Source organism: Halichoeres trimaculatus, unplaced genomic scaffold (assembly GCF_033239565.1).
Source record: "Halichoeres trimaculatus isolate MK-OKI-2021-1 unplaced genomic scaffold, fHalTri1.1 fHalTri1_scaffold_9, whole genome shotgun sequence".
NCBI lineage: Eukaryota > Metazoa > Chordata > Actinopteri > Labriformes > Labridae > Halichoeres > Halichoeres trimaculatus.
This window is the reverse complement of record NW_027437188.1, coordinates 573,468-645,143: the sequence shown is the minus strand read 5'-3', so window position 1 is coordinate 645,143 and position 71,676 is coordinate 573,468. Positions and strand designations below refer to the sequence as shown.

At 43.4% G+C, this 71,676-nt stretch overlaps 3 protein-coding genes across 5 annotated transcripts in view; 1 reads left to right on the top strand and 2 right to left on the bottom strand.

Annotated features, from left to right (window-relative positions):
- Nucleotides 1-16,969: 16,969 nt before the first annotated feature.
- Nucleotides 16,970-44,819, bottom strand: chrd (chordin). The gene is made up of 21 exons (XM_074680438.1): nucleotides 44,455-44,819; nucleotides 41,043-41,146; nucleotides 39,853-39,979; nucleotides 37,565-37,714; nucleotides 37,271-37,388; nucleotides 33,986-34,073; nucleotides 32,589-32,730; nucleotides 32,097-32,234; nucleotides 30,410-30,492; nucleotides 27,620-27,767; nucleotides 26,646-26,752; nucleotides 23,164-23,443; nucleotides 22,813-23,054; nucleotides 22,613-22,726; nucleotides 20,352-20,540; nucleotides 20,153-20,246; nucleotides 19,792-19,848; nucleotides 19,563-19,666; nucleotides 19,080-19,343; nucleotides 18,131-18,224; nucleotides 16,970-17,703 (listed from the first exon to the last, which is right to left on the bottom strand). The coding sequence occupies exons 1-21, from the start codon at nucleotides 44,594-44,596 to the stop codon at nucleotides 17,639-17,641; spliced, it is 2,850 nt and encodes a 949-aa protein (XP_074536539.1). The 5' UTR covers nucleotides 44,597-44,819; the 3' UTR covers nucleotides 16,970-17,638.
- Nucleotides 44,820-52,098: 7,279 nt separating this feature from the next.
- LOC141798476 (putative E3 ubiquitin-protein ligase MID2) lies at nucleotides 52,099-60,164 on the bottom strand. 2 transcript variants are annotated; one of them, XR_012599164.1, is made up of 5 exons: nucleotides 60,132-60,164; nucleotides 59,953-60,009; nucleotides 59,624-59,854; nucleotides 54,889-56,315; nucleotides 52,099-54,677 (listed from the first exon to the last, which is right to left on the bottom strand). XR_012599164.1 is itself a non-coding variant. In XM_074680439.1 (4 exons), the coding sequence occupies exons 1-4, from the start codon at nucleotides 60,136-60,138 to the stop codon at nucleotides 55,774-55,776; spliced, it is 837 nt and encodes a 278-aa protein (XP_074536540.1). In that variant the 5' UTR covers nucleotides 60,139-60,164; the 3' UTR covers nucleotides 52,099-55,773. The 2 variants fall into 2 exon arrangements, 1 of the variants encoding a protein (XP_074536540.1); XM_074680439.1 differs by having other exon boundaries at nucleotides 52,099-56,315.
- Nucleotides 60,165-66,456: 6,292 nt separating this feature from the next.
- The window catches only part of LOC141798248 (uncharacterized), a 7,879-nt gene continuing 2,659 nt past the window's right edge, over nucleotides 66,457-71,676 (top strand). The window contains exons 1-5 of one of the 2 annotated variants that reach the window (XM_074680093.1): nucleotides 66,457-66,976; nucleotides 67,215-67,351; nucleotides 68,800-68,933; nucleotides 69,208-69,294; nucleotides 71,009-71,173. In XM_074680093.1, coding sequence (XP_074536194.1) covers nucleotides 67,339-67,351; nucleotides 68,800-68,933; nucleotides 69,208-69,294; nucleotides 71,009-71,173 — 399 coding nt within the window. In that variant the 5' untranslated portion in view covers nucleotides 66,457-66,976; nucleotides 67,215-67,338. Of the gene's footprint in view, nucleotides 67,352-68,799; nucleotides 68,934-69,207; nucleotides 69,295-71,008; nucleotides 71,174-71,676 lie in introns of both variants that reach the window. The other variant, XM_074680094.1, reaches the window with a different exon arrangement.

Here is a 71,676-nt window from a genome sequence, read left to right as displayed (position 1 = left end):
CAATACATGAAACAACTAGGAGAAGTAAAAAGAACAGGGTATAAGAGAACAGGACATGCCAATCAAGTCTTCAATGAAGAAATTGAGACAGAGTTTGCAGAACATATAAAAAATCAAGCTGCAATGTTTCATGGTCTAACTGCCGTGACATGTCGTAAACTGGCATTTCAGTTGGCACGACGCAATGACATTGATGTCCCTGCAAGCTGGATCGGAGACGAAAAAGCAGGTTAGTCTAATTTTACATTAATAAGCGTAGGGATATTAACAGTTATTTTCCCAGGAAGTGTGCACCATCTCCTTGTGGCTAGCAAATAGAGAAGTGCCCCCAAAATGTCTGCGTTTAATGACTGTTGTTAAACTTGTTATGTAAATCTCAATGTAAATAGAATAGAATAGAAAATACTTTATTTATCCCCGAGGGGAAATTCAGGAGTCACCGCAGCATTTAAGAAAACAAAAGTAAGAAAGAGTATAGAAAGTGCAAAAAGGTCCACAAGAAATTAGATGACGACATCCCATCCACCACTCGTCCACCACTCTCCAGCCCAGCCAGTCTCCACCTCCACAGGGTCCAGGACTGAGCCTCCCCAGCAGTCTGTTCAGTCTCTGTCTCCTGGATCCTGTCTGCTCACAGCAGGCGAAGCTCCTCCAATGTGGTGCCAGCGTCCGATGTCAGCTCCATCAGCCACGTCCGTGAACAGCACGATGCCGCTGGGTTAGCATGGCTAGCACGGCATCCCACTGGAGATAGATCCCACGTTCCCAACAACGATGGATGGAAGGACAGGTCAACGTCGTCACCTCCCAGCTCACATCCGAGAACCAGCACGTCATCCTCACCTCCTCCTCCTCAGCTCGAGGGAAATCATCAAGCCCTACACTAGTTAGCATTGACATGCTACAGGCTGCTAACAGCTGAGTTCACATGTAAACAATGCAGCCATGGATACATGTAGGATCTCCAGAGAAACACAGGAGAAAAGTAGTAAAAATATATATATATATATATATAGGTGTCCGTGACCACCAATGAACCATACAACGTGATGATCCACTCCAAATACAAAGATGACGAAAAAGAGACGAAAAAAATTACAAGAAACGGACAAAGACAAGAGAGCTGCTGCAACAGGCAGCTACTTGGGCAGCGCCTAGCAACGAAAAAAAAATTGCAATGGTTCAATAAAGGATAAATTAAAAAATGATCAAAAACCACAACTTTTAATCTTTTTTAGGACGTGAATGGTTCACAGGTTGTAAGGTGCGCCACCACCTGTCATGCCGCACTCCTGAAGCAACCTCTCTCAGAAGAGCCACAGCCTTTAATAGGCACAATGTGGGGGAGTTCTTTGATAACCTCACTGCAGTGATGGACAGGTAACATTATAACTGATAGACTATGCCTACTACATTAACTAAATCTGTAATCTCAGACTGCTTTAATATTATCTGATTTCATATTGAATCTCCATTCATGTACAGCTTCCCTCCACACATGATCTATAACATGGATGAAACTGGTGTAGACACAGTGCAGACACCCAAGCAGGTTGTTACAGAGATGGGGAAGAAGCGAGAGAGCTCCATAACATCTTCTGAAAGAGGGGAGCTTGTCACTGTGGCCTGTGCAATAAATGCTACTGGAAATGCAGCCCCACCCATGTCCATCTGTCCTCATGTCTGTTTGAAATAGTTTGAAATTTGAAATAGGCCTCAGTTTAAGAAAATTAGCCTTTCAAGTTGTTCATTTCATCTTTGAATAAAACCTTTAAAAAATGACATTTGGATTTGAATTTGTCTTGCTTTAATATAGGATTGTATGATGCAAAAATGTTCATTTACTTCACCATAATTAATGGCGCAATTCACCCCCATGTGGCTCAATTTATACTCTCCCTTGGCTCAATTTACCCCTTATTGGGGAAAGTTGAGCAAAGAGAGCACTTTTTTTTGGAAAGTCATATTTTCAAAATGGTTTATTTTAGATATGAAGTAATTATTCACAAGGATGCACAAAATCCTGAAATATGAATCTTTACAGCTTCTAATTAATTCTTGAAAGAAAATGGTTCTGATACCCATCCCCAAATAGCACTATCACAGTGCTACAAACATATTAAGACAAGAAACATTTCAGACATAGTAAATCAAACTTACCTTGGACCTCTGGCGATCTCTGGGAAAGAATGAGTCTCTTCCACTCGGGTGAGCAGTGCATGTGTAATGAGAGATGAACCACCTCAACAGTTTTCTTCTCAACTCCTATAGCTGTGTTGGAGGTTGACGTTCGGGTTAAGTGTAATACTGCCACCATATGTTCAGGTGGAGAACTGCTCATTGGAGGTGTGTTGATGAGTTGCGTCTCTGTGGAAACACCAACACACAGAAATAGTTCCACCAACAAAGTCTGGCAAAGTGTTGGTAGGTGGGGTGGCCTGGGGGGTTGCCGAACATTCATCTATGGTGGCCATGGCCACCACTGGAAACACTCTGGCTCAGCCCATGCTCTCTCTGTCATACAGGCCACACCCCCTGCTCCTCATCACCTGCTGCCTGTGTCTCATGATCTTTCATTGCCTTTTGGATGCTGTTAGTGAGTCTTCTACCCTGGCTCACTGTTTCACCACTTCTCTCTTGGCAGACCTCTCCCCAGCTGCTGGTCCCCTTCATATCACAGTTTCGCCAGGCCATTCATTACAGGACCCAAAAATGATTCCACATGCTTCACTACTAGAGGCCTCTGCCCTCTTCATGGGCGTCACATGGTGCTCAGCCAACAGTGAGGCACCGGGACCAGAACCAGCCAGCTGTTTATATGGACAACAGGGCTGCTGGGCTGCAGGGCTGCAGGGCTGCTGGGCTGCAGGGCTGCAGGGCTGCTGGGCTGCAGGGCTGCAGGGCTGCAGGGCTGCAGGGCTGCAGGGCTGCAGGGCTGCAGGGGATTATCTTCTTGTATCTGATGACGTGAACTTAAAATGACGCCCTGACACCTGTCTCCTGACACACATGCCAGCAGGTTAATGGGTGGAGAAGCTGCTCTTGTTTTTTACCACTTAAAATGTTTCAGAAGGATTTTCCATTAGTGTGGTCTGACAGGTTCATTGCTATCTACTATTGTTTCCATGAGCAGCCCACTCTTTAGTCTGAAAATTAAATTTTACCCTGTTTAAAATCAGATCTGACACAGTATCAAATCTCTGGCAGCAGCTCCTCTTTTATGGCCATTAAGCCCTTTATCCCATCAGAGAGCATCGGGGAGACCAGATGACTGATCAGGAGACAAAAAGCAAAATGCTCCTTTAATCTCCTCATGTTCATCACTCATGCCAGGAAATCTGCCTCCTTCTGTCTGAGCAGATGTCTGCCGCGCTTTGCTGAGATGATGAGGAGAGACGGTGGTAGCCATCCAGACTCCTCAACCTGTGGGCTCCGGCAGCAGATAATGAGAGCGTCAGTGAGGGAGGCAGTGGGAGTAATGAGACCCTGACATCACAGTATCAGCCCCTGCAGTCAGTGATGGGGGCATAGCCGAAGTTACAAGCTGCAGTAAACCCTGCAGGAAATGATGAATTGTGCCGTCTCCAGCTGGCAGAGGAAACATGATGAGAGGCTGCACCATCTTGTCCAATAACTGCTCCTCTCGCTCATAAACAGCTTCCTTTATCACGAGGAGACGGGCTTCAGATGATTTGTTGTGGCAGTAAAGAGGAGATTTCTCCGTTGTTAGTTTTACTGTCAGGCTCCTGCTCCACAGGTTAGACTGAAAAACAATCAGGTGTTATTCTTACACCTGTCAGGATAAAAGGTGTGTTCACGTGTTTACCTGTTTTGAGGCCAGCTGTAGATTTATACATCACCCTCTGAAGGATGTGAACATTGTTAAAGTCTCTGTCACACCTCTGTGACTCTGAGTTCATGGAGCAGCTCACTGCAGAGACGTCTAAAAACACAGTTAGGAGCTAAAAACTGCTGAAGGAGGAGGAATAAACAAACAGGACGGGTGAAGAGTTTGGATTAAAGCTGATGACCTGAGAAAGAGTGACAGAGCTGAGTTAGAGGTGAGGAAAGGCTCCCGAGGCTGCTTGTACCTGCAAGAGCTCGTATACACCTTTAACACAGGCTGCTGAAGCACGACACGGAGGAAGGCGGGAGGGCAATGTGAAATTTAGCCACAGAATACACCAGTGTGTCAGAACGTGAGCTACATATGAAGGAAATAACGAGAGAAACAATGAAGAAACAGTTCAGGAAGACATACTGTGATGGAGCATGAAGGAAGAGAAAGTCAGTATGCAGCATAACACTGTGACATGACTCTGAGCCCAGCTGGAACAACCTGAGCCCACGCCGCATACAGGCTGAAACCTCAGCTCCTAAAATATGAAGAATTACTCAAATCTGCAGTTCACTTAGTGTCCACTAGAGGCTGTCAGCAGAAACAACTGAGACCACACGCACACCAAGCAGTGATGCCTGTAACATGCTACTTACTAACAGGTTACTCTGATTTGACCACTGTTTTCAGCAACGACTAATCTAACACGTTACTATTTCCAAAACAGTACTCAGATTAAAGTTACTTATCCAAGTCCCTGTGGGTTGCTTTCCTTTTCATTTTTCCTGTAAAAACTATAAACCTGCTGTTTTCTTGTGTCTGGCTGGAAACACAGTCACTGTTTGGAGTTTGTGTCAGCTAAAGATGACAGTTTTACAGTTCGTTGTTCACTCTGTGCTGCAGTTTACTTAAGATCTTTGACTGAAACATTTAGGAATCAATCAGAGAGAGATCGCACACTGCAGACACAAACGCTTGAGAGGTTTTCTGACTTTTACCTGGGGAAAGCTGAGTCCCATCTTTCACTGTAACTCCCTCTATTCTGTGAGCTGAGCCCTCTGTTTAGCATAAATCCATCATTAAGGAGCAGAGCAACATAACGTAGGCTACCACGAGGCACCCGGTGGCAAGCAGGGGCGTGTCCAGACTTTTTAGACTGGGGTTCCCCGAGCAGGGTACTGAGGATTGTGTGAGCCCACCCTCCAGCAACATTTATTTTTGCTTATTGTATTACAAATACAGCATCAACAGAATACAGCTTGAACAAAAATGATACTGAAAAAAATAAAGTACACTAAAACAAAGCTTTTAAAAAGAAAATCATTTGAATCTTAAATTGAACTGAACAGTGCTGTAGTGCACCAAAAATAGTACTGTAGCTTTCTTTGGTTGTATTTTAAAATTCCAAATGTATTAAAGGAATATTTGTGTTTTTAATTGTAAAGTACACATTAAACAACTACCAATAATCTCTGCAATGTTCCTTTAAAACAAAACATGCTGACTTGTATCATTATCATTACTCGTATTGTTAATCACACAATTTTGCTAAATCAAGCTGCTGAATGTAACTAATAAAGTAACTTGTAATCAAACTAAGTTACTTTGAAAATCGAGTAATCAGTGAAGTAACTCAGTTACTTTTTAAAGGAGTAATCAATTATCGGATTACTTTTTCAAGGTATCTGTGGGAACACTGGCGCTAAGCTATCACTACAGCAAAACACAGACATGTTTACAGCCTGGTTCAAAGGCAGCCGTCTGGAGCAGTTTGGATGTTGCGTTGCTTGTTTTAAGCAGAGGTGTGCACAAGGGGGGGCAGAGGGGTCGTCGATCAGAACATACTGAATGTTCCTTTTATTTGTTTCTTTTCCGCCCCTGCTCTTCAAAGAGTCTGTGCACGCCTCTGTAAACAGCAAACACTGTTGGGGAAAAAAGGGTCAGTTTCTGCTTCATTTCTTGGTCACCAGGTATGAAGTGATACGACAGATTATTAGTGTCATGAACATAAGGATCCTAGCTGGATGAGCAGAACTGACGTGAAGCCGTCCATCCAACAGACATTTCATATTCACAGAAAACCACATTTGAAGTCTTCCTCAGAGCAACCTAAGCTCCAAAGTGTTCACAGATTCCACATGAAAACGCCTGACAGCTTTTCTTAGAGTCACACTCAAAGACAGTCGACCTTCATGTCAGTTCAAAAAACTTCATCCCAAAACGAAAAACAGGTTTTGAAACGTCATGAATGTGAAGCATTCTAATCTTTGACGGTCAAGATGAAGAGAACGCAGCCTGTCATGGTGCCGCTGACAGGTGGGCTGATGTAATGGCAGGAACATCACAGGACGTGGGACGCATAAATCTCCCTGAAAGGGGAACCCAGCAGCACATTACCTGAGCAGGAAGTCTGAGGTTTGATCCTCCAAATGTCTGCTGTGCGGCTTAAGTGTCCTTAAGTTAGGTCCTCAGCCTTTAGGTTGCCCTCAGACTGAAGAGTGCATCACAAAGACGAGCTGGAGCTGGATCCGGAGGTTTAGACTGAACAGAGAGGCTGTAGGGGAAACAGCTGCTCTGACCAAAGTCATGTTTGTGGAGTCAGATCACATTACTCTGTTAACCTTTATTTAAACATCAAAATGTGAGCTCCATGCATGAACATAAAACACTCTGACCTGACGTGAAACCTCAGCTAACATGAGTAATTAATAAATCTGTAGATGCAGGAGGATTTTTTCAGCTCCACTGACTCAACAGCAAGCTAAAAACACAGCAAGCTAAAAACACAGATACCAGCTTTAACTGAGGGCTCCAGGAAATGAACTGTACCAGAAAGAAAGTTAACTGGAGCAGGCACACAGTTTAATCAAAAGGATCTAACAAGAGGCTAACCAAACAAAAACATGAAGTCTAATCTCTGATCTCTACCGCAGACACAGAGAGTGAGCAGGAAGCCAAGCCTAGGGAGGCTGCAGCTTACAGAGGACTGGCCTTGGCAGCCTGCATAGACCACAAAGGCTGAAATGAATTGGGACGGTCTGGTCTACAGAGCATTTCCTGTTTGTCACTCTCATCATCACGCAGCGCTGCCCTGACCTGTTAGGCTTATCTTAGTAATGTCACAGAATTTCAGTATATCAAGCTTTCAAACACAACTAAACCAACCGCTTACATTTGAAACAGGTTGTTTTTTTGTACTATTACTATTTTAACTATTTTACATTATAATTCATTTATCCATTTTAATTTTTTATTGATAGAGTCATGAAACAGAGTTCAGTTAACTGTAGTTTCAATATTTGAACGAGTGCCAGGGAGTTGTTAAATCAAATACAAACATTTATATTAAGTGTGAGCTGTTTTAGTGTAACTGCTTCTCTTCTTTCAGAGTACTGCACTGACTGAATACATTGTTTACACGACGTTTAGCTTTTAGAAATCCTGTGGAATATCCACAGACTTATGTCCTTGTTTTTCCTAGTAGCTAGCCATGTGACTTAGACACAGGAAGTGATGTATACAGGGTAAGAAGATTTTGTGATTGTTTCTATAAATGAGTGCAGCAGGGCATCACATGGTTCACCGAGCTGGCTCAAAACACTGACACGTCATGACTCAAGAGTGGTTATGACATAATTTACCAGTTACAATAAGCACCATAAACATCAAACAGATGATCCAGTATTTTTTTCAATTTGATGATAATAATTTAGAGGAACAAACACACCACATGAGCTTCTTGTCCACCACGTCAACACAGAATCCACAGTCTGGTGTGAGAAAGTCTTTATCATTAGGTCCCCCATTCATCACCTCATCAGGGACCTGTGAGCTCCAGCCCTCACTCCTACTCTGAGACTCAAAGGAAGCTGCTGGCAGCCTGAACACTCAGCTTTACTTGTCAATGAAGCCTGAAGAGACCAACCGCTTATCTAAACTTGAAGCATGCCTCAAAGACGTAAGGTCCTGGATGAGCAGAAACTTCTTACTGCTGAACTCAGAGAAGACTGAGGTCATTGTTCTTGGACCCAAACATCTCAGAGAAGCTTTCTTGAACATCGCCGCCTCTGACGACATCAGCTTGGCTTTGGATCAGGACCTGTCCTTTAACTCTCACATCCAACAGGTCTCAAGGACGGCATTTTTTCATCTTCATAATATCAAGAGAATTAGACACATCTTGTCTCGGAGCGATGCTGAGAAACTGGTCCATGCTTTCATTTCTTCTAGGCTGGACTACTGTAACTCTCTTTTATCCGGCTGTCCTAATAAGTCTACTAGGACTCTTCAGCTGGTTCAGAATGCTGCCGCTCGGGTACTGACTTGGACTGGGAGGAGAGAGCACATCTCTCCAGTGTTAGCGTCTCTACACTGGTTACCTATAAAATCTAGGATAGAGTTTAAAATTCTTCTTTTGACTTACAAAGCGCTTAATGGCATCGGGCCATCATATCTTAAAGACTTAATCGTTCCGTATAATCCGTCTAGGTCTCTGCGTTCTCAACATGCAGGTCTGCTCGTTGTACCTAGGGTCTCTAAAAGTAGTATGGGAGGTCGAGCCTTTAGTTATCAGGCTCCTCTTCTTTGGAATAGCTTACCGGTTGAGGTCCGGGGAGCAGACACAGTCTCAACCTTTAAGAGTAGACTTAAAACTTTCCTTTTTGATAAAGCTTACAGTTAGAGCTGGATCAGATCTGAACCAGCTCTTAGTCATGCTGCTATAGGTTTAGACTGCTGGGGGGAACTGACACACAGGGCTCCTGTTTCCCTCTTTTTCTGTCAGTCTAACTTCTAGTCTTAATGTCCTGTTATAGTTACTGACCATACACCTCTCTGGGAGGATCTGAGTTTGTCTTGTAGGTTCCTGGGGATCAGTGAAGTAGACGGCCTGCTGCTGTGCTCCTGTCCGACACCAGCTGCTACGGCTTTGGATTGTTGCCGGGAATGGCCTGCTGGTTTCACCTTAACTGTCGCCACAGCGGCAAACTTCAGACTGCGTCTGTTTCTCTCTCTCTCCCTTTCTGTGTGTGTGTGTGTGTGTGTGTATGTGTATGTGTGTGTGTCTGTGTGCATGTCTGTGTATTCCCCCCCCCCATTATTCTCTCTCCCACTCTCTCTCCTCTATCTGTCTCTCTCTAACCCCAACACAGTCTCCTCAGATGTCTGTCTAACATGAGTCTGGTTCTGTCCGAGGTTTCTGCCTGTTAAAGGGAAGTTTTTCCTCTCCATTGTAACTTGCTAAATGCTGCAAAGTCCTGTACTCATGGTGGATTAAGATAAGACTCCTTATCTTGTCTTGATGTTGGGTTTCTGCTAATACAATTTTATTAACATTTACGGGTCTTGACCTGTAAATGTTTTTGTAAAGTGTCTTGAAATAACATTTGTTATGATTTGGCGCTATATAAAAGGAAAAAAAAAAAAAAAAAAAAGGTCTGACCTCTGACCAAATGCCCGCCATGGTTTGGGATTATGGAATAGCGGTCAAAATGACTCCACCCCTGAGTTCATGACAGTTATGCAGAAGGAAGAGATATCTTTCTAATCCCTCATGCCAGAAAAGATGAGCTGGTGCTGACTACAAAGGATGATGGGGAAGTTTTAAAGTTTGAACGTCAGTGGACTGAAGCTAACGTTTCTGGAAAAGGGAGGAGGTCACAAAGTAAACTTCTGCTCTCTGTTTTCACCTCCTCTCTTTATTTTTTGAAATAAAACACTTGGTCATGTATAAAGCATCAAGTGCTTCACTTTCATCCCTCACCCCGAGGTGATTCGTAGCTCCAGGCACAGTGGAGCATGATGGAGGATTTCCTCCAAAAGGACTTCCATAATCTGTTTGATGTGATAAAAAGTGTTTCTCCATCTCCTCCCTGACGCACATAAACCTGTGAGTGAGCCTAGATAGTTGGGTCATTTTGGAGCGAAACGTGACCGCGGTGAGCCAAGGTCCGTTTCTCAATGGATTTGTCATCTAGGAGGGCTAAAAAAATAATTTAGCCGGGGTGTATTTTTTAAAATGGTGGGGAAAATTTTTTAGAGGCCAAAATCCAAAATGGCTGTCATGGAAATTATCTTTTTAAAGGCTCGACCTACAATGATGAACAATACATGTTTTCAGACCTTGTTTTTGTTGAGAAATACATATTTCAGGGTTACAGAATGATTTGACCTTATTTGAACCTTCAAATTCAAGATGGCTGCCACTTTTGGTGTTTTTTTAGGGTATTTTGGGGGAGTTTTTGCCATTTTTGGGTCATATTTATTTCAATATTGTTACAGAGTCTCTGTGAGGTTATAATGGAAGCTCTGCTCATGATGAGTTGAGTAATATACAGTTAAAGTTCACAGAAATAACATCTGAAGTCAATAAAATAGATGTTTATGTGTAAACAACCCTTGTTGATTGCCTATTTCCCATTAAAAGGGACTATACAGAAATGCCTTTTAGGACTATATCACAATATTTTTGGCTTTATTAAATTCTTTTGCAGTTTCAGACCAATGGAAATAAATCGATTTTTCTATTTCGCTCCCATTTAAATGAATGGAGATTTATCATCACCATGGAAACCACTGGAGCAAAGACATATGTGTGATGTCACAAGGAAAACGTAGGCTGTTTTCGAATTCGCCCACTACATACTGTGTATGAAAGTAGTATGTAGTAGGCACTGCGTACTGCCTACTACACTTGAATGTAGTTTGTACTTTGACTGTTCTGTTAGGTTTATTTTGTAGTGAAGCGGAAAAATGATTTTTTTTTATTTATTTTTTTTTATACGATTTATTTTTTAAACTTAATTTTGATTGTACTAAACAAACTATGAGTAGCTGACATGTTGACATTTTAGTTATTCATCTGCAAAAATACTGCCAGAAGCAGCATTTTATATGAAACAGCCGATTGTGGAGAATACTTATTATTTCTGAGAGGAATTACTTATCATTTCATGACGGTGTACAGCGGCCTACTAGGGCCACTTAAAAGAAAGAAACACATCAAGGATAAACATCACACACACAATTCAGTGTTAAGGATGAGGTGAAGCAGGAAAATTTAAGGTGGTGGAAATATAGAGATAAAATACAGAATGTAACAGTAAAATGTCATACTATACTTGGCAGTGGTTTACACTATTAATGCTGCAGTCTGGCCGTTACAAACTGTTAATGGAAAAACAACAACAGACCTTTTTACAGGTTATTACATATTATTATTACATATTAACTTGTTTGGAGTTTCCTCCAGCTGGCATAGCTCTTGAGGTTCACTGAGGTACTCAAGCTCCGTTACCACGACAAGGTGCAAATGACTGAATGTTGAAATGCTGAGACCTATATAACTTTTGCTCGAAGGAATAAAGATATCACAAGGGAAAAGGAATGTCCCTTTATCCAATCATCATAGTTTTTTATGTAAACAAGCAGGAGAACACTGCAGCCGTTTTTGAATTTGCCTTCTATACTAGCAGTGCATACTGATTTCCCCAAAATGTAGCATATAGTATACAGTATGCAAACAAAAGCAAAGTTGCAGTATGCAAAAAAATACCCAGATGACGAACTGATTCAGGAAACAAATCACAGTATGCATTGGACCAGTCTTCTTCGCCTACTGTTGCAGGCAAAGCACCTGAATTGAAAATGACTGAGAGCGAAGCTTTAACAATCAGAGAAGCTAAATATACAAATATAAGAGTCTCTACTTGTTATCTTTACGTTTTCAACACGCAAAAGTGTGTAATAACTTTTTTAACTTAAATTGTGTATATATTTTTATTCTACTCTGTACAAAGTTCTTTATCTAATATTTCAATTATTATTGTTTTTCTCTACTACTTAAGCTCTATTTTTTGTTTTTTGACTTTTTGTAATATTTAGTGTTTCTTTTGGGTCTTTCTATTCACAACAATTGTACTGAGAGAGTGCAGTTTAAACCAGAGTCAAATACCTTGTATCCTTGAAAATACTTGGCAAATAAAGGCGATTCTGATTCTGATTCTGATTCTGATTCTGATTCTGATTCTGAAAAGGTCTGTTGTTGTTTTTCCATTAACAGTTTGTAACGGCCGGACCGCTGCATTATTAGTGTAAACCACTGCCAAGTATAGTTTGACATTTTACTGTTACATTCTGTATTTCAGCTCTATATTTCCACCACCCTAAATTTTCCCGCTTCACCGTATTCCTAATGCTGAATTGTGTGTGTGATTTTATCCTTGATGTGTTTTTTTCTTTTAAGTGACCCTAATAGGCCATCATACGCTATCACGAAATAAGTAATTCCTCTCCCAAATAATAAGTATTCTCCACAACTGACTGTTTCATATAAAATGCTGCTTCTGGCAATATTTTTGCAGATGAATAACTAAAATGTCAACATGTCGGCTACTCATGGTTTATTTTCTACAATCAAAATTAAGTATGGAAAATAAATCCTTTTTTTGCTTCACTACAAAATAAACCTAACAGAACAGTCATAGTACACACTACATTCAAGTGTAGTAGGCAGTACGCAGTGCCTACTACATACTACTTTCATACACAGTATGTAGTGGGCGAATTCGAAAACAGCCTGCGTTTTCCTTGTGACATCACACATGTGTCTTTGCTCCAGTGGTTTCCATGGTGATGATAAATCTCCATTCATTTAAATGGGAGTGAAATAAAGAAATCTATTCATTTCCATCGGTCTGAAACTGCAAAAGAATTTAATAAAGCCAAAAATATTGTGATAAAGACCTGGAAATTCATTTCTGCATAGTCCCTTTTAATGGGAAATGGACAATCAACAAGTGTTGTTTACACATAAACATCTACTTTATTGACTTCAGATGTTATTTCTGTGAACTTTAACTGTATATTACTCAGCTCATCATGAGCAGAGCTTCCATTTTAACCTTATAGAGACTCTGTAACAATACTGAAATAAATATGACCCAAAAATGGCAAAAACTCCCCCAAAATACCCTAAAAAAAACACCAAAAGTGGCAGCCATCTTGAATTTGAGGGTTCAAATAAGGTCAAATCATTCTGTAACCCTGAAATATGTATTTCTCAACGAAATTAAGGTCTGAAAACATGTATTGTTTATCATTGTAGGTCGAGCCTTTAAAAAGATCATTTCCACGACAGCCATTTTGGATTTTGGCCTCTAAAAAATTTTCCCCACCATTTTAAAAAATACACCCCGGCTAAATTATTTTTTTAGCCCTCCTAGATGACAAATCCATTGAGAAACGGACCTTCGCTCACCGCGGTCACGTTTCGCTCCAAAATGACCCAACTAAGAGGTCAGTTGCCCAGTCTAGAGGAGGAGAAGGGGAGGAGTAGGAGGGGGAGAAGGGGGAGGAGGGGGGGGGGGGAGGAGGAGGAGGGGGAGAAGGAGGAGGAGGATGAACTGTGAGAGGAGTCAGTGTCAGAGAGGCTGATTGAAACATCTCGGCAGCACAGTGAAGATGATCTTTACAGAGTGATGAATAAGCATTTCACACTGCTTAATGAGGCTCCTGTGTGTGTGTGTGTGTGTGTGTGTGTGTGTGTGTGTGTGTGTGTGTGTGTGTGTGTGTGTGTGTGTGTGTGTGTGTGTGTGTGTGCCAGGTTTAACACTGTAGACTGCATACACTGATTTTAATGCAAAGATTTAAGGTGTAAGTTCATGTGCTCACAACAGAGGGCAGCAGTGAGACAGAAAACATGAAGCTCTATCTATCTATCTATCTATCTATCTATCTATCTATCTATCTATCTATCTATCTATCTATCTATCTATCTATCTATCTATCTATCTATCATCATCTTTCTTTCTTTCTTTCTTTCTTTCTTTCTTTCTTTCTTTCTTTCTTTCTTTCTTTCTTTCTTTCTTTCTTTCTTTCTCTCAAATTCAAAATAAGCTTAATTGGCATAAAGTTTTTGACTTTTTTTTAAAAAACATGTTGCCAAAGCCAATGTACACTTAAAATTAATGAGAAAACATATCAACAAGCAAACACATATTATGGAAAAAAAAATCAATAGAAAATACAATAATTTGTATAATCAATAACAATTTGTATAAGTTTAATAAAATAACAATAAAAAATACAATAAAATGAAAAACAAAAAATGTGTTTACATGGATACAGATGTGTTTTAATACTTAACACCCCCATTAACACTTCCATCTCTAAGGCAGTTCTTGTTCTGCTTCCCCACTGTTCATGTGTTGATTGAATGTGGAAAAGTGTTAGTGAAGCAGGTTAAAAGTTGAAGCAGTTGTAGAACGACTTCAAGCTCAAGGAGCTGGTGTCCTTAAATGTTTTTAAATAGTAACAGTTTTCACAGCAGCCTGTGAAAGACAGCTCTGAGCAGCGCTGAGCAGAACATGAAGTAAAGTTTAATGTCGGGTTTTAATGAGCAGCAAAGAGGTCCACAAGGGACTGTTCTGGCTCCATTCTTGTTCACACTGAGCACAGCAGACCTTAAATACAGCTCTGAGTCCTGCCACAGTCAGAAATACTCAGATGATACTTCTATAGTGGCATGTATCAGTGGACAGCTCATCTCTCTGCACCACAGGACCGAAAGAAACCAGCAATCATTCCTCCCAGCAGCCATAAGGGTTCATAACTCTCTGACCAATAGGAGATGAGCCATCAGACAACTTTTGTTTTGAGTTATTTCTTATAATTGTATAGGGATTGTAGGGATTAATAGTGCATATTCTATTCTATTCTATTCTATTCTATTCTATTCTATTCTATTCTATTCTATTCTATTCTATTCTATTCTAGTCTATTCTATTCTATTCTATTCTAGTCTAGTCTATTCTATTCTATTTTACACCAGGCATCATTACAGTTTTTCTCAGTCACTTTGGTACATTTCTTTAACCATCCTCACCATTTTCAAAACAGTCAGTGCATTTTTCAAAACAGTTCATACAAATAGCAAAACACCATGGATTACCTGCAAAGGCCAGTCTCTTTCTCAAAGCTCTTAGTTCATCTCTCAAAGTAAATCTCTGTGTCAGTGAACGTGTCAGTGCCTCAGAATGTCAAGTCCTGGTGTCAGTGTGTATGGATAGGACAGTCAAAGTCATGTTGTCAGTATAACAGTTTGCTATGGAAGGACGTTCTGATGTAAACTATGCCCAAAGTTTTGGTGACACTTATTGTAAGTTGTAAGTTACATGTTAGCGTATGGGGGAGATTGATTACAAGAGACTGGACAAAATTTACATTTATCGTTACTGTTTGACTGACCCTGTCATTGATACAAAAAGGAGAAGAAGGTGCTGCATCACTCCAAGAAAAAAATCAAAAGTAGAAATGTGAACTTAAAACAGTCTCTTTAGGGAAAACTGTTCATGCAGTGCTGTGGGAATTACAGAGCAGTGCAGTCTTCCTACACCTCCTTCTGTTCCTGTATGTTGGGCCACAGATTCTCATCCACACCACAACAAAAATCTTCTCTGTCAACAAAAAGTCTGAATGATTGAGGACACAGTTGTTCTCCCAACTTTTGGTGGCATCCTTCAACCAACCTGGACCATTGTAAGCTTATGATGGAGAACATGGTCCACAGGTGGGAGAGATCTTTGTTGCCCTTTACAGGAAATTTGTTTCCACTGTCTGTACAGAAGAAAGTACACAGACATACTGACCAGTTGATGGTTCATGAGATGAACCTTTGAGCTGTTACAGAAAACCGGTCGATCATGGGTTGATCTGATGATTCACACATTTCCATTTGTTAGAGAAAGTCAAGATCGACCAGGAAGTAATTTACCAATCCAGACAGATGTAGAGAAAAAGTCTAATGGAAATGTGTGGAAAGATGCTTTACATGTGATGATAACTTGTCTAACCTAAAGACTTATGAGATGAACTAATGACTAAATGTTGTGATGGGTGAGACTGTTCAACAGAGACCCATGATAATCCATTTTGATCAACATGACGAGCAGCTATTCAGGAAACAGCAGAGAATTGTTCATAATCATTTGCATGGATGTCCCAAACCATCTGCAAGTTGTTCAGAAAAATAAGAAACTGCTTTTTTGATGAGCACAAGTGACACAATGATGTGAAGATGGAACGAGTAGTTTTGAGAATTTCAATTCTGATCTGAGAAATGAACCAATGAGCTGAGAAAAACTCATAGCCTCTGTCAGGAGACATGTCATTGTAATGATGTCCTACAGCCAGCAGAGGGCAGCATTATCTGCTTCTGGAATGTGTGTGTGCTTTTGTTTGTGTGTGTGGAAAGAATTCTGCTTTCCCTTCAGCAATGTGTGTGTTCCTGATTCAGAAGTTTGCTCATGTGTACATCTGTGAAAAAGTGTTTATGTTTCAGTCTGTCTGCACCCTGCCTCTAATGTGTGTGTGTGTGTGTGTGTGTGTGTGTGTGTGTGTGTGTGTGTGTGTGTGTGTGTGTGTGTGTGTGTGTGTGTGTGTGTGTGTGTGTGTGAAAAAGAGCGAGAGAGAGAGAGAGAGAGAGAGAGAGAGAGAGGGAGGGAGCATGTGGGGTGATATGTAAGAGACAAAGGGAAGAGGAAGGGAAGAAGAGAAGGACTGAAGGAAAGGAAGCTAGGAAAGGAAGTAAGGAAGGTTGCAGACAGAAAACACAAGGATGGAGATTAATGAAAAAGAAGGAGAGGATGAGAGGAGGTGAACATTTGTGCAGAGTGAAAATTGAAGGAGGAGAAGGAGGGACTGGGCGAATGAAAAATCAAAATGCAATAAAAGGAAACAAGGACAAGGAAAAGTTTGAAATGCAGGGTTAAGACATGAAAGAAAGAAAGAAAGAAAGAAAGAAAGAAAGAAAGAAAGGGATTGTGAGACAAGTCATTGTGACGAGTTGGAACAAGGGAGAAAGAGAAACCAAAGGGTCGGATAAAGTCTGTTCATTGTGTGTTTTCATCCCTCCATAATCACAGAAAGACAAACAAAGACGGAGAGAAGGAACCAAAGAGGAGGAAAAGATGAAAAATGGAGATATAAACGCAGAGAGGGATCATTAGGGGGAGGCTGGGCAGCCACGACGTCCAAAACAAACCCACAGGCATTCCCTCTTTTTACCAACAAACATCTTTATTTTGTCTCCACACTGTTCAATAAATACAAAATACAAAGCAGCTCCGTGTCCGTCCACCACAACGAGAGGAAGCTCATCAAACGTTACTCTGAGACAGAAAGAGGAAGGAGAGGAGCAGAGGAGCTGAGACCAGCAGGAGGTCAGGGCCCAGCTCCTTCAATTCAAACCGTTCAGGATGCTTTCAGAGTTCGGCATGGTGTGGAAGCTGCAGACAGGCTGAAGAGCATTCTCTTTGTCCTGTGGATCATTTGTAATCTTTACAGGTTTTAAAGACACTCACACACACATATTCACAAGCTTTGCTCCTTCTTCAGTGAGAGGTTCAGTTTTTAGGGCCGCGCTCCAAAAAGAAGACCTGTCACTGAAACTCAGCATCCACAATCTCACTGCAGACTTCCTTCAGCGGCTGTGTTTGGTTGGTGCATCCTCTTCTTTTGTCCTGATGACATTCATTTCAGAGAAAGGAGCTGAAGAAGGAGAATCCAAAAAGAGCAGGAGGAGGAGAGGTCTGGTTGGTCCTCTTCAGAGCTTCATCTCTTAATAAGTCTATAAAATTATCTTTTGTTATTCCTCTTTTTTCTGTTCATTACAATCCTGAAGCTGATCACAGGGTGGGTTGGAGAGGGAGGGGCTGGAGGGGCCCAGTGTGCAGCTCTGGGTCCTGGTCCATGGGAGGGGGAGCTGGGGAGGGTTTGGTGTGGCTGACGTGGGTCCCCCGTGGATCAGTGTCTCAGGGCTCGTCTTTTGTCGGGACCTTTCATCATCTGGTCCGTGTCCTCTTTGGAGTCTGAGGAGAAACAGGGACATGGTTTTAGGAACGGAGAGGAACGGAGAGGCTCCTCCATCAGGAGCTGCTCCAGCTCAGCTGTGGGGTGCTGGTCTGCAGTCTGTGTGCCGTGCACAGAGTCAAACACTGCACTGTGCCTCATTTTGTCTTTAAATCACTTGAATAAGACAGATTTGACTTAAAATAAGACAAAAACACTTGATAAGATTTCAGTTTTTGCAGTGTATGAGTCAGCATCCCCAACACTGAGTCATCAGAAATCTACTGACTGCACTTTAGAGCATCTTAAAAGTCCCTGAACCAATCCCTGAGCTCTGACACGGTGACGGAGACTCTCTGCAGGGGGGGGGGGGCTGCCTTACTAACTGCTAACCCCCTCTGTGTGTGTCCACTGCTGCTGTGATTAGTGTGAAGCGTGGTTACTCACCGAGACATTCGGGGCAGCAGGCGCCCTCCCTGCGGTTGAGGTTGGTGCAGGTTAGAGCTGGACACTGTTTCCTCTGACACTTGGTCACGCCGTGCTGAGGACAGAGAGGGAGGAACGGTGTGAGGGTCATTTCTTTGTCACTCTTAATAAATTAAAACTCCATCTACTGGTGTTGTGGCAGCTTCAGACTGACAGTGTATTTTATCATTGCTGATGTTATAACTGTATAACTGTATAACTGTATAACTGTATGAACTGCACAGGGCTGAGGTGAGGAGGAAGCTCCCTGTTTAACCTCCTGAGGCCCAACAACGCATTTTTGTCCTCTGTAGAGGACATCACTTTCAGAGCTTTATTTAAAAAATCAAAATAGTCTGCAAGGATAAAACCTGCTGTGCTCTTTAGAGGACATCCTGGGCTTTCCAGTGATATCTGATTTGTTAAGAGTTTATCCAATGAATCACAAGATCTGCCTTTCCAAAATGGCCACCCAACCAAACTGTGTTTTATGAGTCAGAGAAAGTTATCAGATTTAAGCTAATGCTGTGTTTTTAAAGCTTAAAATTGGATGGTTCTTAAATCACAGGTGCTAAAGGTGTACTTTGAGAGGTTTTGATGTCATACATTGTTTGTTTTTTTTTTCTTTAGAACATTTCCACCCAGTGTCTTCCACAGTGGACATGGGGACTTGCTAGATCTATTTTGTCATGTATAATTAATTTAATTTCAAAGTTTTTAAAACGTTTATGAAAAAAGTAGTGTAGCACGCTACTTTCAACCAAGACAACTATGTACAAAGAATCAGGAGTAGTAACACGTTTTTCCTCTGGGCACTGAGCACTCTGTTTTGGTCTCCTCCATCTCTCTGAGCCTGTGTTTACCCTCTTCCTGTCACTGCTCTCTGTCTGTTTGGGTCTGAACAATCTGTCTGTGCAGCTGCAGTACTTACATCACACCAGCAATTGATGCACTTCATCTCCCCAACCAGTGGGACCCAGGGGTGCCAGTTGTCGCTGTTCTGGTAATAGTTTTTGCCAAACTTGCAGTGGCGCGGGCCGTCTGCCTGCATCATGTCGCTGTGTTCCAGCCCCGCAGGCGTCCTCTCCTCCTCTGGACACTCCTTACAGCAGTCTGAGGGGTTACGCCTCACGGGATGGCTGCAGGTCAACACCGGACACGTCACCTTCTCGCAGTGAACCTCCCCTGAAGAGCCCTGTGGACCAGGTGTAGCATTAGCATCAGGTTAGCAGCTGTTCCTGTCCCTCTCCAGAACAAATAAGAGCTGACTTATTGCTTCTTTCCACATAAATACTCCAACAGATGAAGCACTTTTTCAAGCCTCTGTTTCTCTAATACCAGATAAATGATCCATTAAGGGCTGATGGAAAGCAGGCCCAGCCAGATGTGGGGGAGTTTATTGGTGCATATTTACCTTGCAAGTGCAGACAGCACATTTTATGTAGCCAAAAGGAGGTACGAAGGGATGCCACGTGGTCCCTGGGGCGTGCATCTTCTGGTCTCCTTCAAAGTAACAACCTGAGAAAGACGTAAAGATTCAGGATGTTAACTGACGAGAAGGCTGATATGAGGTGGGAAACAGGAAATACAGAAATAAAAGCCTAAAAAGGGGAGTCCACAGAGAGGAGAGGGGCTGTACCTACCCTCAGGATTTTCTTCCACCCTCTCTGGAGCTTTCATGTCCTTGGGCTCTTTCCTCTCTGAGCAGGAAACAGGAAATGGACACATAAAAACAGAATTAGTTTTCAGCTTTATGGTTGTTGTGGAGATGGCTTTGGGAATTCACCCCAACAGGACAGTAATCTGAACACAGGAGGTAACTTGAGGCAGTGTAGAGTCACACAAGGATCTGTATCCTGTCTGTAATCATTTACCCATCAACCCAAACATAAGGCACCTTCATCTCTCTCCACTCTAACCTTCATAAACAGCAGTCAGTGTCTTGTTTTTGTGCAGATGTCTATCAATCTAAAGCTACTTTAGCATGCATCCTCTGTCACTCACCGTCACACACAGGGCAGCATCGGTCTGCCGGCTGAATGGTTCTGGAGCAGGTCAGCACGGGACAGATGAGCGGGTCACAGATTACAGTTCTCTTCTGCAGAAAAACAACAGACACAAAAACTTTAGAGGCACAAGAGGACATAAAACCTGACTGCGTGGATGCTTCGGCGTGTCTGACTCCTGCCTCTGTGTCTGTTACCTGGCAGCTGCAGGAGAAACACCTGTCGTAGTTTGGGGTCCAGTTGGAGCTGTGAGCATGGTACTGGTTCTCAAAGAAGCAGGTATGAGGGTCTTTCTTCAGCTCCTCCGGATCCTTTACGAAGAGACCATCAAACTCCTCCTCAGTCTCTGCTCTCGTCCCAGACTCACAGTTGTTTTGCACGTGGACCTGAAGAGAGGAGCCAAAGAGAGGAGTTAAGGAGAGGAAGGATGGAGGGAAGGGAAAAAGGAGGTGAGAACATGAGGTGTCAGTGGACCCTGACTCCAACCTGGTGTCAAGCTGACTTGTTAACTGCTCCTGAACAGGCAGATGTCTGTTTCTGTGTTTGACCTGTTGGTTCCTGAAACAGCGTGACCTGCCTGTTCAGTGTGTGTGTGTGTGTGTGTGTGTGTGTGTGTGTGTGTGTGTGTGTGTGTGTGTGTGTGTGTGTGTGTGTGTGTGCGGGTGTGTGTGTGTGCGGGTGTGTGTGTGTGTGTGTGTGTGTGTGTGTGTGTGTGTGTGTGTGTGAAAACACTTTCCAAGTCATTACCCAGAAGCCCCAAAGGTTCCATGACCTCTACACCTGCAGGGCTGCAAATAGGTTTGTGGGCAACTCAGAGAGTTTCTGAGACACCGTTAAACTTTTTCTTCCCAGCAGAGCCCTCCAGGCAGACAGCATCTGCCTGTGAGTGTGTGTGTGTGTGTGAGTGTGTGGGCTGCCGAGGACTCAGTGAGTGGACGTGGAAACACCACTGTCTTCTTCTTTGGAGCTCTGATGCTCTGTGCTGTGCTGAAACGCTGCAGCTGAAACCTGGTCGTGCAGCCGGTGGTGGAGGAAACTTCCACCCCTGCACCCACTCAAAGATGATGAACAAGTTGCTGAGATGAGGCAAGCGCTCTCTGCATAACTACACCCTCCACAACAATCCCCTCCAAGCTTTATGCTTTCATCAGTCACAGTGAATAAAACCAACAGAACACATAAAGAGAGGTTGTTCCAATGCAGTGGCGACGTAATAAAGGGGTGTATAGATCTATCAGCCATGCATATGATTAAGTGAGGGAGGTTTCTGCAGTCTGCTCAGTTAATTATTATAAACCTAAAAATTGTATTGCTGCAAAACAATTTGCAAATGCAAGTTAGATACACAAATATTGTCCTGCACTAGGTTTCCCAGAATGCTTTGCACCATAAAGTAGCACTACCTGGACCATCGTGCAGAGTGCAACAGGCCAGCATCATGACTTTGACCTGCTCTCCATCCTCAATGGGCCATTGTCAGGCTCAATGCAGCATCAGTGTGTATTCCGCCTGTGAGTCTGAGCTCAGGGCAAACAAACCCTCAGCACAACGTTTGCAGATTTAGTGGCATGTTTGCAGATCACAGATCTGTGACTGTTGCAGAACAGGAGAAGAAAAGGCAGTTCCCTTCAGCTTCACATGATGACAGTGTGTTTGTTCTATTAGAGCAAAACTAAAAACTTTGCATTCACAAATCAGTCATCACATCTATTTCTATTTTATCAATTTTATGTGTGTTAGTGTTTTGAAAGTAGATTAGTTCCCTACATTTAGTTCAATGGGGATATGAGCGGTGATATGACACGTTACACGGACACTAGCCCACTCTGTGATCAGTGGTCCATTCCTGGATCATATAAAGGTGCAGGGTTCATGTAGAGAGTCAGCACAGGGGGTTATAAAGTCTCAGTAAGAATCTCATCCATCAGCTTGGTGGTTATATGTGTTAACCCATTCCTGCCTGAATTCATTTAAAATGATATCAAAATGTTTTGTGAGTGGAAATTGTAAATGTAGACATATCACAAACAAAAGTCATAACTAAGTGATATTGTCATGGTTTGGGTTTGAGTATTTGTAGAGTTTGGATTTTCTTGTGTATCTGGAGTTTCTTGGTTATTCTTTGTGATTCTTGTCTTTGTGTTCATCTGAGTTAAACTTGTTGTGTGTTTTCTGTGTTTCCTGTTTTTGTCTGTAGGTTTTCTAACATGACTTTTAGCCCTTAAACTCTTCATATTTGCCTCTCTTGGACAAGCTGCTTCTGCACTGACACGTCCTTCCTGACTGGTTGGTGAATGAGCTGGTGGTTAAAAAACAGACCCTCTTGGTTCAGTCTGGTTGCAGTGGTTGGCTAGCTGAACACTTTGTGTAGAGCTGAGTGATGTTGTTGTCATGTGGTTGTAAAGCAGTGTGATGTCTTTGTAGAGCTGCTGTGTCTCTGGAAGGTTCCTGTACGTACCCGTCCTCGTATCTCTCCTCGGGGGTTCATCTTGGTGCTGACCTGGATGAACGCCGTGCCCTGGTTCAGGTGCTGCAGGAGTTCAACACTGATGTCCTTTAAGACTCCCTGAGCCTGGTGCAGAGGGGAGGGCAGAGTGTCTGTAAGAGTTTGCTCACTTTAAAACCATTAAGCGTTCCACGCTGTGAACACCTGCGTACCTGTGAGCCGTAGAATCCCGTCAGCAGCCTCTTGTGTGTGGTGGCGCTGTCGTCTATTTCTCCAATCTCTGCCAGCCCGTGCAGGTGGGCGTTCACCGTGAGGTCGTCTGCCCTGCTGAGGCCGGCCACCATGATCTCATAGTGCAGGTGACACTGTTTGTCCACTGACACCCAGGCGTGGCCGGACGCTCCCGTTCTGACTGGAGGAGCCACAAAGTGGCCAGCCAGAGGAGTGGGAAGCTCTGAAAGAGGAAACGTTTCAGTGAGGCGTGCAACCAGCAGTGAAAACAGTTATCTTAGCTCCACGTGTTTCCGTTTGTTTCCGCCCTCCCTCTGTCTGAGGATTCATACCGTGTCTGGGTGTCTCCAGGCCGCTGTAGAGCATGGCTTTAATCTGCCCCCTCAGCTCTCCGTCCTGGCTGTGCGTGGTGGCCACGTTGATGAAGAGCTCGTTCTGCAGCAGCATGTGGATGTGTCGAGCTTCCAGGCGGTTCCAGCTGCCCTGAGCGCGGCCTGTGGCCTTGTTGTACTCTGGAGTCAGGTCGTACAGCACGGAGCGCTTGTTTCGCCGCCGCGGCTTCAACTCGATAGTGAGGCCCACAAATTCACTGGTGAGACCTGCAACCTGAACCTGGAGGAAGGGGACAGAGAGTCGTGTCACGAGCCCAAACGATCATTGAAACAGCCTGCGGGATGTGTGGCCTCATTCATTAGGGAGCTCTTTGCTACATGGACAAAGTTCCTCAAAGTGTTTCATCATCTGCAGAGTCAACACTACAAAACTGTTCCCAGCAGAACTCTGAACTTCATTCATTCATTCATCCATCCACCCTAAGAAAAAGCAGATGTGTTTTTTTGAATGCCTGAATCATTTCCTGAAGCTCAGTTTGATCCCAGATCAGCTGGACTGGAGGCCAGTGGAGGCCAAACTGTGCTAACACTGATTTTAATCCATTCTGTCTGCTTTACGACACACTTTATGGTTTGTTAGCTTAAAGTCACTGATTGTTTGGTGTGAGGAAACTCCATAAAAGTGGAGGATATAAAATCTAAAAGGGACTGGTGGAGTTTTGGTTTTGGATGGAGGGTCGGCTTGGGCATGAATGTTTTCTGTCTTTCATCAACTCTGTCTATCACGCGGTGCTCAGCCCAGAGGAACGGCTGACACAGGCAGGCTGTGGGAAAGCTCTCAGCCTGTGTCAGAGCAGCACCTTAACAATCAGAAAGATCTTTTTATTTTACTGGATGGGCTGAGGATGAAGAGACAGAAATGGAAGTGAGCGCAGGATGACGAGCAGCCAAAGGTGACAGGTCGAGTTTGAGCCGCTGCCCCCAGCCTCTGAACGCGCTGTGTGAACACTGATGCATGACCAGTTTTAATATGTAATACCCACTGCACTAACATAAAACATTTATTTGTCACTGAAATCTTTTTTCCTGACTGCTGTGATACTTTCAGAAACTCCAGAAAAATCCCAACTCAGGTTTTGACAGCTCCTGTTCTGTGTGCAGGAAAAGGCCCGTTTGGTTCCATATCACATGCATTCAGACTTATTATTTACTAAGACCAGAAATTTGAAGTTGCTGTCTCCATCAGTTTTTTATTTATTTATTTTTTTTTATTGTTTTTTTCTGCTAAGCATTACACTACACGGACCACATACATAAAAAGTTACTGTACGAGACTGACCTAAATTTATGGGAATAAAGTTGTTGTTTTAATCCAGAGCTTTAGGCTACCAGGAAAGCACCTGTAAGAAAATGAGGAGCATGGAGCATCTTGAGCAGTTATCCTTTAGTATAGGTTTCCCAAATAAAGGATAATTTCATCTTTAGGCTCATCAGCATAACATCGTCACAAGTATAGGGACCCTGAAAAGATCGCTGAGAGACCAAAGCTTTGTTAAGAACTTTGCCACAGTTAGAAAGATATCCACAGATTGAATAAAACATGATGCAGAAATATTAGATCATTCTATACATGTGATCTCATCCCTTATGAAAGAAAAATATATTGCAGCATATTGGAAAATATCATGTCATATATTAGGTAATATATTCCCATACATTTAGTATTTATATTTTCCAATACATTGCAATGGAAAGCGGCAATCATTTGTATATTTTGCAATATATTGCAATATATTTCATGAATATATAATATGCCCTCAATATATCATTCCATGTATATCAGAATATATCAATAATATGTTACAATACATTTCAAAAAATATATTGGTACATATATTTTTCTTTCGTAAGGGATGTTTTTCAGACTACATTTCTGAGATCTTCTGGTAGCCTATAGCTATAGACTAAGATAATTACTTTATTCCCGTAAATCACAGCTTTTTTTCTTGTAATGTGATGAGTTTGATCTTCTAAATTATTATTATAATTTTAATGTGGCCCTGCTCCTCCGTCCTAGCAAACAGAGGGTAAACTGTAAAAACAACTTTGAAAAATTTGGCTGTCAAAAAAAGCAGATACACATTGCAAAAACCTTATCCTAACCTTACAGATCTTATCAAGTGTTTTGTCTTTTTTTAAAGTAAAAGTTGTCTGGCTATACTCGATATGAGCCACATTCAAGCGGTCAGTCCAGAAAAATGTTTTGTTTCAAGTTATTCAAAGACAAAATGAGGTCTGATTTGCTTGGTACAAGTTAAAAAAAATCTGCCCATGGAGCAAGAAAAACATGCTCAAAAATTTTCCCTGAAACTAGAATAACGTCTAAATACAAGTAACTTTCTCTTATTCCATTGGCAGTTTTTTTTTTTTTTTTATCAAGCAATTCAGATAGTGCTGCATGATTTGGGGAAAAGGTGCGATTGGCGATTAGGTGGACAATATTGCGATTGCGATTGTGCTTGGGATTTAATAAAAAAAGTTGTCATGAGTCTACAGACTTGCTTGGTTATCATGAAGAAAAATCCAGAAAAAAGCAGAGATGGGTTACTGAGGATTGTAATTGTGTAATAATTCTCAATATATCCAAACTTACTGTAAACAAACAACAATGAACAGCACAACAGTACTGTTTTGTTTGTTTTCAAAATAGCACATCCATGCCACTTTTGTTTTGCATGTTTTGAAAATTACATCTTTTTGCTGTGTCATTCAACCAGTAACCAAAATAACACCAAATAACAGAGGCAGAGTTTCTTTTCACCATGAGCGCCTCACTTACTTCTTTGTGCTCCATCTTGTCTGATTAAACTGCTGTACCAGGGGGGCAGGTAGTCACATGACCAGTTGAAACAGTGACTGATTAGTCATCTCACACTTGCTCTCTTACTCAGTCACACACAGACACACACACACAGACACACACACATCACTCACACAAACACGCTCATTTTTTTACACTTTTTTAAAATAATTGCACAATCGCACCTCTTTTGCGATTACGTAATTGCATGTGCTGACATTGCGATTGCGATAATCGTGCAGCACTAAATTCAGACATCATTTTGTCTTTGAATAAGTTGAAACAAGACATTTTTCTGGACTGGTCAGGTGAATGTGGCTCATATTAAGTCTGAAAAGACATTTTCGACTAAAAATAAGACAAAAACACTTCATAAGATTTCACTTTTTTTAGATACATGGAGTAAAGTTAAAATGATCTAAAACACTATTTCTCATGGTGTCTGTTTTGTGCACTTGTAACTTGTGCTCAATAATGAATGTAGTGTTTGTGCTGCATTCAGGTTTTTATGACACTGGAAGACTTTTCTTCTCTTTTCTGTCTCCTTAATAAACACAGTTAAATATAAACTTCATATAAAAAGTCTAACTGTGTCAAACACTCAGTCATCCATTCCCAGTACCTGGTAGTCCAAGGTCCCGTTATCATGAAGATGAAACACAGCTGATCCCACTCCTCCTGTCTTTCCCGGGGCCAACGCGTCACCACTGGACATCACGCTCTGAATGGCTGAGAGAAACAAACACAGATCTGTTTTAATAAATCCACATCAGAGAAGGTTGATCTAAAACCATCCCTGCCCCCCAGAGGCCCCCTCCTTCCCTCACAGCCTCACAGCCTGACAGCCAGCCGGGTCCAGCCTCAGTGAGGCAACTCATGTTGAATGCAGTGGACGGGAGGGAATGAGTAACAGGATGATGGGAAAGAGGCAGGGAAAAAATGTGAAAATGACATGGAGACAGAAAAAAGCCAGAGAGGAGGAACGACGCCAGGGATGGGGAAGGGGGGAGGCTGAGGGGCTGGGAGAAAAGAGGGGGGAAAAGAAGCGTGTAGGGTTTGAATTCTTCATGCATAACGTCAAGCTGTTAATCACCAGCGTGGAGAGTCGGGTCCAGCAGACTGTGACCTTGGCAGCGACGCTGTGTGTCCGTGTGTAAAACTGACACATGCATATTTCTCTCCTTACATGCATATCTCTAAAAACGCTGGATGCCCCCTCGCTCACGCTCGGGTGTGTGTCCCATCAAACCCCATGTGTGCACACTTTACCAGACCATCAGGCTGTCCACAGCATTCCTCAAACCTCCCTCTGCCTGAGCGTCTCTCACAAACACACTCACAGACAGACATGAACACACAGTGTTGGTGGGCCACCGACTCCAGCAGAAGGTCTATAAACACGCTTTCCCCCACCGATAACACTTGAAAGGACGAAGACGTATTTATGGAGCAGAATGACAAAAACAGCCGTGGATGGACGGAGACAAACAACGCCAAACATGCCGCCAGGAGCCTTTGTTTGCCCCGCGCTGTTTGTCACAGAGCAACGTGAAAGAGACACATGAGCTCATGCTGGTCTTTGCGGGGGACACTCACTGTCACAAGACTTCCTGCCGCTGATGAAGCCAGAGATCTGTCGAGGATCCTGACCCTCTGTTGCCACTGTGATCTCCAGCTGGCCGCGAGATAACCAAAACAGTTCCCGACTGTTCAAGTCCGTCAGCACCTCTGCAAAGTCTGGATCCTGTGGGCACAGATGGAAACAGTTAGTTGTGAGCAGTTCGAACTTGGTTAAAAATATGACAAGATGCCATTATGCTCAAATCCCCTTTTCAGTGCCTGAACTGAAACTGTCAAAACATGCTAAAAACATCATTCTGACATGTTACCAGAGCAGAAAACCAAAACTGGTGACTCTTCTTCTAAAGGGAGTCTTCAGTTTATGACAACAGCAAATACTCTGCATGAGTGACCTTCACAGGGCTGTAAAAACACCTCTGCTGCTTCAAAACACATGATTTTAAATCAAGCCGCTGACGAGAGCTCGCTGAAACCCTGCTTTGGAAACACGTCTTGTAACACTTTTCATTCTCAGTGAAGTTTAATTTCAAGCAGGCAACCGGACCCAAGGAGGAGGGGAGGGAGGGATGCGAGGGGGACTTTCAGGAGGTTGAGAAATGTGGAATTAATAGGACAGATGTACAAGTGTGTTGAAGAAATGTTACTATTTTATGACCTCAGGGCCCGAGTTCAATATAAATATACATGCATCATAAATCCACACGATGAGGAGCCAAACAGAGAGGAGGAGGAGGAGGAGGAGGAGGAGGAGGAGGAGGAGGAGGAGGAGGAGGAGGAGGGGAGGGCAGTAGAGTTGAGAGAAGTGAACGGGGATTACAGTGAGGGATACAGAATGAAAGGTGTGTGTGTAAATCAGGCAGAGGAATAACGCTGTCAGGATTACTGCTGCAATGAAAAACAACACCAGGCGTTTCAAAATCAACGATCAAAATCGTTTCAACTCAGTCTGCCATTGTTTTTGATGGTGGAACCATAAAGGAGAGGATCCTGAGGGCTCAGTGGATCAGAAAAAGTTTCATCTGGATCAGACGATCCCTGCTTGGAGATCACACCACTTGCCAACGAGGATCAGCCAGTCCTGATTCAGTGGTGCTGTTTTTTAGAGATACTGGGTTTAATCACAGTCTACAGACACAAAGTGTCAGAGCAGAGTCTGAGGGTGAAGAGAAAACTGGGATTGCTTTAAGTGTTAAGATTTAAAGGGGCAGGATCAAAACCCACAACTTCAAAACAGTTGAGCCAACACCTTCTGGTCCAAAGTCAGAGCGTCTGAAGGAAACAATGAGCCCAACAGGGTATAGCTCAGAGCAGACGTCTGAGGAGTGTGTTTCTCTTTTATCTCCCAGACTTGTTGCTTTGCCTGACTTCAAAAACTAAACCCGGATCCTTTTCTCCTCTTTCTTCTCTTCTCTTTTGTTTTGCTCTTCTTCCTAGTAAAAACTGTGTTTTCAAACTTAATAAGAGCCATTTTCACCTGAGCAGTCCAGAAACATGTCTGATTTCAAGTTATTTAAAGACTAAATGAGGTCTGAATTACTGTAACAGGTCAAAAAAATCTGCCAATGGAAGAAGAGAAAAGAAATTATTCTAGTTTCAAGAAAATTTTCTATTGGTAATTCTTTTTACTGAATGTAATGGAGACGTGAACCCTAGATAAGATTTCAGTTTTTGGGACGTCTCACAGCTCTGCTGTGGACGTAACGGGTCAAACAGGATGACAGTTTGAAGAGAGAAGAGGTACTGCTCTGACCACAGGGGGCACAAAAACCAACACAAACAAAAGCTCTTCACAGGAACACAAGTTGTGAGATTTTTACCGAATCATTTCAGGAGAAGACTTTTATTTTCTCCCTGTACATGGTGTTGTGACAGTAACATGGATGGGATGCAGAGCAAACAGATCTACGAGGGTTTCTCGGAGTAAGGAGATCGTTTTCATTCAAGTTTCCTTCAATTTGTCTCTTCCCTGATTCTGGGTTAAGAAGCTGCAGGTTTTCTGGATTAGAGGTATCTCTGTCTCACTCAGAAATGTGATCAACCTTTGTTTCCTCTCCGTGTTTGTCACAGGAACAAATGCAGCAGATGGAAAGAATAATCCGGAATCAGAATCATACCTCAGTTATGCGATCTAATCCAAGTTTCTTTTCACAACAAGTTCTCAGATTTTATCTGATCCAATGGCTCAGACCCCATCAGATGGTGTGTCTCTGCGCTGAGGGTCATGTGACTGATCGCCGCTGAGCTGTTCAACCGTTCAGGGACGGTCTCTCTCAGCGACTGGCTCCAAAGAAGCGCATCAGCCCCTCCATGCAATCCTTGGCAGAATTCAAAACAGACCCGCCTTTCATCAGTCCTCCTCCTCCTCCTCCTCCTCCTCCTCCCTCCCTCCATCCATCTGAGCCCACAGACCACTAACCACTGACATGTGTGAGGAGTGTGTACGCAGTCCATCCTCTCCACCTCCTCTGTGTCCCCCTCTTTAACTCTGTCTCTCATCCATGGCTCATATCTGTCTCCAGCAGGAGCTCCTCTCCCACACTTTCTCTCACCTCCTGTTTCCTCCTTCTCACTTTCCTTTCCGTCCGTTTATCCAGTCACGTCTCGGGTTAGTTTCACTACGATTAGAGCCGCAGCGACAGCAGCTTTAGGATGTGGCGACAAAACCACATCCGTCTCTGTGAGGAGGGCGTGCAGGAGCTGTTCCCAAACGACAACAACGCGGCTCCTCCTCCTGTCACCCATTCAACCATGTTGGCATCAGCTTCACAGACCCACTGAACGACAGGCGCGTGTTGCTTTACTCACGTGAGAGGTGATGTTGGCTCGGATCTCCCGCAGGACGTGCTGCCGGTACACAAGCTGGACTCGTATGGGCACCACCAGGGGCTCTGAGGGGACACAGACAGGTGCTCATCAGTGTTTGCAGACTCCAGGACAATAGCTGCTAAAAGAGGCTCAAACTTTGTGTGCGTTGGTTATGCTGCCCCCTGTGGCCAAATAGGGTACAGCTCATTTCTTAAAGACGTCGGTCTGAATAGTGTGTGTGTTTGCCTCAGGAGTGAGTGATTCTTTAACTGCACTTTTCTGCAGGATGCATAACAATGAGGTCATGAGTGAGTGTTTGGCGTCTGTGCTCTGACCTCATCCCTCCGTACAGATTTATTTTGACCGTCTGCAGAGTGATGAGATAATATTTCAGCTGCCCCGTGGAGCCTGCAGGTGGGTGCTGGGGCTTGAACAACACATGCACTGGTTACAGAGCAGAGAGGACTGCCAGGGAGGGACGCAGTCATGTGATCTCAAACTTAACACTTGTCACAGAGTCGAGCATGAACAGAGGCGGTTGATGACTGACGTGGGTAAAATATTTAAAGACGTAAACCAGGAGTAGGAGGGTGGTCATGGAAATACAAATAAAATAAAATGAGGTCCAAACAGTAAAAACAATCAGAGAAGCAAGGAGAGAAGGTCAGGTCAAAAGAAAAAAAAATCAATTCAAGATGAAAGGATGAGATAAATATGAACGAGGAATAAAAACAGTTGCTAAAAAAATAAAATCAAATGTTTTTTTGTGTGAGGTTCACAGGAGGAATACTGCACACTGGAGCATTCAGGGACTTCAGGCATCAAACTTTAAATGAGAGATCTGTGATGTATGGAGCAGAAGGCTGTGTAGAGATTAGAAAATGAGTAAAAGGACTTTAAAACAACTTCTTAATGAAACAGGGATTAAATATGGATGGGGACGTGAGAGAATTATAAGCAGCTCAGTTTGCAGGCTGTAAACCAAAGAAGTCAGCAGTCTCTATAGGGGAGGGAGAAAAACTTGGTGTATCAGAGTATAAAGATTTTCTGTTAAACTATTTTTAAATATTTAAAGGATTTTTTGTTCTTTTTTTTTATTTAAATCCTTAAATTGCTCATTTTAATCTTTGTTAAGCTGGGTCAGAAAAAGTTGTGATGTTAGATCCCTGCAATAAATCCTGAAAACTGACTCACACGTGATGTTCATTTTTTGGGAAAATACAGCCACTGATATATCCTGTAAACATCATCATTCAACTTTGTCACTTGATCTGGTGAAAAAAAAGCAAACTAAAAATCTCAAAATTGGAAATATGGAAGAATTGCGGTTCAAATGGAATCTGTACCCCACAACATTTAAAAGAATTGAATTGGGAGAAAAAGCATATCCTCCCAGCCCTAGTCTCCTTTTGAACCAAACCTGGAGTCAGACAGTCACCAGGTTTAAAGTGAGCTACCAGTTAGAGACACTTCATGGAGGTTCAGGAAACTGAACCCATGGGATAACAGAGGAGGAGAGAAAGTGCTGAGGGGGTTCCCAGCAGAGGATCCTTGTCCCTGTGGTTTTGTAAAAGCTGTAGTCTCACTGCAGGGGTTGGTCACCTCATTGTTCCTGAGGGCACTGTAATTGAGGGTTGGAAGTCTTGGTTTGGAGTTGAGAAATGGTCCCCTTTGTCTCAGCACTTACCTCGGTCTCTGTGTTTGACCAGGCCCTGGAGGATGAGGATGAAGTGCAGGTTGTTCTCCGTGTCACTCAGCGTCAGCATGGCGATGCCTCCCATCCCGGCGCTCTCCTCCTCCGATGTGAGCGTGGCACTAAACGTCTCTGCACAGAGCACGCACGCACGCACACACACACACACACACACACACACACACACACACACACACACACACACACACACACACACACACACACACAAACTGAGTATCTGCGCTCTTTTATCCCCGCACACAAACACTGCTCTGTAAACACAGTCCACACTTTGGAGCTGCATCAATCCTCACAGGCTTTTTAAGATTACACAAGAGTGCATACAAGCCCCGAGCTCTGTAAATACTGAGCTTTGTGTACTCCAGCACAAAGACACGCACATGTCTGAAGAAGAGAACCAATCACACCCACACACACACACACACACACACACACACACACACACACACACACACACACACTCACCAGCAAACAGGGCTCTGTGTTTGATCATCTTGCCCTCCACTTCCTCTCGTCTGCTCGTCGATGTGCTCATGCTGACGCGCATCTGCTCCGACTGTAGCTGCCGCAGGAGAGGCTTGGCCAGGTTCTTCCATACACCGCAGATCTGCACACACACACACACACACACACACACACACACACACACACACAACACACACACACACACACACACACACACACACACACACACACACACACACACACACACACACACACACACACACACACACACACACACACACACACACACACACACACACACACACAAACAGCCAGGTGAGCAGGTAAGCTGGGAGACCTGAACTTCTCCTTTTATCACTCTCCCTCTCATGGAGAAACAAACAGACACAGCTGCTAAACACATCCAGCCATGTGAGCGCGCTCTCCATCACAGCTCAGACTCCTTCCCTGTCAGCCGAGGGAAGAAATGTGGCTAGGTGCTGACACCTCATAACTTTCAGTTTAGAGGTAATCTCTATTTTAATTAGCTATAGTGTCTGTCCCTGTGCTGGGCAGTGATGTAAGAAGAGAAAAATCCTTGGTCCAGACCCCCCCCCCCATCTCTCAGAGCTCCAGCGCTCTCTCTGGGGTCCACTGCTGCCTGACGTTGACATTTATCTAAAAATAATTACAGGCCAATTTTCTGGGACCTGTATTTAGGGGGCTCCTGGTGTGCTGGACAGAGTGTCAGGGCAGATGTGTGTGTGTGTGTGTGTGTGTGTGTGTGTATGTGTGTGTGTGTGTGTGTGTGTGTGTGTGTGTGTGTGTGTGTGTGTGTGTGTGTGTGTGTGTGTGTGTGTGTGTGTGTGTGTGTGTGTGTGTGTGTGTGTGTGTGTTTTGGCAGGACTAGTGATGAAGCCTGACCTCGGGGAGTATTGGGATACTACCGTTCCTCCAGCCTATCAGGTTACAGATTCATCAGGAGCAAAGTGGCCTCTTAATAAACCCAGCCTCACACACACCTCTGACCTGATGGCGTTTCCTCCCCTTGGAGTGACTGAGTGAGTGTGTGTCCGTGTTTACTGCAGCCAGGCTGAGTGTGTGATGTTTATAAAGACTCAGAGAGGAAGTGTTTCTGTGTTTGTGTGTGTGTGCATGTGTGTGTGCCTACAGTTTACGGTTTATTATTGCAGACTGAGTTATGGGAGGAAAAGTCAGAGTTTGAGCACAAAGTCATGAAGGAAAGGCATCCATCACAGCAGAAACTTCATTTCTCTGTCTCTCACAGGAAACACACACACACACACACACACACACACACACACACACACACACACACACACACACACACACACACACACACACTCACACACACACACACACACACACACACAAAGAGAGCAGGAGGGGCGTCTCACCATGTCTGAGTCTCCTCTAGGGACCCTGTACTCAAACGCAGTGGTCCCCTCTGAGTCCAGGAAGAGGATCCTGGTTGGACGGCTCATTCTGAAAAAGATAAATAGAAACAAACAAGATGTTTTTTTGGTTACGTTCAGATCTTTTTGCTTTTATTGATCAACAGCACAGAGAGTGAGGGAAAATGAGGGAGGAGTGAGCGCTGGCGATGTGCAGAAAGTAGTTAATGAGTTTAGTTAACTTGGTGTAGCTTTTTGGACTCACACCTTAACATGAAGAAACATGTTAAGAAAATAATTTTTTTTAAAAAGACATCGAATACTATTTGGCAAAATTGAAACATATGAGAAGCTGTCTTTCAGTTAATGCAGCCAAGACATTTATGCATGCTATGATCAGTGCAACACCACCACTGCAGGATACTGGAGAAATATCAACTGTTGATTTTTGAAAACTTTAGCTTGTTTTCAAATGTTTGTCTCGTGCATAACATTGTAAACGGTTTGGCCCCGCCCCCACTGTGTCAGTTTGTCAACTTCTGGCCAGTGGACTCCATTAAATCCACGAGAATCTTCTCTTAAAGACTATGCACCCTTTGGCCGTACTGCCTTTGGGCAATCAGCTTTTTCTGTGAAAGCCACAACTCAGTGGAGCACCTTACCAGGGGCCGGGGGCGTCCTTGGGCAAGACACTTAACCCCAAGTTGCTCCCACTGCTGCGTCAGTGGTGTGTGAATGGGTATGAAAGGGCGTGACTGTAATAGATATACTGATGGATATCTATCATAGTAAAGATTGGATCCATCAGTGAGTGAATGTGAGAGCAAACGGGTGTGGATGGGTAAGTGTGACCTGTGGTGTAAAGCAGCTTTGAGTGGTCCATGACTAGAAAAGCGCTATATAAGCTCAAGTCCATTTACCAGATGACATCAAGAACCGTGATTCCCTGAACAGATCCAAAAACCAAACTGTAAAATCTGCGAAAAGACACTCAACACTGTAACCACTGGCTTTATACAGCGGCTTTTGACTTGAACTACAATACTGTGTGTGTGTGTGTGTGTGTGTGTGTGTGTGTGTGTGTGTGTGTGTGTGTGTGTGTGTGTGTGTGTGTGTGTGTGCGTGCGTGCGTGCGTGCGTGTGTGTGTGTGTGTGTGCTGGTATGTGTGTTTTATAACAATGAAATAATTTAATGGTGACCTGTCTCTAACTCTCTAACTTTAGCTAACTCTAGTACAATGCATCAAATGGTGACATTTATGTTAAAAAATAGTACATGGTTCCTTTATAATGAAATGAAATGAAACTAAACTAAATTTAAAAAGTTGAGAAAGTGAAACCAGAGTGTGTGAGTGCCATCAGATTAGATATATCACATATTGAATATGTATGGAAAATAATAAACCCATTCTGTATATCACATTACACATTGTTTTGAGAATTTTGTCTTACATAAAGTTATGTAAATTATATTACATTACACACTTTAATCGTTTTGTCAAGTGACATTTTCTTACAATGCATTTTGTTTCATTGAATGTGTTTTTATGTTTTGTTAAGTTACATACCTCTAAATTATGTTACTTTTTTAAAACATTGTGTTACATTTCATTGTTATGTTAGATTTTTCACGATGTGAAAGTTACATGTTATGTTACGTTACGTTACGTTACGTTACGTTACGTTACGTTACGTTACGTTACGTTACGTTACGTTACGTTACGTTACGTTACGTTACGTTACGTTACGTTACTTTACGTTACGTCGTACGCTGTACACGTACACAGAGATGAGTTACTTTGAGTTGTTAGGTTATATGTTACATTACATGTTAGTTATGTGATACATTACATTAGTACATTACCTTGTTATGTCACATTGTGCTGTAACACTTATGTTACATTGCTAAGTTAAATTGTTACATTGTATTGTCACATTATGCTGTGTTATGTTGCGTTGTGTTACGTTGCGTTGTGGTACGTTGCGTTGTGGTACGTTGCGTTGTGGTACGTTGCATTGTGGTACCTTGCATTGTGTTACTTTGCGTTGTGTTACGCTATGTTGTGTTACGCTATGTTGTCTTACGCTATGTTGTCTTACGCTATGTTGTGTTACGCTATGTTGTGTTACGCTATGTTGTGTTACGCTATGTTGTGTTACGCTATGTTGTGTTACGCTATGTTGTGTTACGTTGCGTTACGCTATGTTGTGTTACGCTATGTTGTGTTACGTTGTGTTACGCTATGTTGTGTTACGCTATGTTGTGTTACGCTATGTTGTGTTACGCTATGTTGTGTTACGCTATGTTGTGTCACGTTGCGTTGTGGTACGTTGCGTTGTGGTACCTTGCATTGTGTTACGTTGCGTTGTGTTACGCTATGTTGTGTTACGTTGCGTTGTGTTACGTTGCATTGTGTTACGTTGCGTTGTGTTACGTTGCGTTGTGTTACGTTGCGTTGTGTTACGTTGCGTTGTGTTGCGTTGCGTTGTGTTACGTTGCGTTGTGTTACGTTGCGTTGTGTTACGTTGCTTTGTGTTACGTTGCGTTATGTTACGTTGCGTGGTTATATTTTGTGAAGTAATGCTGCAGTGAGTTCATTGGGTTTTGTTTTGTTTCTGCTCACATGGTTTGTTGCTCGTTTTCATGATATTCCCCATATCTGCTCCTTTCAGTGACCTCATCAAGTTTGGTTGGTGTGAACACAGCACCTTTTGTCTCCTGTCAGTGTGGTGACTATTCCAAAGCAGTAATAATTCAGCTGTATAAAACAAATAACTCTACCAATGACTGTATGATGTTATAATCTGCTGCTGACCCATTTTGGGCTGGAACCACCGTCTGCTCAGCTGTACTGCTCGGCTCCCTGTGCTGCTGACTGGCCTCAAACCGTGACTCATAAGGACCATGTTGGACAACTATGTGATGACTGCGATCTCTCTCCAGCCTTTCAGAGATCCTTCCTGCTTTTTAACTTCAGTTTGAAACGTTTTCACCTACACTCGAAGAGGAGGTAAAAACTGTGACTAATATTTCTGTCGTTGGCTCACATGGCGTGATGATATCAGGCTCTAAACAATAAAATCACTTTGAGGCCCTGCTGAATATTTGCTTCTCTAAACAACTCCAGTTTGTTTACAGCAGGAAGAGCTGGAGAAGAGGAGAGGACTGAAGGAGTGATGCTACTCAGGCCGATGAGAAGAAAACCAGAGAGCCACACTCAGAGACAAAGCTTCAGACAGTTTCAAAATCAAAGACTTCTTCAGCCCGAGCAGAGAGTGTGGTTTCACCTCTGGTATGTGATGGAGAAGGCCAGGCTGGTTCTCGTCAGGGAAAAGCGAGCTCTGGCAACGCCACTGGAGCTGGGCAGCCATGAGTCAGTCACCCCCGTCAACACGGCCACGAAGTCTGCACAGAGAGAGTCAGAGGGTTAGAAAGGTACTCAACGACATCCAGCACGATACATGGTCATGCAAACTCAGCTGAAACAGCACTGTGCTTTTCTGCAGAGGTTACTGAACAGTGTGTACAGCCCGCTGCACAATAAGAGCTCCATTCATCTGTCTTTGGAGTCTCCTGCTTACCAGTGCGGCTCTCCCCGAGGCTGGTCTCCTCAGAGCTCAGGTAGGATCTGTCGTTGTAGGATTTGTGGAGGTCACCCTCCATCTCTTTGCCCTTCTCATGGAAGTACTCGAAGCTGTCCAGCACGGGGTCGGAGGTTTTCTTATCATCATCTGCAGACACATCAAACATAGTTATTCAAAGGAGAGGGACTTGCAGACCACCTGTGTGAGGGTTCACCAAAATAAAAGCCGATTTTCACTTTTTTTTAAGCCACAACAACCTGCACAACTGCATTTTCTTTCAAGGCACTGGGTCTCTGATAGACTTCAGGAGTCTGTGCATGAAACTTATCGATGTCTCCACCTTTGATTCTATCTGAGAGACAAAACCAAACATTTCAAGACACATGAAGTCTCATCCCTCTCAAAGTCTGCTGCACAGATGAGGCCAACGCAGCGGTTTTTCACCTGATACTGTTCAGAGAGCGATGGAGCAGAGAGAAAGGTGTGAGCATGAGCAGCAGAGAGGAGAGGTTTGCCATATTCCCTCCTTCTTTTCCCTCTTTCTCCTCATTTCCATACTGCCAGTTTAAAGCCTGATATGTAACTTACCCTGACTTCTCGTCTTTAATATAGACGCCACAGTGGTGGGATAAAGTGATCCCAGCTCTGTGCCCGCACTCAGGTAGACAGACAGGAGTTCCAGAGGTGAGACAGGATCCCTGTGAGCCAGCAGAGCGTCTGTTGACGTCTCACACTGGGTCTCAGTAACCTGCAGTCCCACACTGTAAAAACTGAAATCTTAGCAAATGTTTAGGTCTTATTTTTACTTATTTTACTTAAAACGTGTAACTGGACTTAATACAACCCTTATTCACCCGAAAAGCTAAAAAAAATGTCTAAATTGAGATTTGTAAAGAGTACAAACAAAAGCAACTGGAGTCAACTTATCAGGTGAATGTTCATATTAAGTTTATGTGACAATCTGATCAAAATAAGACACAAACACTTGCTCTGATTTCAGTTTTTGCAGTGGAAACAAACAGCTGTGTGTCTTGATGTAATAGTTAGAACATGAATAAACATGTAGTCGTACTAATCCTGCTAAACGAAGGTCCAGAAAACAACTACCCTGAGTTCACCGTCTGTTATTAACCACGTTTATGGACCTTTAGGTTAAAGGAAATGCTTGAATATGAACTGTTTTCTTCAGTTCCAACATTATCTTAAGAAAACTGGTCAGTTTAGTCTCTTTATGCACGAAGAGCAACGTCCTTCGTTCAATCAAACTGATGCAATGGAAAGGATAACCACAGCTCGAGTCGTACTCAGCACTAATACTGAACAGAACCTGGATTTGTTCTGTTTCTCGCTCTCCTCTGCAACTGTCAGCACACTTTATGAATAATGTAATGCACCCAATAAGTAATAATTAAAAACTTAATGGTTCACAGCTGCAGGTTTGGAAAAATGGCGGCTAACATAAACAGAGAGAATCTGAATCCTGGAGCAGATAGAAACATCAAGCACTGAATCCACGCTGCTAGACTCAACGCTCTGTGCAAAGGGTTCAAAGGTGAAAATAATGTGGCCCCAGCTTCTCTGGGAGTGCTGTCTTAGCTGTGAGTTCCTCCAAAAGTTCCTGGTCTCTGGGAAAAGTTCCAGCAGTGGAAACATGAACACTGACACTGGATTTCTCAAAGGCAGTTTCCAGGGATTGAAGCAGGGCTGAGTGGGTCTTTTTCTCACTCACACACACACACACACACACACACACACACACACACACACACACACACACACACACACACACACACACACACACACAGACACACAGACACACACACACACACACGCACACACACACACACACACACACACACACACACACACACACGCACACAAACACACACAAACAGACACACACACACACACACACACACACACACACACACACACACACACACACGCACGCACACACACACACACACACACACACACACACACACACACGCACACAAACACACACACACACACAGACACACAGACACACACACACACACACACACACACACACGCACACACACACACACACACACACACACACACACACACACACACACACACACACACACACACACACACACACACACACACACACACACACACCTTCTGGAGCACAGTGCAGCACGCAGGTCTACCCTGAGGGTGTATGAGGGTGTGTGTGTGTGTGTGTGTGTGCACCATGTTACGGGCTCTGCTTCAGATCTGAAGCTGTGTGAGGATGTGATGTTAAACTGGAGGGTTACCTTTGGGGCAGGTTTTGCAGCAGTGCCCGGGCAGCAGAATGGGGTCATCACAGTCCAGGTCAGGACAGTCCTGCTTGATGTTCTTGCAGTTCACCTTCCCGAACACTTTGCTACGACGAGTCTTTTGCTGCCAGAACAAAGACATGATGGAGAGAAGCAGACACACCTGTCATCTCACCTGTAAACAGCTGATTTCACAGCTCACCTGGACTCGGAGCAGTTCCAGGGCCACTGTTTTCTACTTCCTGTTTTATTTTGTTGTTCTTGCTCCCTGTATGTCTGGTTTAAACCTTCCTGTGTCCTACACCTGTGTTCATTCACTCTGTTCAGTCTCTGTGTGTTTCTTCACTTCTCTGTCAGTTTGTCTCGTCTTACTGTCACCATGTTCTTCTGGCGGTTCTTCACTCCTGACTTTGATTTTTCATGTGTGTTCTGGACTGATTTAAGTCAATTTGAAATCTTTCTCAATCTTGTTTCAGCTTCATTACGTTTTTTTTTTTTTTTTTTTTTTACATTATTTATAAGTGGACTCCACTTTTAAAAGTGTTCCTCTTGTCATGTACATTTCAGCCACTAGAGGCAGATTCTATTCATGAACTCTTTGAAGGGAGTGATATTTTCAAGGACTCTCTGGTTGACTACATAGTGTTTCTTTAACTTTGCAGGTCATGAAACATTTCTTTGGTTGTTTTTACAATAATTATTTTTGAATGCATGAGGGAAAAACATTGAGGCACAATGAAGGTGTGGAAATTAAATGCTGAAGCAACAAAAAAATGAGAAATAAAATTGGAAAGTAAGGGTGTGAGTTGAGGTTCAAAATATCTTCTATCACCAGAAACTGAAGCTCCTGAAGGGTTTTGTTGATTTTGGCGCCCTCTGTGGGGAACACTGAAAACTTGATCACTTTGCTGATTCTGTCCTGTACATGAAAAGTCACTGTGAATATTTAAGTCTTTGAAAACAGTCAGTTTCTTCTTCCTGCCAGTCGCAGCAGTTTCAGACATTAAAGTTGAAAACACAGCTGATCCTGCTGGTGGTCTCGTCTGGGTTTGCAGCTCATAAATAAACATCAGTATTAATTTCAGTCTGGCTTTAAGTCATAAACACAGGAAAATCCATTCAGCTCGGACTCAGATGTTTTTTATAACCTTCCTTTTGGGGTTTCCACAGACAAGTCGCTAACTCACCGGCTCGCAGTGGCACTGGACACAGTGCATGACGCCGAACGGCTCTCCGAGATCTGGGTGCCATGTGTCCTCCAGAGAGTAGAAGCGGCCTCCAAATGAACATCCTGAAACACAAACAGAGCTGATTGTACATGACTGTCCTCGGGGTCCGGCACAGGGTAGCTATGATCCCTGGCCTCCAAAGCAGACTTCATGATGTCTGAGCTTCTTGGACGGACCAACGATACTATCAGGGGGACATTCTGACAGGTACATGTGCCTCTTTCTGCAAGTCTCACTGTTTTATATTTAAATTAAAAATGACTCTTGGACGGCTCTCTGCCCGGGCAAGTTGGAGGCAACAGAAACTCACTGGATGGCCCGTTAGTTCTGGGACTCAGCCCTGCATCCTGTCTCATCTTAATGATCCATGAGCAGGCATGAGAGACGCTCGTTTTTCCACAGAAAGACAGGCAGAGATTCCCAGAAATGTAATGTAGGTCAGCGCTCTTCAAAAAGTCTTCTTTGGTTTGCTTGAAAAGCACAGATGCTGAGTGATGGTAACCGTCCAGAGGTGCTAAAGAGTTTCATTAATCCACCTTCAGTTCAAAACAAACACACTGCTACCAACATGAGAACGGTATTACAGGAGGAACTGTACACCAGTCTTTCTCTGCCCCTACAGGTCTTTTTGATTACTACCAGGGATACATGAGAATCATTTCAAGACTTTCAAAAACAGTTAAATTTCAATTTTTGACTTGTCACAATTTCTTGTCTAATGCAACATCGTTCATGGGAAATAATCCTGTTCTTCGTACAAACATGAACTGCACTCAACCAATGCAACCTTTGGTATTTAGTTTTTTTCTCACACAAATGAACTTGTAAACTGGAATGAAAACAGTAAATTAGTCTATTCCCAAAGAAGTTAATGAGAAATGCAGCTTAAATCCTGTGGGATGAGGGTAGGGGTGGGTACCTTTCACATCTGAAACCATACAGTACCAATGCCTACCTGGTGATCGGTATCAGTACTCAGCAGTACTAATTTTAGGTACTTGAGAGTGTGTTTATGTGGTTATAAACATTAAACTGTTTTATAATTAAATCTCAAAGTTCTCCAATTTAACATCGTTATTTTTCAATATATAACCTTGCAATGCTGTGTTCATGTCCAGTATGGAAAATCTCCTTCTCTTCCACTCTTTCACAGTCACAAGGATGTGTCGAGGTACCAAAAACATCTCTGTGCATATTTCTTCAACAGCTTCAAGCTTTGCAGGGAGAGACGAGCTCAGAGACACAGCCACATTAAGCTGTACTGTTAAAGTAATGTGTAATCCAGGTTATACTTTCAGAAAAATGGTTTGCAAAGTGATTTTTGAAAAGTATATGTGTTGAACATGTGATGATGTAGTTATTGTTGTTGATTTCTTTCATCTTTGGTGTTGGTAACATTTTTTTGTTATTTTGTTTAATATGTAGGCTAGGCCCTGGACAAACTGAAATCTTATCAAGTGTTTTTGTCCTATTTTCAGGAGAAAATGTCTTTTAGAATTAATATGAGCCACCTGACTAGTCCATAAAAAGGTCTTATTTCAAGTTATATAAATAAAAAATGAGGTCTGAAATGCTGTAACAAGATCAAAAATATATATATACCAATGGAACAAGAGAAGAGTTACTTGTAATTATTCTAGTTTCAAGCAAATTTTTCTTGGAAAATTTTTCCCACAACAATTCAGACCTAATTTTTTTCTTTGGAAAACTTGAAACACGACATTTTTCTGGACTGACCTGCTAAATGTGGCTCCTGTTAAGTATAACAAGACAATTTTTTACTCAAAATGAGACAATAACACTTGATAAGGTTTCTTTTTTTTTCTGGACCTAGATTAGCGCCCTGCTTCTGCCTAGGCCTTTTCAGTCACTACCTAATACAAAACTTTGAAAACTCTGGGGTAGACTGAGGCTTTGATGCTGAGTCTGTGTTTCAGCCACATGATGTACAAAGCAGAGTCTTTTGTCAGACTACAGCCCCAGAGATAGAAACAGCTCCTGGCCCATCACGGTGATAAAAACAAACACTTGAAACAGAAAGGCAGCACATCAGCATGTTATACTTATTGTTAGAGCTGAAATCTAGCCATGGCTCTAAAAAAAACCAGCGCTCTACTTGGGGGCCTCCACTCTGATCTTACAGCACATAAAAATAGCTCTCAGTGATATTATTACTGTGCAAGATCATAATTGGGTGTTAGGCACGCTGTGTTACTACAGGGATATTATAGTGATTTCTGGTTAGGATAAGTAGAGTGTGTGCTGAGAGCTCTTGTCTGCCCGCGCGCGCACGCACACACACACACACACACACACACACACACACACGCACGCACACACACACACACACACACACACACACACACACACACACACACACACACACACACTGAGCTTCCAGCCTGGCTTATATTAATCCTTCAGTAAAACTCCCCCTCTCTGAACAGTCCAGTCCGGGTTTTAAGGAGCCAAACTGTGAGCAGCTCGCTGTCTGCCACTCCAGGCTCCGCTGAAATAAATCATCTCACAGGAGCCAATGCTTGTAATGGAAAGTCGATTGATTATAGTTTTCCAACACAGATTGCACGTTATAGGCTGTGGTTAACGTGGAGTTCCCACAGTTTGGAGCTCCTGAGTGGTTACCTTATAAAAACCGCAGTGAGCTTTGTACTTAGGGGCTTTCACACATGAATCAAACGGCGTTCACTGCGGTTATGACTCACATGTTTGCCGCTAGTTTACGCATGAAGCAACCCAGGCGGGCGGTGGGCTCGGTTCGAGGAGGAGAAATTTGCTTCATTTTGTTGTCAGTCACTAAGAGGTAAGGTTAGGCTCACAGTTTTAACCCGCTGACTACAAACATGATGGCTGTTTCATCTTAAGCGGCTGCTGGAGGGGAGACAGGTGGTGGGGCGCTCTATCCAGCGCATAATACCAAACATCCCAATAAAACCTGCCATTAAATATTTGCTGTCATTTACAGACGAAAACCAACAACTGACACACCTGCAACAAAACACACACCATGTAGAGTCCGCTGACTGCAGTTCGGCCTCAGTTGTAAAAGTATCATTTCTTGAGTAAGAACAGATTTGTTAAGTTTCACTAAAACACCGCTCGCTGCTGCCCCCCCTCGGCGCATACTGGGTCAGAACAGGAGGGCACGGGGTGATGGGCAAGAAAGACCTGAACTTTGAATAAAATACTTTTTTAAACACTTTAACTGTGTAAATTCACCCTGTCAGCACCTTTTCCATGTCTCAAAGCGGGTCTGGCTGATGTTGGATGCTGTCTCTAACCATATTTATCACATCTGGAAACACATGAAACAAACATCTGATTATTCACAGTGAAACGGAGTTTCCCTTACCAGCCAGGCCTTTGGAAGGCAGCGGCTCTCTCTCTGACTGGATGGGCAAAGCGGGAGACTTGAGGCGCGAGGCCGCGCCGGTGTGCAGCCACGCGCAGCTCAGTACGCACAGCACGGAGCGGAGCGCGCGAGGAACCAGCATCCCAAAGCTGCCTCTCTGTCAGCCTCTCCACAGAATAGTTCCCTCAGAGCTCCGGATCCTCACGCTTTAAGGAGCCACTGTCGTCCTGAACGCGACAAACCTCAAAACTTGGCTGAAAACTTTCCCTCTTACATCCAAGAGTTCGCTGTCAGTGGCTGGAAAGTCCCGAGTTTTAAATCCTTCGAGTTTTAGTCAGAGGTTTCCAGCTGAACCGTGGGTTTGTCCTCAGCACCAGCAGCCTCCGCAGAGCCCCGTCCCGTTCTGCTTTATAGACCGCTTCCCTGACAGCCTGGATCAGCCACCGGCCGGGGGGAGGAGGGAGAGGGGTGGTGGTGGGTGGGGGCTGGAGAGGGTGATGGAAAGGGAAATCGACGCCCCTATCAATTCACTAACGCTTAAGATATGAAAATGAGGCCACGTCTGGTTCATTTGCAACCAAAACTTCCATAAAACGGAGAGAGGGTCAGACTTAAAGGATATAAGTGAAAAATCTGTTAGCACAAGAGATCTTTACTGCAAAACAACTGAAAGCTCCTGTGAGGAGTTTTTAGCTGATTATCAACCTGACCTACTAAGAAAACAAGACCCTGAACAACAATCTGGACAGTTCCTGTAAAGTGATGGTTAGTGCTGCAATCATCTGGAGGAGGAGGAGGTGGACTGTCTCATTAGAGGGATGACTGTTCTTATTGTTGAAGCATGTCATTTTTTACAGCGTGATACATGTCTCTATTAAAGGAAAACAGGGTTGAAAGAATGATGTTATCGGCTGAAAGCTCACTTTGCAGGACAAGACCGTCAAAGATTTAGACGTAGTATTTTATCCACAAGGGGAGCCAAAATCAACACAAATATAAATTTATTTACAGGACCTTTAATTGTTGGTCAAAGGTTACAGGTTATAAGTGATAAACTTTGTAGATGCCAGGGATGAATCGAGACGCAAAACTCAATTTGGATATGATTTACAAAACTGGGTTAACAATGCAATTTACTCATGTTTTGTTTTTATTTATTTTTCAACAGAAAACAAAACATTCCTGGAAAAAACAATGCAAAATTTAAAACACACACACACACACACACACACACACACACACACACACACACACACACACACACACAAATATAATTAAATGTATAAAAACTACAAAATGTATTTTGTCTTATTTTTAAGGCATTAAAGAGAATTCTCTTTAGGATTAGGTTTACTAATGTTTTCCTTAAGTAGAATTAACTGTGCAAAATAAAGTGGAAATTTTTCTTGAAAGTGCAAGTGAAATTATATTTTATCTTGATCAACAAATAATGATTAAAAAGGACTTTTTAAAACAATTCTCATGTACAAATAACTAAATGAATAATACAAATGAACAAACTGTAAATAAACTACCTTAGGTTTGAAGGTGTTACTAGTTTAGGATTTTTTTTTAAGGAAAAACAGTCCTCTGCTCCTTAAATAGGGCACTGCATTTATTTTTTTTAATTTATATCGTTACACATATGTTTTGATTTCTAACTGTCTTGTGATGATTGTTACAGCCCTAGTAGACGCCTACATATGGAGGCTCTATGCATCCTTTCTTTCAGTTAACTTAGTTTTACTGCAATTACATAACTTTACCCTCATGATCTCAGCTCAGAGCCAGAGAATAACTCCAGTCTTATTGGTCCAAAATCCAATCCAATTCGCTTCATTTATAAAGGACACTTTTAAAAAAATCAATCAAGCTTACCAAAGTGCTGTGCAGTAAAAATCAAATAAGAACATATGTAAAAAAAAAAAAAAAATTGTAATTAAATAATCAAAAAAGCACACACACACACACACACACACACACACACACACACACACACAAACACACACACACACACACACACACACACACACACACACACACACACACACACAAACACACACACACACACACACACACACACACACACACACACACACACACACACACAGAAACAAATAACTGCCATAGACACACAGAGGTTAGGATCGTAAAAGGACAGAGATCACTGAACTCTCATGCTGAGTGAAAAGCCAAAGAATGAAAATGAGTTTTTAGATTTTGAAGTTGGAAGGTTGAGAGGTGTTTTTATTTCTAGTGGCAGATCCCTCCACAGCTTGGGAGTCACCACAGAGATGGCTCCATCACCTGGGGTTTCTAAATGCAGAAGAAGAAAAACCTCTTTAGCTCATTTGTACCAGCCTGCTGTTTTTTTCTAGATGGACAGAAAATGATCCATGGATCATGATAAAAAAAAGGTTTGAAGGAAATGAAGTCAACGTGGTTATCTCTTTGTCTTATGGTGAAGGTCATCTCATTCAGACGTGAAGAAGGAGCTGTCATGTGATACCAAAACCACCATGTTTGCATTTACATACATGTGTCAGAAAAAAACATATATAAACAGGATTTTTGAATGTTTAGATTTTCAAATACAACTTCCCTAAGCTGCTGTTCTTTCTGACTCTGGCAGAAATCAAAGTGACAAGCTGTGAAAGAGGATCATGTGCTGGTTTCTGATCGTTGAGGTGTAGCTGGAATAAGTAAAGAGCAGTGTGCTGCCAGCAGAAAGGTTAAACTACCTTCTCACCCCACACTGTGTTAATAATATTTCTATCTATGGTCTTATTTTCTCCAGTTGTATTTTTTTAGATCTCTTCTCTGATTTCTTCATCTGCTGCAGAGGTCACACCTGAAGGATCAGTATCGCTCTGAGTGGAAAGAAAAGGTGCTGCTGTGGAGAAAACGTGTCTCAGAGTCTCAGATCATGTACAGTGAGGAATGTGTGTGAGCGTCTGCTGCTCGGGCTGCTGTGCACCTTCTATTTTTTCAAGTGTGTTTGGAGCTGAGAGCTAAGTGACTTAACAGAAACAAATGAAAATAGCTGGAATACCTCAACACAAACCCAGTTCAATTTGTCCTGGCCCTCTGCAAACCCCTGTCCTCTCTTTAGGCCCTCCATCTGTTTCCTTTGGCTGCGTGTGGAGCCTACCTAGACCAGTCCATACCCTCCAAAAAAAACTCTGATAAGTTCGATTTCAGGCCCTCACACACAGACACAGGTGCCAAAGGCTCTTTGAGCTTCAGTCTTTGACTGAGGCCAGCGTCCAGCTTCACAAGTGAAATTTATTAGAGCCTCATTAGACTTTGGAAATGTTCCAGTCAAACAAAACGGAAAAAGGAACAGTTGAGCAACAGTTCAGCTCTTCTGAGACGGTCCCCAGGGGTCCAGAACAAATGCTGAGTGGTTCCAGTTTACACTAGTGTAGTGGAGCTCACAGATGATTGGTCCCTGAGAGTTTAATGGGTTTGTTATAAGGCTGGGATGTTTGGAATGAAGCAGTGATTGATTTAATGTAATAACAATAATAAAGTTTACAGAACACTGTGTTCTGAAGAACCTCATCCATAACTGGATCATTTTAATGTGATGAAAATGCTCCACATCAACTCAACTGCTCCAACCTTGCAGAAACCTCTCACAGCAGCACTTCAGTGGATCTGATCTGTCCCCTGTCTGCCCCCAGAACTCTGCTGGACCTGGAAACCAGTTCTTTCTAAGAGTTGCTGTAAAAAGGTGCTACATCCAATGTTTTTTTGACCAAAGTAAAAACCAAGGTGTGAGCCCAAGGTGTTATTGATATGCATGTGTCACATTACGTGGCCTGTGGGAGCCACTTCCACCCGAGTGTGGAGATTGACGCCGCACACACCCCCACTCAGAGGCAATGATGGCCTGTTTACACTTCATCATCAGGTGATAAGCGGCACGGTGCTCCTTCGTCTGATTCATTATGCAGACTGGATACCAACGTGTCTATTGGAGCAAAAACCCAGGACGCTGATCAGAGCGGTTTTGTGTATTGGAGGGGTGCTGCGCATATTCAGAAACGGTCTCTGCACGAGCGCCAAACACATCGATAAGAGTGCTTAAAAGAGAAAATGATGGTTATTCTAAAACAGAGACTCTCGATCAGTCTCCACAGTCTGTTCCTGCAGACTGTCACAGGGTCACAGGGGGAGACGATGCTCGACCCGATGGTCTGAGTGTAAACCTCTGCTGTACTTGAGAGAATCTGTGTTTAGTTTTATGTGTTTCAGCTTTCTGTGGTGAGCAGATGACACACCGCTTCCACCAAAGAGAATTAACAAACCCTCAGCTATATATCAAACTAGCGCGCTCTCCTCCTGCTCGAAACGTGTCTGCGTTTAAGTCAGGAGAGGTCATGACGGCCGAGGGATAACCGGCAATATATCAACTCCGGTGTCATCTCCAGTAGCAACGAAACAATCCAGACCAATCAGTCATCAATCCACCGTGTCTGGCACGTTATGTCGACCAAAACTTCATGATGAGTGGACAGAGAGTTCAAGTTTCCCCGTGCTTAAAGACGGGAGCGTCTGGGAGCAGAGCGCACAGACCTGACGGAGAGGAGCAGATACTGTAAACACAAGTTAAATGTGCTTTGAGGCTGTAGATTATCCATGCTGGTTCAACTGGCTGAATGCTGTTAAACAGTAATCTGTGTCCCTGACCGCGCAGCGCGCTCTCGCAGAGGAGCGGACCGCATCCTGTTTGCCGCTCCGGAGGTGTGAACGTTCAGTCACTGAGCCCTGCACATGTGTCTCCTCCTGTCTCCCTCACTCCCCTTCTTCACACACACACACACACACACACACACACACACACACACACACACACACACACACACACACACACACACACACCACCTGTCTCTCATCACATTGACGTTACTGTATCATGGCATGTTTTACTGTCACTCTTAGAGAGCCGTGTGACTGTTTGAAAAATCAAAACGCAAACACGAGACGCAGGTTGATCAGGTGATGAGATGGACCCACCCTCTACCCATGGAGTGATGAAACACAACACAAACACATGCTGGAGCTCTTGGGGACTTTACGCACAGAATCTGCTCCTGCGTCACGCAGAAGAAACGCCCCGTTTCGGGTGTGTGAGAGCCCCCTTCTCCAGTATTAGTTCTCTGGAAATTCACCCTATTATTTGTGATTCATGTGCAGATAAACCGTGTAACGGGATGTGGTTGTAATCGTGCATTTCCTGTTGAATTCCTCACTCGTTTGCGCAAATTCAGAATACTCCAGCACGATCAGACTCTAAATAGAGGGAACTCAGAAGTTGAGGATGTGTATGTGAAGTCAAAGTCGGTCAGAAGGACGGAAACAGTTTGATCCTGATTTGTGACAGCAGAGTTTCATGTAAGCACAGGATGTCCCTCGCTGCGCGCCGTAAAAGTTGACGGAGAAACAAAACAGGCCGCACATTAGGCTTTCACAGACACTGTTATGCAGATGCCGACAATGATGGTAATAAGAAGTGGCCCGCTCAGTTGTAAAGCTAATTTGGAGCTGCTGCCGGCAGCGGAAAGGGCCGAATGGGCCTCTGCTTCTATGCTAATGACGGGAGTCTTGCAGAGCTGATGTTTATTCATTCATACAAACGGAATCCATTTGCAGACACAGTCGAAACTTTAGAGCAGGAGCGGACCTCTCTGACCTCCCATCCACTCCGTTTCCGAATGAAAGGCCCTGATGGAGAGTGGGACAATAACTGCTGCAGGCAATTAGCGAGCAGATGACGACTCCAAATGTACCGGTTTGGTTGTTGTGGTGTTACAGGGTGTTTGGTTTGTTTTGACACCTCGCAGAGAAAACCTGTGTGGTAATCAGGAGCACTGAGAAACATGTTACACAAAGTGATTCTGAACAGCCTGGAAACAGGGATCAGATGACAGGCTCCCTTTGTATCTGAACCTGTATCTCTATGAGTTAAAATACTTGTTTACCTCTGGTTCCTGAAACAAACAGCGGAGGTCAAAACATCTACATGAATACACTGGAAAAACAACAACTGAAATGCCAAATATAAGGTTCAAATTCTGAAAATTAATGTAAAAATCAGAGTCTGTGTTCTGTGTTTCTGCATTGTTCATAACAGTGCAACAACATGCTGGGAAAATATGGCCTTTAATGGCTAAGGTGAGGCTATAAAAACTCAAATCTTACATCTAAGTCAGATTGAGCTGACAACTCTAGATATTAATCTTTGAGCTAACACTCATCAAAATAATGACTTCTATAAGTGCAACGAATAAAAATATACAAAGAAATTCATAAATTCAAATGGTAATTTTCAGTCATTAAAGTCCCTGTCTCTCTTCTATATATCTGCCTGATCCTAATCCTCACTTTAAAATGGATCAAGCTCCTAAATGCTACTTAGTAGCTTCCCTATCGGGTCGAGCAGGACCGGATTGATTTACAGCACGTCTAGGACTCCATGACCGCACCACGCGTCTGACGAAGTTTAGATCTGCGTTTTTCTCTGCTGAAAACTTTTTCTGTGATTAATGTCGTAGGGATGGTGAACTCTGGAGCCTAACTGTCAGACAGAAAAAGGACAGAAGAGCAGATTTTTTTTCTGTTGTTACCGACTAAGGGCTCCAAAACTTCTGTTAAAGTCTACATGATTTTTTAAAGCTCTTGTTATGAATTTCACCTTGTATTGATTTTGACACCCACAAAAGACAAATAAGTGTCTCCCCATGTCTGTTTTGTGCATGCATAAGTTGTGTTTTGTGACAACATTTCAAAAAGTGTTTCTGGTAGCTTGTTATTAATCAAAAGCTGCGTTTCCACCAAGCAGTCCGGTTCGGTTTGTCTCGGTACAGTGCGCATTTTGTGGTGTTTCCACTGACTTATCCTGGGACAGATCCCCAAATAACCAAGACAAGCTGTCCCACTTTTAGGGACCCCTCCGTATGGGTGCCAGACTGAACTGATCAGCTCTCATAAGGTTGAGCTACAACACTGCAGACCGTTGATTGGTCAAAAGAATCGTCACTTACCTCGACAGCAGCTGCATTTCTCCTGGCGGCTCACAGACTTCTCTGAAACAAAGCTTGATTGTTCTTTGTATCAAAGAGCTACATGCCATTCACAGAGAGGACGAAATGCTGCATGTCTTCCATCCGTACTCTTCGTTTACTGTGTTGTGTTTTTCTTCTTTGTTGGATTTATTAGAGGGGTAAACTGTGTCGTGCTGCTATGGTGTCACATTATTGTTTAACAGCTGCGGCTTCCGACATCCGGCTTACACGGCGCCTACCATGAGAGGGCACAGTTTGCTGTGGAAACACAAACGGGATCAGGCTTAACTGTACCAAGCCGTGCCAAACCGTACTGAACCAAACCAGACTGCTTGGTGGAAATGCGGCCAAACATTCTGACACCTTCCCGCTACAAAGGCCTGTGGGTACCTCATATAACTATACAGGAGTAAGAACGGCTATCACAGTTGGTTTAATTTGTTTTTGCAGGTCACACAAAAGCAAAAGCAGTAGACCTTAGTCTATTTACAGTGACAGTCAGCAAACAGAGAGTGGAAACAGTGCAGTGTGAGCATGACAAATAAAACAGTTATGAGGAATTATTCATGTCCTTGACATTCCCCCTCTGCACCTTGCTGCACAGCTCGTGTCCATAAAAGCAGAATAAATACTGTAGAAGGTGCCAGAAAGGCACACATGGCACAACAACGCGTTTCAAGTCTCCATCCTTCCTGGCAAACTCCCCCTCTCTCCCCTGTCGGCTCTTTGAAATCGGCATCCCGCCTCTCTCATTTCTGTTTACAAGAGTCAAATTGCTTCCACACACTTTGAGCCCTGATAGAGCTGCATGCGCTGGGAGCGGTCACGGCGCGCGCATTAAATACCTCGACCGTTAAACATCAGCACACAGTCATCCTGATGACTGGTCTGAGAGGCGACAGTCTCTCTTTGACTCATCGCTTATTACTGGCTCTAACTCATCTCTTGCATGAACTGGAGGATGCCAAAAGGAAAACTGGCTGCTCGCCCCTGAAAGTTTCCCCAGTGAAATCTCTGACTGATGCTTGCTTTAATTGCTGGTGTTTTTTTCCTGTGTTACGATGAGATTTACATTTTGGGTGGTCTAAGTGAATATGTGGAGATTGCACCTTCTGAAAGGCAAAAACAGTCATTGACGTACAGGAAGAAAGGAGCTTTCCAAACAGGTATTTCTTCCAAAATAATCATACTTGATTATAAGTCACACAGTCACGGGGCAGTATGATCATCAATCAAGAATTAATGGCACCAGTTGCTTTTCAGCCCAGTCTTCAGCGTCACAGGAAGTTTGAAGTCTTGGCTTAATAGATAACGGTGCAGAAGGATAAAGCAACAAACAACAACTGCCTCTGACACCGTGTGCCTGATCAATGTGAAGACAGTCTGCAGTAAAACAGGATGAAGGCAGCTCTGGTGAACCAGTGGATGTGAATGAGTGAATACGCCCGAAGGGCATGACAGTGGTTTTAGGATACTTTAGAAGTATTGCTGCTTTTCGGCATCTTGTTGACACAGAAACAGTGTTTCAGCCGACCTACGCAAACTTTTGAAAATGGCCTCCAGAGCGGACTTTTTTCTAAAATGCTGCAGCCACCATTGCCACGTAAACAGTAAGCCGGAAATTTTAGTTGTCACGCTCCGCTTCACACATGTGCCTCCAACAGTCCAACAGTAGCGATGTTACGATCATGGTGATCTACTGTGTTGAGCTTGTTCTGCTCACCTGCTCAATCTGTGACTGTCTTTAACTAAATGAGCATCTGTTGCTCCACTTCTGCTCTTAGCATTCACCAACACACCAGATGATCGGCCCAACTCTACTTCAGTGGAGATCTACCATAAGGTGCTTCTGGATAAGACGCCACCTACAGGCCTGGCATACTTAGTACAGCATTTTCAGTCCCTCAGCATTTCAGTGTAAATGCAGATTTTTTTCACTGCATCTTTGCGTTTTGGGATAAAATGTTGTGTGAACAGGCTTAAAACAGATATTAGAAACCAGTCTTCACAACACCCAAGCCGGTTCTATTCCCTGAAGGGTATTTTTCAACCGCAGGAACTTTCTCCTGGAACTAGGACTGGTGCTCCAGATAAACTCATTCACTACCATCTGTAGACATCAATTTGATTCCAACCATTTCCTGTTTCTGTAGAAGTAAATCATGTTTTTCAGCAGGGGGAGGCGGGGTCTGGCAGATCTTGTCAATCAACATCATGCTCTTAAACTACTGTGGGTGAGAGCAATGCTCTCTTTGGATGAGAGCTCAGCATGGATATGAGGAGAAGATGTGAGATGACAGAGGCATAGGGAGAAAGTCAGAAAAGTTCTGGCAGCTCATGCTCCAACTGAGGATGTGTTGTGGCAGTTCAGAGAGAAAGAGCGGTGTGATTGTGAGAAAAGATGACAGAGATCACGAAGAGGATCAAAGGATGGAGCACCCAAGAAGAACGTCCAAGATGCTCTGAAAATGGCTGGCAGTCAATGAGTTATGAAGTGACCCTGTGAATCAGAGACCATCAGGTTATCTTCACCTCCATCCTGCTGAAAGTCCTCAATCAATGGGCTCCTCCTGAAGCTGAAGCTCCATTTCTTAGCCAGTGCTGCTTCAGGCACTTTGAAATGACTTTGAACCTTTTCTCCAGGTGTCACCCAATCCATCTGCAGTCAAATGAAGCCCCATCAAAACCAGCACAGGCTGAATCGCCTCCATGCTAACAGGCTAACTGTGGTGCTACACAAACCGATACCTCTCTTTCTGTTTTGTCATTTTTGCTGAATTCCCTTTGCCGTTGTCTTTTTGCCCTCTACTGGTCATAGGGGGTAGTGCAATTACTTTTAATGTTTCTCTATGGGTCACTGGCCAAATTTCACACCAAAATACGTAACGAATTGTTCACACAAAAGCTGCTGTAACCACACTACCACAGTCAGAGCCTCTGCTGCTGGAACAGGTTTTTAACATGTCATCTTAAACAGGTTCAGTTTGGAAGCAGGAGGGAAAGTAACATCATGGTCCAAAACCTGCGCATCAGGCACAACCATTGTACTTGAGGGGGGTTGCTGTTCCTGACTGCATCTGATGAAACAGTTGGACAACCACTGTACAGGCCTGGTGTTAGCATGGTGCTGAGCCACTGTGAAGAGGTGACAGCCTGAAACAGGAAGGAAAAACAGACTTAGCTGATAGCTTGTTGTGCTAACACTAACAATGATTTGGTCCTGCAGAGACTGCACATGTAAGGTCAGCTGTGAAGTCCTGTGAATGGTCACTTCACTCTGTGTGGCAGAAGGAGTGCAAGAAAATCATCTTCACTTCAACAGTTTGATACTCTGGACATCTGTTTGGCTGAGCTGTGAGCTCACCAGGTTACACAAAGACGAGGCTTCTGCAGCTACCCCCCAGCCAGCCCTCAGATGGTCTGAGCCTGTGGATCTATTCATAGCCTCTTAGCATGGAAGCTGTTGGGAATCCCCTCTCAGTTCACCTCTGTCTTCTTCAACCAGGTCATCACCTGCTGTCTTTGATTCATGCATGCTGTTTTTCTCTTCTCCATCTCTGTTCTCCTGCTCCCTGTCACCCCTTTTGAAGTCTTCAGGAGTCCTGTGGTTTTCAAAGGGTCAGGAAAGGGCAGGCCTACTGTCCTATCCAAGGGCAGGCCGTGGGATAAACCTATATTACCACCTGTCCTCTCAGCTCCGAGTCAACACCGCTGGTGTCACTGTACTCACACCTCGTCATCTCACCCCCGCTGCTCGCATATTGTTCCCTCCTGCTCACACACACACACACACACACACACACACACACACACACACACACACACACACACACACACACACAAAACACAGAGAGCAAATGCACACACTCAGGGTAGTGCCCGTGTCTGCATACACACACACAGGAGCGTGCACGCTGCGGCTGTAGGACCCCCACTGTCTGACAGCCGTAACACTGAGGCAAATGAAGGAGCCCTGCTGCTCAGAGCCCACCCTCTCCTCACACTTCACATTACAGAGGACTACTCCTGGCCTGATCCCAAACCAGCGGGGGTTGTTTGGTCGGGAGAAAGAGCTGTGTCCTGGGGAGAGAGTCAATTGCAGGAGCAGGGTCACGCAGAGAGTAGAAACAGGCAGCCAAAAGTCCCTCGATGAAAAATTAGCCTTTCAAATGGTGGCCAAAGATCAAACCACTCCCAGGAGCAGTGGGTGTGTTTCTGCTGGCCCATTGAAGAGTTTCAGGAGCTGTTCTTACTCAGCTGAAGTTTCCTGTCCTGTGCGTTCTGAGGGAATCAAACCTGGAATCCCTGAATCCGGAAGAGACGCCAAAGTGGAGCAGGACGAGTCCAAACTGGACACTAGGCCAGAGTCTGAGTCGGACATCGCCAGCTCCTCAAACTTCTGTATCACTGTCCTCACTGACTGGAAGTTAACCTCCCTCCGCCAACGGCCTCCACCAGCCCCACGAGGCCTCCTGTAGGTGGAGTCCTTACAGAGGAACACATGGGAAGGAGGGGTTAGGCCGCACCGCAGCCTCAGTTGACCCTGACCAAGGCACAGTGCTGGGAGCACTCCAGCAGGGTCAAAGCGGGTCGGAAGCGTGGCCAGGTGCTCCTGGGTCAGGGGGTTGTGGAAACTCAAGGCCCCTCCACCAATGTTCAGGAAGACCCCGAGGGTTTTTATCTGGGGTGGTACTGTGCAGAGAGGTTCCAGGTTCCCATCATACACAGAGCGAAAAGACGAGTTGTGTCTTTCCAGCCACCAACCACAGGAGCCGTCCCCCAAGCTCACACCTGAGAGAGGCAGGGGAGAGATTAGCTCCACATACTGACCAACCCTTCCAGATTTTTCTCCCCTCAAGGCTATTTAAACAAGAAGGTGGCCTCCCGCACACTGTCTAACTTGCAAGAAAATCATTTATTTGCAACGTTTCGGTCTCAGACCTTCATCAGGCAAACAGTTTTTTCAAAAGGGCAGGACGTCTTAAATAGGAAGTGGAAATTGCACCTGTGGCCAATCATCATCATGACGCAACATCTGCACCAGAAAAATAAACACACAGGAAAACAAACACACATTGACTTCCTGACTAAGATGGTCTTCTTGATGAAAGTCTATGTAAAGCCTACAAATAAGGCTCAAAATAAAAACATCAATCATTAAGTATGCAGTTTAGGGGACAATAAAGGTCCATAAGACAAGAAACATGAGAGACATTAAATTAAACTTAAAGTTGACACAGTCCATTGATGATTAAATCACTTCATCCCTGAGAGATAAAAAGCCTAGAATGGGGTACAACCTGATGACAGAGATACATACATGTAGACACATTTAATAGGTCACCTGATCATTGACAGTGGGCCTAGAAATGTGTTCAATTCATATGCATCGCACATTAGTTAGCCAGAAGGAGGGAGGACATGCTGTAATGTAAGTTATAGAAACATATTCACAGAAAGTTCATCATTAAGGCCTTTTAGAGCCAGAGTTTGTTAAGTAAAAATCCAGTAAGCTTCCTGCTGTTGCAAAAGTCTGTTATGATTTCCACCCCTTGGAGGTAGTTTTACCTGTTCAATGCCAATGAAAGGCAGAGTTGAGATGTAATTTTGTGCATCATTGAAGTGCACAGCCACAGGATAGTCCCGGTCATTTCTGCGTATAGAACTTTTATGTTCACTGTTTCTTTGATTTAATTACCCGCTTGTTTTGCCAATGTAGGCCAAGCCCTCCCTGAAGGCAGACTGCATCAGGACTGCTTTTAATAAATGTTAAAGTTAGCAAGCACAGGCTGGACCAGGCCTCAGGAATCACTGTGTCAGTCAGTTGGTCCAGCTCCTCAGCTGAGAATTAATCACAGTGAACTGGGCTTTACCAGTTACCTCAAACACACATCCACTTCCTCTACCCTTTACCAGGTCTCGGGTCTGCAGGTGGCTGGAACCGATCCCAATATTCCTGTTACTGATTGAGAGTTGGGTTCACCTTGGACAGGTAACCAGCCAATCACAGCACGGGTCTCAAAGATTTGATTGACTCTAATCTCTCATGAAAAGAAAAATTAGGATTCTGTTCAGGTCTTTGTTGGAGGGCATAAAAAATCTGCGCTTATTGATGGGAAATGGGAAGACAGTATTTACAGTTGTGCAAGTTCCTGTAACTCATTAAAGTTAAAAGTGGGGATGCTAGCAAAGGACAGATGCTTAGATATTGTGTTGAAGAATGATACTCATATGTGTTTACTTTAGGCCCTTTTGGACTAGAAGTTCCAGGAGCTAAAAGGTTTCTGTGAAGACTTTGCAAAACCTGCCAGTGACATATGGAGAAAAAACTATCATCAAAAATGGCCCTGTTTGTTACTGTTCGCCACTAACATTGCACAGTGAAATACAGTTCCACTGCTTCTACATCTAATGTGTTTAAGGATGTGCCTAGGAATATGTGATTTAACATTTCACTGAGGCCAAAAAAGTACATCAAGTTATTTGGTGTTGTGTAAACTTTTTCAGTCGACTAGTTTGTAACCAGCTCCAGGAAATGCACAAGTTACAGGTGTTTGAGTAACATCCAGCAAAGACGCCTTTCCTCAGACTGCAGTTTCATTTTAATGACCATTAAGAGGCAATTCCTTGGTCAACTTGTTTTCTGGTTGGTGACATGGGCACGTGAGTGATTCTATGATTAGGGGAACATTTCAGGTTTACAAAAGTGAAAAACATGTTTGTTTGTTTTTTGCTTCATCTTTTGTTTGTTTGCAAAGTTGATACCTGGAATTTACTAAATTCATTAACTAGCAAGCTTAAGCTCTAATGAATTCTTCAATATTGAAGTGATAAAAAAGGTGCATTATTTTGTCAACTGTGTTATGGACAAAAGTTGTGACTAGTTTTTCAACATAAATCCATCTTATCCTGAATTTAGAGTTATTCAACATTTCTCTGTCAGACTACGCCCCCTAGAAAGGTCCCTCATCATTTATATCACAGTTCAGAGAAAATGTAAAAGGATTCTGGCTCAAAAATCCCAGTAACCAGCTGACAGGACAAGAAGAGAGAAACCTGTCTCTCCAACTCTACATTTAGTGATGCTAACACAGTCCACATTTCCTCCTTTTTTTGTCCCTTGAACATGGCACCACCTGACCTCCATCAGCTCATATTTCTGCTCCTTTTCTTCACAGTTTGCTCTTTATAGCATCTATAGTAAGAAGAGCAGAACATGTTGGTAACACAGCTGATGAACAGTTAATGCGCCCCATGTACAGACGATCATTCTGATGAAATATTGATGAGGAGGAGCTGAAACATGACACACTTTCTTCAAGGTTCACACCAAAAAGGATGGGACCTCAGCTGATTGGGGTCATGTGACTTTGGAGCAAACCATTGCTGATTTATAGGGTTTTTTCAATGGGTAACACAGCTGATACAGATTTCTCAGACACACACAAAGTGAATAATTTTATCTAAATTAATGATTTAAATAGCTTTTAAAACACCTCTGTCATGTTTTAATGATTATTTTTAACAAAAAATGCTGAAAATAACAAACACAAACATGTATTCTAGTGTGAATTTTGAAGAGTAAACTTGACATTTGAGAAATCTGACAGCACAAAAACTTCAGATTCCAGCACATGATTAGCATTTTCTGCTAAAGAAATGATGAACCTGTTAACTTCCTGTATTAGATGAAGTGAAATATCAGCCAATGACCCACTGTAAAATTGATCATTGTTTGAAATTCATGTTTAGTAAAATTGATAAGTATAACCCATGGACTTGAAATGTTCCCCTCATTACAGAATCACTCGTGTGTCCTTTTCTGTGGGCTCAGTTCTGCTGACAGTTCCTCAGGTCAAGGAAGGGTTGTACACTGATGTGAGTCTTTTTGTTGTTGTTGTTTGCTTTGTTTTGTTTTGTTTTGATTTGATTTGTCAAGCACTTTGTGTTACCACCATTGTGCATGAAAAGTGCTTTATAAATAAAGTTTAATTGATTGATTGATTGATTGATTGATTGATTGATTGAATGATTGACTAACAGTGATCATATCAACATACAGGCATTAAAACAACCTGAAAAGTCTGTGAAGGTCTCACCGATCCTGTAGACGGAGCTGTTACACACGTCCACCTCCCAGTAATACTGTCCTCGTCTGATGACAACATCTGCACAGACCAGGGGACAGGTCACCCAGGGGTCAGAAGTCAGGGATCTTCTGTTTTTGGTGTTGGAGAAAGGGTTTTCTCCTTTGTGGGCAATGATGAGGGAGGAGTTTGAAAAATGGAGGGATGGAGAAACAGCTGAGGAGTCCAGAGCAAACCTTAGTCCTGAAATAAAGCAGAGGAAAAGGAGTGAGGAAGCGTTGCTTTGTCCCATTAAAACATCTTTGAGGTGCTCAGTAACAGCAGTAAGTCTGATTCCTGACCATAAACAGACTGCTCCATCTCCTCCTGTCGCAGGTCTACATCGCCACCTTGTGGTTCTGGTGAGAAACAGGCAGCTGAGCATTCAGTAGACAGCACACAGTCCTGCAGGCCCCTATGTTTGCAGTAAAACTCAGAGATCAACCAGAAGCTGGCTGGGCTGAGTGTGCATCATACTCACCACGCATACGGCTGGTGTCAGGTGACTCCTGACAGCGTGAGTCCACCTGTTGTATGAGACAGGAGAGAGGTGAACGTATGAAGAGAGGAAATCAAACATATTTGGGACACGCTTTATGCATTTAAGACAGAAGGTTTCAGTAAACCTTGTTAGCAGATCATCTGTTCTCAGAGTTATTTTATGTTCCACAGTGATTTATCACATTATGTTTGTAATAAAAGACCGTCAGCGTGAATCCATTAAGTGTGAGGCATTTTTTTTCAGAAATTAACAGCTGTTTGTGTTTTATCCGAGGCTTTTGGTCCCCTTTGGCTTGCCATAGGATATGAGCACCACCACCTTTTTATGGTCATAACTCACTTTGAAGCCCAAAACAGCTCAGCTGAAAAGTTGATGTACTTGGTGTGGAACAGGGTTAAAATGTCCTCTGGGAGCCGACTGACGTCACACTGGAAAAGTCAACTGGGCCATGTTTTTGATTAGTCCATGAGGAGCAGGTTGGACCCCATCCTGGTGTCATAGTTTCAACAAGCTGCCAAAACCATCCTCAGAGCTTTTCCTGCATGTTGTCCTGACAGCTTCACACAGCTGCTGCAGATCTGTGGATGAACATCCATGATGAGAATAGCCTGCTCCTTCACATCCCAAAGGATCCCAAAGGGGGTCATTGGAGTCCAGGAAATTCATGGTCATGTTGAAGAAAGCAGTCTGAGATGATTCCAGCTTTATGACATGGAGCGTTATCCTGCTGGAAGTAGCCATCAGAAGATGGGTACACTGTGCTCATAAAGGGATGGACATGGTCAGCAACAATACTCAGGTAGGCTGTGGACTTTAAACCATGCTCAGTTGGTACTAAAGGGCCCAAAGTGAGCCAAGAAAATATCCCCCACACCATTACACCAGCAGCAGCAGCTGAACCGTTGATACAAGGCAGGATGGATCCATGCTTTCATGTTGTTGAAGCCAAATCCCGAGCTGATCATCTGAATGTGGAGCAGAAATCCAGACTCATCCGACCAGGCAAGGTTTTTCGGTCTTCTATGGTCCAGTTCTAGTGAGCCCATGTGGATTGTAGCGTCAGTTTCCTGTTCTTAGCTGACAGGAGTGTCACCCGGTGTGGTCTTCTGCAGACCTAATCCTGACCCTTTCTGTCCTCTTCAACCAGTCTGTCCATTCTCCTCTGACCTCTGACATCTGGCATCAAACCCCGTTGTGGGTTGTGGATCAGCAGTTTGTCAGATACTCTGACTGTCAACCATGCCACATTCAGGGTTCCCTGGATCACCTTTCTCCATCATTCTGATGCTCAGTCTGAACTCCCACACCTCCTCTTCTTCATGTCTACATGACTAAATGCTGCAGAGTTGCTGCCATGTGATTGGCTGATTAGAAAATTGCACTAATGAGCGGCATGTTTTTTTATCAGAACAATCACTTGTGCTCTGACTTATGAGTTGTTCCTGATATGCTCACCTGTCAGACAGTTAACATCAACATATTGAATATTTCCTAATGTGAAGAGGTCTGCAACCTTTCCTTTCAGAGCAGCGATTTTTTTCCCAGCTCACCTGGATTAAAGTCATTCTGTAGCCACAAAATCTTCTTTATCTTCACAATGAAGACTACAAAGAGGAAACAATTTTGAACATAGTGAAAATCTATTTTTTTATAATTTATGAAATGGTACATGTGATGTCTGGGTTCATTATTTTTTAACAAATTTGCAAAAAAAAAGCAAAAACGTGAAATTCGAAAAAAAATATTTATAATATTTTTTTTGTATTTTTTGCAATTAAGAATATATATATATATATATATATATATATATATATATATATATATATATATATATATATATATATGTATGTATATATATATATATAAATATATATATATTTATTTATTTATATATATTTATTTATTTATATATATATATATATATATATATATATATATATATATATATATATATATATATATATATATATATATATAAAAATATATATAACCTCAGAGAAGTCAGGGGCTCAAGCCCCTGACTTCTCTGAGGATCATTCTTGGCTCTACATGCTTCTGCTCACTCACTTGCTCATGCTGAAGATGGTCTCCGCATGCTCCCTCCCTGGTCCTGGTCCCTGTGCCAGCACATGCAGAACTCAGCGTGGGATGTTTTGGCAGACAGAAGGCTGCAGTGGACGGAGTCCAGCATGGCAGCTCCACAGGACGTTTACAGCCGGGACAGATCAGAGAGCAGACGGACAGCCTGACACCATGAGGCTGATCTGACCTCACCCCAGCCTCGATGCAGGGACGGCACAGGGTGTGGGAGCACGGCAGCATCAGGACCCCGGCATCACACTCCTGTTTACAAGCGGGACAGAGAGAAGACCGCTTCAAACACTCCTCTTCCTCATCTACCTCCCCGTCAGGCTGTCCTGCCTCCATGTTCAGGAGCTCCTGCTTGCTACGGCTGCTCACCGACATCACAGACGCTCACAAGTCTCAGCTCTGAATTTCACATCACCAGGGTTGTAAACAAAGTCATCTTGTAGCCAAAGTATTTTCTTCAGACTTCCATTTTGGCCTCATGATTAAATCCACATTTACTTGATTAAGTCCTGACAACACGTCATCCTGCACACAGGAAGACGGGGACCCTGGTGGATCAGAAAAGGCTCATCCTTCGGTTCTTTCCTTTTGATTTCAAGTCACTAAGATGTTTTGTGGGCAGAGGCGTCACACTGTGGGGAAAAAAGAGTCACTTTCTCTTTAACCAAGCAAACAACCAATGAGACGACAGGAAATAAATGAGGAGGAAGGGTTTCCACAAAGACAGAGGGAGCGCTCAGCCCTTTTAAAGGTACTCAAAGCTTGGTGTTGCCATGGCAGTGGCCAGAGACACACAGCTGTGAGATAATATCCCACCCACCCCACGCGCACGCACACACACACACACACACACACACACACACACACACACACACACACACACACACACACACACACACACACACACACACACACATACACACACACAAACACAAACACAAACACAAAGCTCATTAATGCCATGCCCGAGTCACATCCATGAGGAAAAACATCTGAAAACACTCAGCTGATCACACACCTGGTCAGGTCTGTGCATGGTCGTCCTCTGTCACAGACCATCATGGATGAGGGTCCACATCCAGGAGCACACACAGCCAAAGACCTTGGACACATCTCATTGTGATTCAGCGCTGAGGAGAGCAGCAGGCGGCTCTTTGTCCTCTGGTCTTGTTCATGGTGCAGAGGGCAGATCTGAGGCCAGCTTGGGGAGGATCTGAAACTCTGAGCGAAAGAAAAACAAAGAAAAATCCCTGAGCTTCAACCTGACAAGAGGCTGCAAACTGAGCTGAACCTCCTTTTTGGAAGGAGAATAGAATAGAATAGAATAGAATAGAATAGAATAGAATAGAATAGAATAGAATCATCATGCACTGTGTATAAATATGAATTTACACTATACAAAATATTAAAAAAATAAAATCCGTAAAGACTATAAAATGTCTAAAATAAAAATTAAAACATAATGAAGGAGAAATGTGAAAGATGAAACATTTTAAAGCGCTTCTAGATTCCGCTGTGAGGTGTTTCAGGAGGCCGGCTGTAGGTGAGTCAGTGTATCCAATGGCCATTTACAGGACTTGTAGTTGACCAGTAGCATCCCCCAGACTGTAACAGATCAATCAGAAAAAGAATCAGAATCAAGTTTTATTGCCGAGTACATTTGCAGGTAAAAGGAATTTGTCAGGGGTAGGCAGGGTGTGAGGGTCGTGGACTTGGTTTTCCTGAGGCAGCAGGATGTGGAGATATCTTCCAAGTTGGGCAGAGGGCAGCCGATAATCTTTTGGGCGGTGTTTATGGCCCTCTACACCGCCTTCCCGTCCTCAGCTGTGGAGCCTGCATGCCACACACCCAGGACGTCAGACTGCTCTCCACAGAGGAGTGATAGAAGGCCAGCAGCAGATTTGTGTCCAGGCTGTTGGAAGAGGAAGAGCTCTGCCCCAAACGTCTGTGCTGTAATAACGTCAAACTGAGTGATCAGAGTGCTGTCTTTTTTGTAGTGTCCTATGAATCAATTTTGTATAATCTCATAAACGAGTCTGTACCTTTCAACTTTTGCTGCAGCAGCAGTGTTGCTTTTTGTCCTGGATGATGAGTTTGAGTTGTCTTTATTTCCGAAGAATAACTGTCTGCTCCTCCAGGGTGAAGTGCTCTGCAGGGTTTCTCCCATTTCTCCATGTCCAATGTCTTTGATTGGTTGGATGCTGCAAACTCCACCTCTTTTAAGTGAGTGCTCACTGGTCGAGACTGAAAAACCCTGGGATCACTTACTGAGTTGATATCAAGCTTTGTAGCACTGCTTATTAGAACTGGGACTGTCTGGTTAAGTCAACCCAAGTAACGGAGAGAGAAGCTGGATGTGTTAATCCTGCGTTGTAGTCCAGGCCCCAGGCCTTTTTACTGTTTTTTAATGTTTTGATAGTTAGGATCCCCCAACAGGCCTTATGCTGCAGTGAGCATGGCGTGTATCTGGTTCAAAATCAGGTTGTGTATTAACTTCTGGTTACCATAGAGTGCTGTGCTATGGTATCATACCATTGAATGCTTCTCATCAAAACATCCAAAACAGTTCATTTTTGTTGTTGCTGTGTGGTTAATGTTAATGGTTATGTTGATGTTTTTACTTGTGGCCTGATTTTTTATTCTGAACGCGATGACGTGTGATTGTACATAAGTGTCCTTTCAGAAACGAGGTGACAGCTCTTTCACCATCTACTCACCACTGCTGTGGGGTGTAGGAGAGATACAGGGGCCGTTTACATGACAACGGTTTTAGGGTGACACGCAAAGGTTTTGTTGTGTTTCAGCCTCGCGTTTACACAGAAACGGTGTTTCAGCCGACCTAAAACGCAAACTTATGAAAACGGCCTCCAGAGTGGGATTTTTCTGAAACGCTCCCGACACCGTTGCCGTGTAAACAGGAGGCCTGCATTTTCAGTGGAAATGCTGACGTCACACTCTGCCTTGCGCACACGCATACAACAGGACAACAGTACCATTGTTACCATTGTTGCAAACTACTGTGTTGTGCTTGTGCTGCTCAATCTGCTGTATCAGCTGACTGTCTTTTAACAAAATGAGCATCTGTTGCTCTACTTCGGTGGAGATCTCCCAAAAGCGGCTTCTGGACAAGGCAGTTATAGCACCACCTACAGGCCTGGCATGCTTACTACAGCATTTTCAGTCCATCATTGTTTCCGTGTAAAACACAGATTTTTTTCACTGCGTTCTAGCGTTTTCAGATGAAACGTTATCGTGTAAACGAGGCCATAACCTTTCGAATAAACTGGAAATGAATCTCCTGTGCGAGACTATTACACTGTTGTGCACTATTGTCACTGTGTTCAGTGATGAAAGTTAAAATTTCACTTGAAAACAGAAGTTTTATTGTTGTATGCTAACTGCTAACATACCAATTCAGTTTCCCTTTGTACCTTAGTGTAGCACTGGATTTTTATATCAGAGCTCCAAATGAACCAAAACAATATAAACCTCCATCCAGATGTACAACATGTAGAATGTAGGGAACAAGAATCTCCTGTCAGAGAGTTCTGTATCAGTGGGCTTTCACTGAGATCTCTTGTAGCCCTGTTTTTACATTATGCTTTAATAAAAGTGCAAAAACATGAAGTGAGAGCCATGATTAAACCTTTTTCAAAGAGTGATTGACCTAAAGCTCATAGCTTTGAACACCACAGCAAGTCTTCTAGCTCAGGCTAGCTTATGTTAGCAAATAACCTTTAAAGCGCCAAAGAAATAAAGACATGTACATTTTAAAGCCTTTATACGACTTGCTACATGGTGTTGTACTTGACACCTGGACGATTGTCTGTGTAACATTGACAGACACTTAAGGCAACTCCAGCGAACACCGTATTCATTTAATCTCTGCCATCATAACACCATCTACTGTCACTTTCTAATGTTTCTCTCAGTAGCCAGAAATGCCCAAGCCACTTCACGCCAATGTGGAAGCGATCTGTGCGTAGATCTCAGAGGGGGACTTTGAGGTTGCTCTTCTACAAAAGGCGTAGAAAATACTTGAATACTCTGAGCCAGTGACATGAATACCAGCGCTGGGTAAGTCCTTTTCCAAGCAGAGACCCAAAAACGAGGCCAGGGCTTAGAGGGTTAACAGGAACACAACATTAAGACCAGATGAGTCATGTGATCCCTTCTTAAGCCGTTGTGAGAACAGACCTTTACAGTCCTCAGTGAGTGACACCGGAGAGGAACGACTCCGCTTTAACAGACAGAAACCTGGACTCATGTTAGGCAGACTCCTGCTGAGCCCCTGTCAGGGTGAGTCAGACAGAAAGAGAGATGGACAGAGCTCTGAAAATAGAGAAAAAGACTCAGTTTATTCAGTGTTGTTTACGCCTGAGTATGAGTCAGCCCCTGGCTCTTCTGATCACAAAACATTATGCTTTTATTTTGTAACTGTCCTGTTTTAATGACAGTTTTGAAAGACTGTGAGGAAGTATTGGTGACTTTTCTAAAACTGAATAAAACCCACGTTTTTAACTTATCTCCTCTGATTTAACCCATAAGCACAAAGTCTCGATGAAAAACCAGCAAACCAGCTCTGATTCCTGAGGTGGTTTTGTGGGTTTTTGTTGCCGTGGAGCTTTCAGAGTGGAAGCAGACGACGCAATCAACACATCAAGCCTAGTCTGATGTGTGTGACAGGAGATCTGTGTGGGTGTATGAGGAACACTAACCCTACTACTAACTGGGTGAGTAGTGTCTGGGTCTATGTGGTGCCTCTCTGGTCTTATTTGCGTTGAGAATCCAGTGTCAAACATTAACCTAGGCTTAATCAAATACAAAACTGGCACGCTCCAGAAGCTTTCCCTGTACGAGGTGGTGTGTTCCCGGCATTCGTCACATTAAGTGTGTCTGAAAACGGAGAGCAGCTGAGCCAGGTTCCCATCGTCCAGGGATCAGGGACTCAGGAACGTGTCTGCTCTTTAGTCCACCTGATACAGAGGGACTTCTGAGGATCCACGGCCTGGGCTGGTTTTTCTGGACTTGATTTGACGACAGATGGAGTTTGACAGACCCCAGCTGAGGGACACCATGCACCGAGGAGCGGGTTATGGCTTATAGCAGTAAGTCCTGGCGCCATAACTTGTTGAGTGAACGTAATAAAATTATGGAAGGAATGCTTTCATTTTGCAAGACCAAAACTTTTATATCAACCAATTGTAAATATGTTGTGTGATCATAAAGTATTGGTGATACCATATCTGATTGTTCGGGTCTAACTTAATTTGTAAAGGCTGTTTCAACATATTCACTATAGTAAAACATTTGAACCGTGAGTGAGGAGGGTACACAGTGGATATGAGACCTTGCTGTTCATTGAGCTGAGCTGTACGTGGCTTTGGATGAAAGTGTCTGCTAAATAGAATTGTAGGCTGTCTGTGCACCTCTGCATGGACCGGCCATGTATTCTTCAAAACACTACAGTTTAAAATTGGCCAACAAAGCATAGCCCATAAACACATTTTGTTTTGTTAACATAAATCAAACAGTAAAAATCATTGGTTACATGGACGGGGCCATATGGAGCACAGACAGCCTGTCTGTGTCCTGGAGCACACCATCTCAATGCACAGCGTGGACTCATGTCTACAGCGTTCCCTTCTTACTCATGGTATCAATGAGCCATCACAAGAAAAATTACTTTATTAGTTTGTACCAATTATACAAACAGAAGTTTACAAAGTTGTGTCCAGATGCACCCCTGGCAGCCGCGAGTGGATTGTTAGCCAGCTCATTGGAAACTTGCTCCTTTCAAGATGATGACCACATTAACCAGGTTGTCCTCTGCTCTGCTCTCTGCTGAATAGGGCCTATTGAGCATTACTGCCTCCTCCTGCCCTGGAGAGATGTTGCAGATAGGATTCCGTAACCAATTAGGTTGAGTTGATGTAAAGCAATCTCGTAGTTTCAACGATTTTGCACATCATGCTAAAACAACATGATTAACTCATGTTTAACCACTGAACATGAAATAATCTAGAATAAGTTACATGTTTCACTTATGCTGATTAAAGGAAAACTCATGTTGCTTTTTTTTTGAGTATGTAGAGAGCAGGATAGCTGGTGTTCTTGATGTCTTAATGTGCTTATAGGGGTGTAAATATGTCACCTGGTTTCAAACACGGTGTTAAACACTGAGAGTCGTACTGATGTCAGGGTTCAGCTGATGAACTGTGATGAAAAGGAGAATCTTTCCAGGATCACAGGATGACTAATGATGTTTCATTAAGACATCAAAGACTCATCATTCAGTCAGACCTGTGTCTCCTCTGGAACTAAAGTTCAACGTTGATCCTGGAGTTCAACTCGTCCAAGCACAACCTGCTGGTCTGATTTAGGACAGATAAGGTGACAGGTGAGCTACATGGCATGGAGTTAAAAAAGCTGAATCAGAGCCAAGAACAATAAGAGGGGATGTGAAATTAAGGAGCTGCAGCTGTAACCCTGCGTGTCACTGTTAAAATGAGTTAAAAGGCCTCCCTTCAGCTGTCCTCTCTGTCTGCTCCTCCAGGACTCCTGCTGCTGCTGATAGGAGTGATTTCCTCCCATCTACCTGGAGTCCAGGCCAGACACATCGACTTCTGGTGCAACCGGGACGCCAGGAAGAATATGGGGAAGACTGTTGAAGGCCTGAAGAGAGACATGGTGAGGAAATCTGATTTTATAGTCATTTTTAACAGCTAGTCAGGACACATTCGATCTCTGTTCTCATTGTGAGGGTTTAACTTTTCTCACTCATAAACGTATACCCTGTTACTTTGATTAAAAATAGTGAAACCATCCCTGCCTCTTGATCTGTCAGAGGATTTTTTTGTAGGAAAACAGTTGAATGTTCAATCACAAAACTTTTCTCAGAGTGGTTGTATTTTGTGAGATTATCTGCGTAGAAGTGTGTGTGTGACTTTCTCCATGTACTCAGGCTGACTGCGTGGGCTCACACACTTTGCCAGCTCCTCTAGAGCTACCATGTGTTTCGGTACAAGCAGCAGAATGGGCAAACAAAACTGTGAGTAATACCTAACCTCAGGCAAAGCACACACAGTCACTCACACACACCCACGGCAGTTTTAAAGGGTCATCACAGCAGAACTTTATCAATGAAAACAGGAAAACACACAGTGACAGGCTCTATGTGGATCAGCATTTAATACACCAGCAGAGTGAAGGCGAACCAGCCCTTACCGTCTGCATGGAGCTGTGGTCCATCAGTGAAAGCTGCTCATCTCAGACAGCCTCTTCTTCAACACGATGACCCTAACGTCTGAATTCCTGTCTCCTTGTCTCCTCCTATCTGACGGCTGTGTCCTTCAGTGGCTGGGGCTTGTATGATTTGTTGGAGTTACATTTTGACTGAAGCCATCATTTCAGGTGGGCAAGGACTGGGGACAGGGTTTAAACCCACGGGACAGAGCAGGGATCAGGGTGAGAGTATGGAGGGTTATACTGGAGAGGTGCCGCGGTTGGATTCAGACCCTGGCTGACCATTGAGGACTAACAGTTTGCCTGTACAAGCCAAAAGGGTGATTTTCCTCTAGTGACACGGGACAGGCAGCCTTTGAACCAACAGGGTCTGGGCAGTGTTGTTATTGCAGGCTCATTGTGACCCTGGATTAGGGTTGCCACATTCCTGTAAAATACCGAATCGTCCATCCCATAGAATATGAAATTGTCCCGTATTTCACATTCACAAGCTGCACGGTGGCGCAACAGTTAGTGCTGTAGCCTCACAGCAAGATGGTCACCAGTTTGATTCACACCTTGGCCTTTCTGTGTGGAGTTTTCATGTTCTCCCCGTGCATGCATGGGTTCTCTCCGGGTACGACAGTTAATCACAGGGCTGACACATGGACAGTCAACCACTCACTCACACCTACGGACCAGTCCAGGGCGTACCCCGCCTCTCGCCCAGTGACAGCTAGGATAAGCTCCAGCCACCCTTAACAGGATTAGCGGTTCAGAAAATGAATGAATAAATGATTTCACATTCAAACCGTTTTACATTTGAATCAATATGGGACATGATTTGTCCCGTATTTTCCGTTTGCCTGGAATGCAGCACCATTCTGCCGGGACGCAACATGAGCCGGCTGCCAGGGCAGGGGCAGTTGGTTGTTTGATTTTAAGCATTTAGTGGGTGAGAGAAAGTCATAGGAAATCAGAAATGAACATGTCTGTGCCTGTGGCTGCACCTGGTACGCCGCCCCATTGAAAAGCAAAAGGATGCATAAATAGAGACGTGAGAGGGATTCAAGTGACTGGCCTGACAGTGTCAGTGAGACGAACTCAAAGTACACGGTAAAATCTGTCGTTGAGTGCTTTCTGTGGTGCATGGTGGCCTGTCGGACATGCTACAGCATGCAGCTGGAAAGCAATATTACTGCAAGATTAGGACAAACAAATACCAAATGGCGAACTCATACTTCTTCATACCTGAAGCATCTACACATACAGTAATCTTATTCATAACTAATAACATATGATCAATTTGGGAAAGTTAACTCTTCTACTAAGGAATCAACAGTATAGTTATAGCAGTACAGACATTTCATTAATACAACATGAGAAAAGTTTAATACATGTTGACAAAATAAAATAAAATTCATAATTATGGACATGAAAAGTCATGTTAGCACAATTTGCAATGCAAAAATTTAACTAATGCATTAATAAACTACCACAACTGGTGCCGATGGTTTGTGTGTGTGTGTGTGTGTGTCCAGCTCCAGCAGAAGCGTGCTGAGGTGCTTGGGGCTCTGCGGGTGCTTGAAGATGGAGTTCATGGGGAACTGAATCAGACCACATCACACTGTCAGACCTCACTGCTGGAGAGACTTGGTCATCACATCACAAACTACGTGGGTCTCGTCAACAGCCTCCAGTTACAGGTGACTCTGTCTGTTCTTTGCGCCATGCACCAAATCATGCCAGGAGCTGACCTCTGGCTAAGCCCCGCCCCCTCCACTCACTGGGATAAACAGTGAACATTCAGTGACAGCTGCTATGGCAGGTCTCCAACATCTCAGCGTAGACAAAACTTTTTACATGTCATTAGTTAAAGGGGCTATGAGGAGTTTGAAAGTGATCTTGAAAAAGTCTCCGTTCTAGATATCTACCCACACTTTTAAATGAGATTATCAGCAACAATGCAAGTTGTTTCAAAATGCTACTTTGTAGCTTCTTCGTGGCGGGTCCAGTAAGACTGGATTGATTTATGACACATCTAGGTCTCCATGGCAACACCACACCAGCTGACAGAGTTTAGTAGAGAGAAGAGAGATGTGTTTTTCTCTGCTGAAAACGATTTCTGTGATTAATTTAGTAGTGATGGTGGACACTGGAGCCTAACTGTCAGACAGAAAAAGGACAGAAGAGCAGAAGAAAGAGAAAC

Bases quoted from the DNA above. Each gene is read 5' to 3' on its own strand.
- chrd (XM_074680438.1), bottom strand. From the start codon at position 44,596: ATGCTGGTTCCTCGCGCGCTCCGCTCCGTGCTGTGCGTACTGAGCTGC. The intron at 30,493-32,096 runs GTAAGTGCTGAG...GTGTCCCCTCAG, and splicing joins GGTCAAACACAGAGACCGAG to AGCCCCTGGTGGTGCCCATA. The intron at 27,768-30,409 runs GTGAGTAAAGCA...CTGTGCCCACAG, and splicing joins GAGCCAACATCACCTCTCAC to GATCCAGACTTTGCAGAGGT.
- LOC141798476 (XM_074680439.1), bottom strand. The intron at 59,855-59,952 runs GTCAGGAATCAG...GCTTTATTTCAG, and splicing joins GATGGAGCAGTCTGTTTATG to GACTAAGGTTTGCTCTGGAC. The intron at 56,316-59,623 runs GTGAGACCTTCA...TGCCTCTCTCAG, and splicing joins CAGCTCCGTCTACAGGATCG to GTGTGAGCTTGGGGGACGGC.